At 37.4% G+C, this 71,595-nt stretch overlaps 5 protein-coding genes and 1 long non-coding RNA gene across 10 annotated transcripts in view; 2 read left to right on the forward strand and 4 right to left on the reverse strand.

Annotated features, from left to right (window-relative positions):
• Positions 1 to 9,580: 9,580 nt before the first annotated feature.
• LOC111454976 lies at positions 9,581 to 27,711 on the reverse strand. The gene is made up of 3 exons (XR_002712525.1): positions 27,701 to 27,711; positions 14,681 to 14,687; positions 9,581 to 9,660 (listed from the first exon to the last, which is right to left on the reverse strand). It is a non-coding gene; the product is annotated as an uncharacterized LOC111454976 (long non-coding RNA).
• Positions 21,450 to 23,550, reverse strand: LOC111454975. Its single transcript, XM_023096472.1, has 4 exons — positions 23,405 to 23,550; positions 23,020 to 23,095; positions 21,849 to 21,928; positions 21,450 to 21,643 (listed from the first exon to the last, which is right to left on the reverse strand). Exons 1-4 carry the CDS (start codon positions 23,497 to 23,499, stop codon positions 21,547 to 21,549), a joined length of 348 nt encoding a protein of 115 aa, XP_022952240.1. The 5' UTR covers positions 23,500 to 23,550; the 3' UTR covers positions 21,450 to 21,546.
• On the forward strand, positions 23,629 to 28,661 carry LOC111454973 (myosin-8). Of its 2 annotated transcripts, none has more exons than XM_023096470.1 (9): positions 23,629 to 24,009; positions 24,237 to 24,437; positions 24,530 to 24,652; positions 24,778 to 24,815; positions 24,923 to 25,022; positions 25,229 to 27,268; positions 27,383 to 27,421; positions 28,082 to 28,167; positions 28,288 to 28,661. In XM_023096470.1, exons 1-9 carry the CDS (start codon positions 23,941 to 23,943, stop codon positions 28,535 to 28,537), a joined length of 2,946 nt encoding a protein of 981 aa, XP_022952238.1. In that variant the 5' UTR covers positions 23,629 to 23,940; the 3' UTR covers positions 28,538 to 28,661. The 2 variants fall into 2 exon arrangements, with proteins under 2 accessions (XP_022952238.1, XP_022952239.1); XM_023096471.1 differs by having other exon boundaries at positions 23,804 to 24,009; positions 25,229 to 27,235.
• A 328-nt stretch (positions 28,662 to 28,989) lies between these two features.
• Positions 28,990 to 39,915, reverse strand: LOC111454972 (protein SHORTAGE IN CHIASMATA 1). Of its 4 annotated transcripts, XR_002712524.1 has the most exons (11): positions 39,568 to 39,915; positions 37,859 to 37,945; positions 37,687 to 37,770; positions 37,514 to 37,585; positions 34,427 to 36,402; positions 33,178 to 33,385; positions 32,527 to 33,021; positions 29,985 to 31,655; positions 29,764 to 29,902; positions 29,604 to 29,687; positions 28,990 to 29,200 (listed from the first exon to the last, which is right to left on the reverse strand). XR_002712524.1 is itself a non-coding variant. In XM_023096469.1 (10 exons), exons 1-9 carry the CDS (start codon positions 39,883 to 39,885, stop codon positions 29,798 to 29,800), a joined length of 4,998 nt encoding a protein of 1,665 aa, XP_022952237.1. In that variant the 5' UTR covers positions 39,886 to 39,915; the 3' UTR covers positions 28,990 to 29,687; positions 29,764 to 29,797. The 4 variants fall into 4 exon arrangements, 3 of the variants coding, with proteins under 3 accessions (XP_022952237.1, XP_022952236.1, XP_022952235.1); XM_023096469.1 differs by having other exon boundaries at positions 28,990 to 29,687; positions 29,985 to 31,643; positions 37,865 to 37,945; XM_023096468.1 differs by having other exon boundaries at positions 28,990 to 29,687; positions 29,985 to 31,643.
• Positions 39,916 to 42,410: 2,495 nt separating this feature from the next.
• Positions 42,411 to 44,667, forward strand: LOC111455302 (low-temperature-induced 78 kDa protein-like). The gene is made up of 4 exons (XM_023096910.1): positions 42,411 to 42,481; positions 42,551 to 42,727; positions 43,664 to 43,939; positions 44,012 to 44,667. Exons 1-4 carry the CDS (start codon positions 42,442 to 42,444, stop codon positions 44,482 to 44,484), a joined length of 966 nt encoding a protein of 321 aa, XP_022952678.1. The 5' UTR covers positions 42,411 to 42,441; the 3' UTR covers positions 44,485 to 44,667.
• A 23,117-nt stretch (positions 44,668 to 67,784) lies between these two features.
• The window catches only part of LOC111455568 (LIM domain-containing protein A-like), a 15,219-nt gene continuing 11,408 nt past the window's right edge, over positions 67,785 to 71,595 (reverse strand). Inside the window, exons 2-4 of the mRNA XM_023097280.1 lie at positions 68,730 to 68,848; positions 68,168 to 68,564; positions 67,785 to 67,897 (exon numbers count right to left, since the gene is read on the reverse strand). Of these exons, the coding sequence (XP_022953048.1) occupies positions 67,875 to 67,897; positions 68,168 to 68,564; positions 68,730 to 68,848 (539 nt within the window). The 3' untranslated portion in view covers positions 67,785 to 67,874. The remainder of the gene's footprint in view (positions 67,898 to 68,167; positions 68,565 to 68,729; positions 68,849 to 71,595) is intronic.

A 71,595-nucleotide genomic window follows, 5' to 3' on the forward strand; every position in this document is an offset into this window, starting at 1 on the left:
GACTTTGTAGCGTGATAGTGAGAGATATATTTGTAAACACTTTGGTTATGGTGATTAGCTACACCGGCGGATGTAGGAGAACTTCTCTCTCCGAACCAAGTAAATCTTTATGTCTCTTTGTTTAATTTCTGTTTGTGGGTGTGTGGGTGCGATCGATCTTTGCTTTTGCTTCCGCTACAACAATTGTGTTTCAAAGAATTTTTTGTTGTGCTATTCCGCTACAACAATTGGTATCATAGCATTTTTTATTGTGGTATTATCGCACAACAAGTGGTATTAGAGCATTTTGGTTGTGGTATTCTGGGGGTACAACAAGTGGTATCAAAGCGTCAGATTGTGGCATTTGGGGTATGGTGAAAGACTTAACCCTATCAACCACTAAATGTGCTCACACTCACCATCAATTATTAAAGATAAATTTCTCATTGCAAGCATGTTTATTTATTCTTGGAAATCATATTTTTCAAGAAATGGTAATTATCTCCATCCATTTGGATTTTGTTGCCATTGGTTGCTCAAATTAATCTTTGAGCTTGCACAACTCGATATAAAAACTATTTTTTTGCATGGAAATTTGGGAGAAGAAATATATATGACACTGCAATTTGGTTTTCGAGTAGTTTTACAACAACATTTGGCATGTATATTGAAGAAATCTTTGTATGGGCTATTGGTGATATTTGTTCTTGGAAATCATATTTTCAAGAATTGTGATTGTCTCCATCTATTCCAATTTTGTTGGCTTTGAATGCTCAATTTAATTTTGAGCTTGCACAACTTGGTATGAAAAACTGTTTTCTTGTATGGAGATTTGGTAGAAGATATATATATGATGCCGTCATTTGATTTTCGAGCAGTTGAGCTGTTAGGGTCGCACAACAATGCACACACTCGATATAGATGAACACAAAGAACAGGATAGAGAAAATTGCAAGGAGAACTCTAGCTAAAAGAATTTGTATTGATGAGTATGTATAAGAGAGAATACAGAGAATAGAAAAAGTACATTTTCAAATCTCTACCGATATATATATATAGTTCAGTTTACTATATATAGCTTTACCAGATTTAACCATCTACTATATATAGCTATTTACCATATATAGCTTTACCGGATATAGCCGTTGACCAAGCTATAAATAAGAGAGCAGACTTCATAACCTAACAATTCTCCCACTTGGAGTCTGATCCAGTCAACCAAGAATTTCATTCTCAAACGATCACTCCACCATCTCAATTAAGGCTTTGCATAACCTTAATTTTCTAACATCAACACATTTTGTCAACATGTCTGCTGGATTCTTTGCACCCTCTATCTTCTTCAAACACATATCGCCTTCTTCCACTAACCTATGAGTGAAATGGTACCGCCTTCTAATGTGTTTTGTCCTTGAATGATAGACTGAGTTTTTCACCAACTGTATGACACTCTGACTATCTGTATAAAGAATCTTCTTGCACTGCTTCCTGCCTAATTCTTCTAGATAGCCTGTCATCCATATCATCTCCTTTCCAGCTTCAGCTATTGCCACGTACTCAGCTTCAGTAGATGAAATGGCAACGCATTTCTGAAGCTTGGACATCCAACTCACTGCTGTTCCATCTATAGTATAGATATATCTAGATATGCTTTTGCTAGAGTCTACATCTCCACTCAGATCAGCATCCACAAAACCTTGCAGAACTACTTTGCCATTGCCATAACAAAGTGAAGTATTGGATGTACCTCTTAGATATCTCAGAAGTCACTTCAAAGCTTCCGAATGTTCTTTCCCTAGATTTGCCATGTACTTGCTAACAACTCCCACTACATGTGTTATGTCAAGTCTAGTGCAGGCCATAGCATACATCAAACTCCCAACTGCGGAAGCATACGGAACTGATGCCATGTGCTCACGTTCCTCAACTATCTTGGGAGATTGCCCTTTTGACAATTTAATATGATTTGCCAAGGGAGTAGTCTTGAGTTTAGCGTCATTCATCTTGAATTTGGACAACACCTTCTCAATGTACTGCTCTTGGGATAGATTTAATGTGCCAGTAGATCTATCTCGAGAAATTCTCATCCCAAGAATCTGCTTTGCTGCACCCAAATCTTTCATCTCAAATACTGAAGACAAGCTTGCCTTAAGGTGGTTTATCTCCCTCATACTTGATCCAACAATTAGTATATCATCCACATACAAGAGTAGAAACACATAAGAATCAGTGTATTTCTTGAGGTAGCAACACTGATCCTTTTCACTCCTGTGGAAACTACTCTTGCACATGAAGAAGTCAAACTTCTTGTACCATTGTCTCGATGCTTGTTTCAGTCCATATAAGTTCTTATTGAGCTTACACACCATGTGCTCCTTGCCTGGAGCTGCAAACCCTTCTAGTTGTTGCATATAGATCTCCTCATCTAGATCTCCATGTAAAAACACCATGTGCTCCTTTACATCCATTTGCTCAAGGTGCAAATTCTCTGATGCAACAATACTCAGCAGAATTTGGATAGTAGTTAATTTCAAAACTGGAGAAAAGATCTCAGCATAATCAATGCCTTTTCTTTGTGAATATCCTTTAGCTACTAACTGAGCCTTAAACCTCCTTCTGCCATCTGGTTCAACCTTGATTCTAAACACCCATTTGTTCAACAGAGCTTTCTTTCCTGTAGGCAACTCAGTCAACACCCACGTATTATTCTTTTCAAGTGAGCTCATCTCATCATCCATGGCTTGCTCCCACTTAGTTGAATCTTCCACTTGTAGGGCCTCATTAAAGGACTCTAGTTCTCCTTCGTCAGTCAGCAACAGATAATGTAAGGAGGCTGAATATCTATCTGATGCTTTGATAGTTCTGGATGATCTCCTCAACACCTACTCAGGTGTAACTTGCTCCACGTCTGGTTCTTCAGCAATAGGATCAGGAGTTTCTTAAGCTTCTATTGTAACATCACTACGTGAATTTTCCTGCCACTCAAGTTCAACTCCTTGTACATGACATTTTCATCAAAGGTCACATCGCAGTGTCTTAGGATTTTCATATTTTTCTCATCCCAAAACCTATATCCGAACATGTTAGAGTCATAGCCTATGAAGTAGCATTTCACAGCCTTAGCATCAAGTTTATCTCTCTTCTCTAGATCAACATGAACATATGCAGTACAACCAAAAGTTCTCAAGTGAGAGTACTTGAGTTCTTTTCTTGTCCATACTTCTTCGGCAATTTGAACTTCAAGGGTACTGACGGCCCTTTATTAATCAAATATGCTGCTGTGTTCACAGCATCAACCCAGAATGTCTTTGGTAGTCCAGAATGAATCCTCATGCTTCTTGCTCGCTCATTCAATGTTTTGTTCATCCTTTATGCAATACCATTTTGTCTTGCCTTACTGGGAATTGTTCTTATTAATCTAATTCTCTCAGCTGCACAAAATGTTATAAACTCTGATTTGTTGTACTCTCCTCCATCGTCAAACCTCAGGCATTTGATCTTCAAGCTGGTCTGATTTTCAACTTCAGCTTTCCACTTCTTGAAGGTGGTAAACACATCTAACTTGTGTTTCAGAAAGTAAACTCATACCTTCCTGCTGAAGTCATCGATGAAGGTGACGTAGTACCTTGATCCACCAAGTGATGAAACTGGAGATGGTCCCCAGACGTCTGTATGAACCATTTCCAACCGCATTTTCTTCGATTCTCTGGTAGCCTTTGTGAAACTAACTTGTTTCTGTTTGTCCATAACACAGCTCTTACAAAGACCCATATCAACAGATTTTAAGCCTTCTAAAGCTCCTTTCGCAGTCAACATCTTCATTTCTTTGACGCTCATATGTCCAAGTCTATTGTGCCATAGACTTGAATTGGAAGCACTCTTAGCAGCAGTAGTCATGTTTATACACTCTGCAGTAGTGTATAAGTGTAACGGTAAGGGTTTCAAACAGGCAAAAAAAAAAAAAGAAAGGGAAACGCCTCAAATCTCGCCGGAAATTGTGGAATTTCCGGTGAGGCATGCCTTGCTAGCCAGGGCATATTAATGTGCATTAAACCCTAGGTACCTTAGTAGCCGTCGTTTCCTTTTTGAGTCCCTGTCATACCTGTGAGGGAGGAGCCGAAGGGTTTAGGTGAGGGATCAAAAACGTCGCGAGACTTCAGATCGGGTTGGGAGATTAATAACGCCGCGAGCTTTAGGTAGGAGCAAGCGCCAGTGTACGTCAGGCAAGGAGGGACAAACGCGCTACCAGAGATGGACGAACGACGACACTTCCACAGGTGACAGTAGCCAAGCCTGCGATTAGGGCTATTGAGGCGTTCGGGGCGAGGAAGACGAAGCGGCGGGTGCGGGTCGACCCTTGGCATTCCACGGTTCTTCTCGGCTGGCGTGCAGCCCACACCTTGTAGGTTGCACTCGGGCACCACCATTGGGCCTCGTTCCTTTTCGGCTCAAACCAGAGGCGCGCCCAAAAACCCTGCTCGTTAGGGTTCTTCGCAGCCCGTCGATTTCGGCTCCACCGGCGGCTCGGCTAGGTCAGCTCGACAGTACGGCTTGGCGGTGCGACTCGGCGGCTCGACATCCGAATAGTATATCGATTTCTAGGTTTTTGACTCTTTTAGAGCCACTCCCACCCTTGTTTCAGCCATCTGAGGTCAGTATAACTTCATTGTGATAAAATAGCTTGTGATAGGGACGTACCTTAGTAGCTAGGCATAAGAGCTAGTTGTGAAAGGGCTCGAAGTGTATCATGTTATCTTATAGGAGGTAGTTAGGCGCCAAAGTTAGCATTGTGGGTGACTTCGGCCAAGGCCAAGGAGGTAAGTAACCTTACTGTTGGCGTTAGATATGTATGTATGTTGGTGCGTGCCTTGTGGCCCTTGCTCGCACCATGTGTGTTGTTGATGTATGCTAGGTTAGATGTTTCTTGTAGCAAAATGCTATGTATGCCATGTTTATGTATGTGATTCTTGCAGTGAAATGCTTTGTATGTCATCATGTATATGACGGTTGTGACACGGTTTGCTACCCTGTGTGTATGAGTTTGATTGACATGTCATGATTGTAATGAGAACCCTGCATGCCATGAAGGAGATGACTAATACGCTATGCTATGCATGCTCGATGTTGACCCAGTTATGCAATGTAATGCGATGAGGGGATGGAACGTTGTAGGCGTAATGCCATGGAAGTAAACCTTAAGAACCTCATACATGCTATGGTTATGTACTTGGGGCACTCCTCCGTTATGCTACTGATGGTATGGACGCGTATATTTGATATTGTGTTCGCCACGATATCATACAGGCCCTCCTTTGTCCGTGGCGTCCGGTATTGTATGTCATACATACCCGACCAAGCCAGGCCCAGGGGGTTTGCTTGCGAGCTCCCTTGGTGGGCCCACAGTCACACATGTGGGCCATTTGTGGGAAAGTACCATGCATCCACCCCCGCCCGGACAAAGCAAGGGACTAAGGCCACGGGAAGGAATGGAAGACAGACCCCTCTCTTAGTTTCTCTCTCTTAACACTTGTGCTCATGTAGGTGTATTATGTGCGACATGTATGTGTATTGTGTGCGACTACTTGTATTCAGATGTATGATTATGTGCTTAACCCCAACAGTGGGGCGACTTACTAGGTATTTTATATAATACTCAAGCCACGTGCTACCCGTATTTTCAGGTAAGGGCAAGGCTCCCATGTACGGCTGACGGTGGATGCTGCGAAGGCCATGGAAATCTTGAGGAGAGTTTGTAGTGTCGTAGGAGCCTTGTTGGATTCTTTTGGGTTCATAGTTATTGCAATTGTTTCCTCTAGTTCTCTGTTGTTTATTTCTAGGTTAGGTTGTCGTTATTGACTTCCCCAGGTATGATCTGCTTATAATAATGAACGCATTGTGGTTATTGAGACTGTCTTACATGAACTCTTGTTCTGTTGATTATGCAAGTATAAGGTAACGTCACTAATTAGGTTAGAGAAAATTAGGGGCGTTACAATAAGGTTCCGAATTTTGTGCCACATGCAACAACCATGGCGCCTTTCACAATCTTCCACGAACTCTCTCCAAACTCTGCTGCATAGTCTGTGCTATCCAACTGACCAATAGAGATCAGGTTCTTCTTGAGACCAGGAATGTATCTGACATCTTGTAATATCCACTGATTTCCTGCTGAAGTTTGTATGGAGACATCTCCCTTCCCTTCAATCTCCAAGGTTTTGTTGTCAGCAAGATATACCTTCCCCAAATTTCCTGATTTAAAATTTCGAAACAATTCCTTACTTGGAGACGAATGGAACGATGCACCTGAATCCAAAATCCAGGAATCCGTTGGGCTGTCCACACTAGGGATTAAAACGTCCTTAGTATCTTCTGTTATATATATAGAATCATCATCTTCAGATTTATGATTCTGCTTCTTCTTCAGTTTTGTACAATCTGTTCGAAAGTGTTCTTTCTCCCACCGCTCGAACACGTTACGTTGGGTTTGTTTGGAGATTTTTCCCGGTTCTTTGATTTTGATCGCCCATGTTTGTTTGAGCTCTTTGATATACTTCTTCCCCTTCGATCAACACTGAGAGCATTGCCTGATTAATCTCCAGTTTCTCGTTTGCGAATACTTTCGCTGAGAACTACATCTCGAATTTCATCAAACTTCAGTTTATCAGATCCTCGGGAACTACTGATTGCGGCAACAGTATCCCATGACTCAGTTAAAGATGACATCAAAATCAACGCTTTAATTTCATCTTTGAAATTAATTTCCACCGAACTCAGTTGACTTACAACCATATTGAATTCATTTATATGATCAGCAACAGATTCACTTTCAAACATCTGTAGATTGAACAATCTCCGCATCAAATACACCTTGTTCATAGCTAACGGTTTTTCATACATATTTGACAGCGCCTTCAATAGATCTGACGTGGTCTTCTCCTTGATAATGTTGAACGCCACGTTTCTAGATAGCGTCAATCAGATCAGCCCCAAGGCTTGTCGATCCTTGAGCTTCCACTGTTCAGTGGTCATGGTATCCGGCTTCACCCCCAATAGGGGTTGGTGAAGATCTTTCTGGTACAGATAATCTTCAATCTACATCTTCCAGAAACCGAAATCAGATCTATCAAACTTATCAATTCCAATCTTTGAACTTTCCATCTTCACAGATCGTGGTGAATTTCGCCTAGCTCTGATGCCAATTGTTAGGGTCGCACAACAACGCACACACTCGATCTAGATGAACACAAAAAAATGATAGAGAAAATTGCAAGGAGACCTCTGGCTAAAAGAATTTGTATTGATGAGTATGTATAAGAGAGAATACAGATAATAGAAAAAGTACATTTTCAAAGCTCTACCGGACGGACGGGATATATATATAGTTCAGTTTACTATATATAGCTTTACCAGATTTAACCATCTACTATATATAGCTATTTACTATATATAGTTTTACCAGATTTAACCATTTACTATATACAGCTATTTACCATATATAGCTTTACCAAATATAGCTTTACTGGATATAGCCGTTGATCAAGCTATAAATAAGAGAGCAGATTCCATAACCTAACATGAGAAACAAATTTTGGTACGTAGATTGAAGAAATCTTTGTATGATGTGAGGTATGTCCTTAACAAAGAGTTCTTAATTTGATATCTCTTGGTGTCTTGGATGCGAATGGTTATCGTATCACTTTGGAAGGAGGAAATTTGAAAGTAACTTGTGGAACTTTGGTGATAACTAGAGGGACTAGAAGAGGTTGCATATACTACCTTAATGGAACCACGATAATGGGGCATGCTACTGTGGTACATTCAAAAGAACAAAATATATCAAAACTATGACATTATGCGACTTAGGTATGCGAGTGATTTGGATAAGCGTCGGTCCACTACTGGTTATCTGCCCACAATGACTGATGGACCTATTTGTTGGCGTTTAATATTGCAGTTTACTCTTGCATTTTTTTACCACCAAAACACAGTATATGACTGTCATGGTAGCTTTTAAAGAAGCTATTTAGATGCATGGTTTGGTTAATGACTTGGGTATTTCTCAGGAACACATAGATGTATTTTATGATAGCCAAAGTGCTATTTGTTTGTCGTAGAACCAAGTCTATCATGCTCGTACCAAATATATTGATATCCGATTTCATTTTGTTCGAGAAATTATTAATGAAGGGAACATTCGTTTATTGAAAATTGGAATTGCTGATAATTCTGCAGATATGCTGATAAAGGTAGCTGCTCGTGAAAAGTTTTGACATTGTTTGAATCTGGTGAATGTTGGAAGGAAGAAGTAACATGTTGATTTGATGGCAATCAAACCAGTTATCTGCTTTGGGGTTCGGTTATCTACCTTGGGATCTTCTGAAAAGGTAAAGATGGTTGTAAATTGTCATAAGATGTACTGTCATAACCATTTTGATTAATATTCCCATTTATTTTGGTTATTAATCCTCGTTTAGTTTATAACCATTTTGATTAATATTCTCATTTATTTGATTCATGTAGGAGAATAGTATTGTTATGCAAAGGCTTGTCTATTATTGTTTCGTAAGTGTGGAGTCAAGTGTAGTCATTATCATTTTGTATTTGACTACAGACAATTGGGAGAAAATTTTGTTTAGAGATTTTGTGGTGTGAGAGTGTGTGAAATACACTTGTAAACACTTTCGTCATAGTGATTGGTTACCTCCGGTAGATGTAGGAAAATTTCTTCTCTCCGAACCATGTAAATCTTTTTGTTTACTTCCTGTTTGTGAGTTGTGCGTGCGATAGATCTTACTTTCGCTTCCACTACAACAATTGAGTATCCGCTGCAAGAAATTGTACATTTAATAGCTATAAAGGCCTTGAAAAAACAAACAGTTCCAACCAAGTTTCATTTAGTACTTTTTTTTTATTTATCGTTCCATTTTTATTTTGATGCTCCTTCCTTCCAGCTCTCTTGCCCATTTTTATTTTAATAACTTTGGTTGTGTTTCTTCTCTCTCAATACAAAATTTCAAAACCCTGAGCTTCAATTTGTTGACCATGTCACTACGAATGTAATCTCCAAACATCCATGTCTAGTATTCGTCAAATATGATTTGTCACTCCTTTTGTCGATGAACTTTTGCTATGTGTTTTCAATTCGAGGGGAATGGTGAGATGAACCAGTATTTTTTTTTTCAATTTTTTCATGCTTGACCTACTTCTTCTTTTTCTTTGATTTTTTATGGTTATCTTTATATGTCTTTTACCTTTAATAATGGTGGCCTTTGAACCCTATTTTCTTTGATTTGGCTTTATAGGTGTTGAAATCACCGTCCAAAATTTGTGTTTTGAGCTTAATTTGCGGAAGGGCTTAGATTGATAAGGCTTCTAATGGGTGGAGTCTAAGTGGGTTGCTTTGATTGTGTGCTATGACAATGATTGATGAGAGGAAATTGTAATGGAGCAGAGTGCGGTTAAAAAGAGCCAAGGAATTGGTCACATTGTGCCTGAAAATGAGACTTTTTGCCATTTGATTGAAGAACATGAACGTGAGAGTAGCTTGAGCTCTAAGTTTCTTACATCGAAGACCATAGGGCTTGAGAAGTACAGTCACAATGGCTCTGAGGACTCATCTTCCCCTTCTTCATTGAGTTAGTCCACTCAAAAGCTAACAAACCCGATTGTATTAGACTTAATCTTGCTGACAATGAAGAAAAAAAACTACATAGATAATATGAAGTTGGAGAAGAAAATATCTTCATCATGTAATTTTGACCCTCTTTCCTTTTTGGGGTTTCTTCATATAAACTGTAATAATCTTTTAATGTTGTGTGAGGCTACAGAGATTGAGATGATGAAGGAAAGATTTTCTAAACGGCAGCTTGGAGAAGATAAGCGGAAATGGGGTTTGTACAACATTGGCTATATCTAATGCCATTAAAAAATCTTTGTGGTATGCTTTCTCTCTTTTCCACTCAGTGCCTAATATTCTATCTAGGAGTGTAATGTTGATTTCCTTCCTCATTGTTTTGTTATAGGCACTTTGTTTAGGCAATTGTAGCGATTAGAACCTATTCCACAAGCGAAGAAAGTGTGGTGGCGAAGGGAGATGGATTGGCTTCTTTGTGTTAGCGATCACATTGTCGAGTTGACGCCTACTTGGCAGACGTTTCCTAATGGAAGCAAACTTGAGGTACTACATAACTTCAAACAAGCTCTTTATGGCAGTATGAGCTTTGTTTTTTAAGTATGACGTTTACGCCTGTTCTATTTATTTTACCCTCCAAATTGCCTTCATAGTTTTATTGGTATAACTAAATGTCAATATGATTGTGAATGCAATACGAATACATTCATATATAAAAACATTAAAAGTATATAATGTATGCATTTGTAATGGGTTGAATCTTGGATTTAAGATGTTATAAGTAAATTTTGCAAATACATACTAAAAGCTTCCCCATCCATTCTCAAAAGCTTCAACAATCAATTCTCTCTTGGGTTCTATGTTTGAGTTGGATTTTTTTTATGTTTGAGTTAGATTTTTTTGTTCAATACAATCAAAGAACGGAACTACATCCAGAATGTGAAAATGGGAGAGTTTATATGCTTAGGTATTTGTAAAGCATCAAATTTTTATGAGATTTTTTATGACCCTTCAGGGTTATAGCGCGCAGACCACCCTCGAATCTTTATGTTAATCTTCCTGCTCTTCGAAAACGGGACAACATGCTTCTTGTATGATCATCAATGTTCACTTGTCTCTGTGTTACAATCACTTCGGATCTATTTTGAATTCGATAAAATAAACTTTCACTACAACAAACAATGAGTATGATAGCTTACGAAAAATGCTACCGTAGACTTTTTATAGCATTTTTCGTACGTCGTGATAGCCCATATTTTTAAAAGTCCAAAACTTTTTATAGCGTTTTTTTATAACTATAATATATGTTATAATATAGTATGAATTTGTAGCTTTTATCATGAAAACATTTTATAGCCATTTTTATTAAGCTATAATATGTTTAATATAGCTAAAATAGTATGCTATCTTTATTTTTAACTTACAAAAAAATGCTATAATATATTATTTATAACTGAGTTATAATATGTTTAATATATTATTTATAACTTAGTTATAATATGTTTAATATAGCTAAATTAGTATGTTATCTAAAATGCTATAATATATTATTTATAACTTTAATTTTATGTTATATCTAGGTAATAAATCATTTATAATTATTTTAATTATAAGCATATTGATAGCATTTATTTTTCTTATATAAATTCCTTTATATCTTTGGATCATTTCTATACTAGTTTTTTTTCCTCTACTAATAAGGATATTTTACAACACATTAAATAAATAAAAAATATTCATTCTTAATTGAAGTTCTTCCCCCTTAGAAAATAAAGAAGTTTCAACTATGCAAGATAAAGTTTTTGTCCAAGTACAAAAAAGAAAAAAAATATATATATATATATAAAGTAGTTCACAAAATACAAAATTCACGTAAGTTTGACTTCAAGTTTATCGTAATCAAATCCATCCTTGGCATGAATTAGGCATGCATCATTTTATTCACCTATATAAATATACAATATATATATATATGAATATATAATTATGTGCACACTTTAATTAACTATTGAAAAAATTATTTCATTAATTTAAATAAATAAACTTTAAAAATCACATACCGATAATCACTTTGTCGCATGGCCAAGCAACTGTACTACCCACAACTTCTTCAATACATGTCATTTCCGATGTAGGCCGCCACAAATAGGCATTGCATTTCCTTGGTATATCAACTCATACTCTAATAGCATGCGGTCCAATAGGGATGTGATGAACAAGAGTAGCTGGATCATTAGAAAACCATCGTCCTTCTGCAACAATCTCTCTCGAGTCATGCCAATCTAGTAACTTGCACTTAATTTGAGTATTATGATTGATGCTCTACAAGAAGAAAAATAAAAGCATTGAAAATTTGATAGTAATAATAAAATCAATAATTTTATACGTTAAATTAGAAAATCAACTTACCGTAGGAGAAGGTATTGTCAAATTTGAATGAATATTTGTTGATTTTTGTATACTTCCAATACCATTAGAGGCTTCCTCGATTAGGTCAATTTATAAAAATTTCAATTAAAATATATATGGAATAAACTCATGAATGTGAAGTTTATATAACTTAATTTTAAAAAATGTACCGGTTTCTTTATAAAACTTGAGAACATTGATTTCATTTCCATCATTTCTTCCCTCATCTTCAAATATTCTTCCTCAAAGAGTCATGTATCTATTTTCTTGTTGAGACAAAAGAGACAATTTAGAACGAATCACTCCAAATCTAAGTCCTCTTACATGCCCACAATCCGGTCCAAGAACTTTACTCAAGGCATCATCAACAATATTATTTGATGAAGTTTTTGTCTCAACCTCGGCTTGTTCAATACGTTCCTACCAAGAAAGTATATCAAATATATAATTCAATTGTCCATAATTGCTTCACACACCTTATAAGTTAACAGACATGATCAAAAACATCTCAACAGAGTCAATTGTTTGTTCAGAATGCTCATACTAATAAAAAAACCACTTCAACCGCCCATTTCATTTACATTATAAACAAGAGATATCAACGAATACAATACTTCCAAACTTTTCACATATCCAATAAAGTATAAAAAAAAGAGTCATTTTCAAACAAGTTTAACATGTTATAAGAAAAAAAAATCAAATCAAGTACTTTTTCAAAAGTTCCCCAATAAGAAACCACTTCAACCACCACTTTCACGTACTTCATAAACAAAGGATATCAATGAACATAATACTTGTAAACTTAAAAATAAGTAATTTTCAAACAAGTTATACATACGAGTGTCTCAGCAACTTGTGAATTCACCGGTTGTCCATCCTTCTTTGTGTATCCTTGAGATCGAAGTTGGATCCGAAGAACTTTTCTTCTGCAAAATAAAATAAATATACTAAATTCACACATATAACATGAGAATAGAATAAAACTACAATATTGATATTTACCATCTCTTCAGCCAAACGGGCATATCCTTTCCTACTACATATATGTGGGAGTTGTCTCTTCTTCATGGCTTTAAACTTTTCACTTTTCTACTCAATAAAACAACATATGTTTTTGTTATATTAAAGTATATAATAATTTCAAAAATATCATATGTAAGTTTTTCGATGTACAAATATTCATTACCATGAAATTTGCACTAGTTTTTTCTTTGACAAAGTCCATCCAATCATCTACATATTGCAAATTATCTTGCATAAGTTGCATTAGTGCTTCTTTTGTTGAGCATTGTGAATTTGTTTACCATACTAGATTTTCGAGCCCTCCAAATCTACCCATTTGTTGAAAAATAAATTTTTTCTGCCAATCATTGTTCACAATGTACCTTGACGGAAGAACCAAATGGTTAGAAATAATATTATACAAATGATTAAAAGTAAATAAATGAATTAAAATAACTTCATACCTCGATAGACTTCCATAACATTAATTTTAGCCTTGTAGGTAATTTCTTCCTATTCTCTAACGTCACACACACAACCTCCCTTACAGGTGGACCAAGAAAAAAAGCCATTTTTATCAATTAACTCCTATGCAACAGAATCAACTAGATGTCGAATCTTTCCATCACCCACTTCATATATTTTAAACATTCGTTTAAGTCGCAGAATGATAGGAAAGTATCTTAATACTTTAGCAACTTTTCTTTCTCATTTCTAAATAGACAACAATCGTTGACACATGCATGATTTTGTAACGAGCCAGATCCACCGCTAGCAGATATTGTCCTCTTTGGGTTTTCCTTTCGGACTTCCCCTCAAGGCTTTAAAACGCGTAGGGGAAGGTTTCCACACCCTTATAAAGGGTGATTTGTTCTCCTCCCCAACCAATGTAGGATATCACAATCCACCCCCCTTCGGGGCCCAGCGTCCTTACTGGCACACCGCCTCGTGTCTACACCCCTTCGGGGAACAGCGAAAAGGCCGGCACACATCGTCCGGTGACTGGTTCTGATACCATTTGTAACGACCCAGATCCACTACTAGTATTGTCCTCTTTGGGCTTTCCCTTCGGGCTTCCGCTCAAGGCTTTAAAACGCGTCTACTTGGGGAAGGTTTCCACACCCTTATAAAGGGTGATTTGTTCTCCTCCCCAACCAATGTGGGACATCACAGATTTTTTGGTAGCCTAAGTCAAATTCCTTGAACAATTTTCGAACTTCATAAATAGATCTTGGAATGACATTATCTATTGGAAGCATGTCATACAAAAGTTCCAGAAGGCTTGTGAAACTAGCATCTGACCAACCATTATATGTCTTAAGTTTATACAATGCCACAACTCTACTGATATTTTTGTATATTTTGTGCATCCTGTGTACAATGGAGTGTTTGCCTCTTGGATATTGTGAGAAATATTTTTGTCTTTCCTTGATGTAAAAGAATCATTCTTGTCATCCTCTCCAATATATGTGCTCTTATATAAGATGGTTGCTTCCAACATAAAAGCATCATCGACTTCATTTTCAACATCATCCTCTTCACATACTTCTCTGTGATGATACCAAAGATTGTATGTAGGGTCCATTCCCTTAATGATTAAGTGTTCATATATGGTTTGGATATCATAATGTCTCATATTCCTACACTCTTTACATGGACATAGAAACTTTTTGGCATCCGCCTTCCTTTTCTTCATTTCTTGTAGAAATTTTCATGCTCCTTCCATGTACTCATCGGTAGTACTATTAGACAAAGTCAATTTTGGTAAGTATATGTGTCTTAAAAATAAAGTGTATTGATACTTATATTCTCATACCGATTCAAATACAACCAATATTTGTTGAACATTTTGAAAGCTCTAGTATGTTTAATAGGATGATCAATTGAACTATCGATAACTTGGTTCACAATCACAATTTAAGAAAAGAGATATCGATAACTCTGATATATTTGTGTTATCTTTAAAGTTGGAGCATAATATATATATATATAATAATAATAATAATAATAATAATAATGATAAGAATAATAATAATAATAAAAAAGAGCCACCAAAGGTAAAAACTTAGTGTAACAAGTACATTCAAATCTTTCTAAAAATAAGACAAAAATAAGGTAACTCACAATTAGTTATCTGTTCAACACCTTTAATTTTAATCCGTTAGCTAAACCTTAAACCACCATTTGTTGGCACTTTGTCTAATGCCTCAGAATGGACTAATCAAACAAATAAAAAAAATCCATAAGCAAAGCAAAATTAAAAGAACGAAAACAAATTAAGACGCTCAAATTGAATTATTTTTCTAATTTTCCATAATTATCTTGCAAGATTCAATATATTTTCATAATTATTTTATCCAAATTTTAATACAAGTTTTATAATATATAATTCTCCTAAAAAAATCACACATACTCTTAAAATGTTGCTTATTCTAGTAGAAATTTTACTCATATATCACTAGAAAGCTACAAATACTTTCCTTACAAGAGCATATATATATTTTTGTAGCAAAATAATATTTATTCAGTAGGGTCATTGAAATGTTGATCATTGATGGAGGAGTGTGTTTATCTTCAGCAAATATATATTAGTATCAATATGTATTTTTTCCCTTAAAACGTTGCTTACTCTAGCGATGTAGAGTGAAAAGTCATTGTAGTAACAAAAAATTTCAGCAGCAAAAAAATATCAATATGGAGTATGTGTAAATACATGAGTAGGGTCATTGCAGCCAAAAAACTCACTCATACACACACCTCAATCCCCAATCCAAACCTCCTAATACTAAACAAAACTAAAAAAGAAGCAAGGTAGAGAGAGGGGATGAAAACGAGATGGACATAAGATTTTAAACTAACCCATACCTAAGAACCAGTTCACAGCTTGCCGAGACAGTGGGAGAGTGATTTTTACAAGATTGCTGAGATAGTCTGCAGAAATAGGTGGGAGAGAGTTGTTTGCTGAGATAATCTGGCTGAAATAGGTGGGAGAGAGTTACAAGGAAGAGAGTTATTTGCTGAGATAGTCTGACCAAATAGGTGGGAGAGAGTTATTTTGATGAGATAGTCTTACGAAATAGGTGGGAGAGAGTTGCAAGGGAGAGAGTTTTTCTCTTATTATCATAGATTTTAGAGTTTCAATGGGAGGGACTTCTCCAATTTCTTTTCTTTCCCTCCTTTTTCTCTTTCCTACTTTATTTAATTTTGAATTAGTTTTTTGGTTGTTTTCTCAGCTTTTTGCTTTTTTTTTTCTTTGGTTCTTTATAATTGTATTAAATAGAAAATGCTATCTTTAAACGCTATCAAAAGCCTTCATTCTTGTAGTGTTTAGGCAGGAAATGTTAGATAGTTTTGAAGTTTGTGAGTTCGAGTATGTTGATCAACAAATACTGGCCCCGAGAATAATGGGTCTTCCTCTTTCCATAGAGTGCTACAGCGTTAAGAAGAAAAATGGTGGCTTCCCATATCTCGAGTTCCTCCTTATGGTCTCTAGGATGACTCAAGAAGGCAACTGCAACACAAGCGTAAGAGCACAAACCATATATTCAAAAAATTACTTATGATGTTTTTGATTATATACTCTGCTATAACAAAAACATATGTTGTCTTATTGAGTAGTTGAAAAGTGGAAAGTTTGAAGCCATGAAGAAGAGACAACTCCCTCATACGTGTAGTATGAAAGGGTATGCTCGTTTGGATTAAGAGATAGCGAGTATCAATATTACTGTAGTTTTATTCAATTCTCATATTGTATTTGTGAATTTAGTATATTTATTTCGTTTTACAGAAGAAAAGTTCTTCGGATCCAACTTCGATCTCAAGGATTATGTTATGAACAAAGGCTCACACAAGGAAGGATGGACAACAAGTGAATGCACAAGTTGTTGAGACACTCCATGTCTTTTATTTTATTACGTTCATAAAAGGTTGTGAGTTCTAGATTGTACCATTTCTTACTTAGTCTTTGTACTCATTCCTATTCTCTCATGTTTTTTAGATGACCAAATGGAGCTGGTCGAAAATGGAAACGGATCTAGAGTCATAGTCATATAGAACCACGTTGTGTTTTAATTGATTTGATATTAATTCTAAGTTGTTTTGTTTATAGAGTCCAATCTATTTAAACTTTATTATTGATTTGTAAATAAAATGTATTTATATTTTTAAACAAAAAAATTTATTGTACACATTTTACTTTGTTTTATGTTTTCAAGTATGTTTTAAATTAGTCGCGATTCGAGATTAAAATCGGGTCATGACACAAATCGAAGGCAAGCCCTCAAAGGTAGAAGTTCATAACTAAGATCGAGTTGCACGTGATCATCTTGTGAAATATTAATCCTCTCAATTAACAGATTTATAAAAATATATTATATATTTTGTGGTCTTGTTTTATACAACTCATTGTATAGGACCCTACTCACATGTCTCCACATGAACGATTTAGATCAAATCATTTGTAATAATTACAAAATGAGTCGTATCAATAAAGTTATCAAGATAAGAAACTCAATGATATCCATATACAGTAAACTCTTTAGTTTATTGCTTGAACAAGATCCTCTCGTATATCAATCACATATTGTTCAATATTACATTAATCACTTTAAATTTTTCATACTATTGATAATATTAAATTACTAATAAAATAATTAAAATTATTATTAAAAATTAGGTGGTAGGATCTAATAAACATGACACAATGTCTTAGCTCTAAGATTATAGCTAGCCAAGTGGGCTAAACTCATAATATGACACAACGGGAATCATGACCCTAACACAACGTCCTAATAGTTAAGTATCACCCCATGAGATGGATCGAGCCTAGCTTAGAGATGCCTTAAGTTACCCTAGATCTCTCTACCTCTTTAGTATGCCATGAACTCATGATTTCTCACCTCGATTGGTGGGATGCCTTGCCTCAATTGGCAGGATGTCATGTATGATTCTACTAGCCTGACGGGTAGCGTCACAATTTTGTACTGATGACCTAGATTGGTTAAGAAAATATCTCAAATTCAAGATTTATGACTATGTATTGGATGTAAAAATGGACATGACTATGTAAACTAGTCTTGAGAGGGGTGAGGAACCACGTGAGTATGTAGGACCCATATCAATTCATGAATATGTATTGGATGTGAAAATGGGCATAGGCTTATCGATTAGATTCATCCTCTATAAACTTGCCTTGAGAGAGGTGAGGGATCACATGGGTATGTAGGACTGAGAGAAATATATGACTGGATTAAGTGTGGAAATAGATGTAGACTTCTAGATATAACTCATGCTTTGTAAATTTGTCTTGAGAGAGATAAGGGACTACATGGGTATATAGGACGAGGCTTAGACATGGATTGATCAAGGACTCAAAATTCAGATTCTCAAGAAGGAACCCTTAAGAGTGTAGTTCCTTAGCTGCATCATGACCACGATCAAAATCATACAACTTATGGTGTATTTTAGACTGGCCCTAGCTCTTTATTGTTTATCAAGTATACTGTGTATATTTTATTAGGCAAAAAAATTTATGCAACCCACGTCAAAATCTTTGATTCAAACAACTTAGAACTCAAATTGTGACACTATGACTTGAACACAAGAGACGATGGTCGGTGACCAAGGATCACTCCAACGATTTATTGTTGAAGTGATCGTTGGTTTTCATCCTTAGTCCTAGTTATTGTTGTTAGTCACAAGTTGTTTTCGCTAGTCACTAGAAGTCAATGGTGGTGAGTGATGGTTGGTGGTGGTTGCTAGCTTTTGGGCATTGGCAGTCGACAATGGTGCGTGGTAGTTGTTAGTTCGGTGGATGGGCATTGATGGCTAGCAGTGGTGAGTCTTTGGCCGCTGACGAAGATCATGGTAGAAGTAAAAGATATAGAGATTTGGGTTAAGTAGTCTCAGAATATTTTAAAATTTTTTATAATCAAGGTTAAAATTTCCCGAATGATATGATATTGTCTACTTTGAGGATAGACTCTCGTGGTTTTGAGCTTCCCCACAAAACATCATACATGGAGAGAATATTTCTTAATTATAAATACATGATCATTCTCTAGACGTGGACAAAATTTCAGAGTTCACTATCATCCTCAAAAATCCTTTTTCTATATTTTCGTTTCAAAGTGTCTCCTTCAAAAATGATTTTTTTTTTCTCAAGTTCATTTTTGAAAATCCAATTTAAGTGGTGGTCAAATATTTCAAATCTGGCTCAACTGGTTTTTTTTAATTAAAAAAAAAAAATGAATCACTTATGAGGTCAATAAAATAAAAAAATAATAATAATAAAATTTAAAAAAAAAAAAAAACCTACAAACCAACAACTCATTTCAATATTTTTTTTTTAAGGAAATAATAAATAAAGATAGCTCGATGAGGCATGATGCTAATGTAGATCTATTCCTAATCATAAATGGTAGTTTTTTTTTAATAAAAAAATAATATTACGTAATCTAAAAGTATCTAAATCGTAGTTACATTAATTAATTTATGTAGGGTACATGTGCCCAAACATTTAACAAGGCAAGCAAGCATTAAAATATAGAGCGGTTAAATAAAATATGTATAGTTGGACCCGAACATTTAAGAAGGCAAGCAAGCATAATTCATACATTGTCACATTGTATGAAAGTATCAATTTTTAGCCCAATTAACATACCAACTCAATCCCTTCTTTCACCCTAAAGGGCCCGTTTTGGTTGAGGGTCTTGAGGGGACATTGTACATAGAAAAACATACATCTTGTTACCCATCAAAGCTCATGGGTTTCCTCAAACACCATCTCTTCTTCTTTTTTTTTTTTGCTACTTTTACATTTTTATTTTTATCACCTCTTCCCACCTTTCTTTTTTCTTTTGGCATGACTTTCTTTATATATATTTTAATATAATTCTCTTTTTTTGTTCTATTATTTGTGGTGCATGTTGGATTTTTTTTTTTTTTTTTTTTTTAATGTTTGCTCGTTATTTTTATTACTTATTTTTATCTTTCAATTTTGGAGCTTTGAAATAAACCATTTAGGAGAAGAGATTATAAATGATAATGAATTAAAATATTTGTGTTTTATATTGGGAGTGAGATAAATTTATTATATTTAATTTTTTTTAATATAACACGTATACTTATCTTTTCTTTAATTTTATAAATTATTTTTTGTTTAAATTTGATTATATGAGAGAGGTTAAGATTGACCGTCTTAAAATTTTAATAATAATCTGACTTAATAAAAATAAAATATATTAACTATCTAAAATTAAATAACATAACAAAATTGTTGAAAATATTTTATTTATACGAAATTCTCGTAACATTCTCTCATACAAGACTAAACACAACTCATACAAGATTAAACACACTTATTTATTCCTGAATATAAGACTAAACACAATTATTTAATTACTGGATTTCTATTTTCATATATTTTTTTTATATTCTTTTAGAGCATTATAAATAATATTTTCAACCAAAGCATTCGAGATAAATAAAGTAAAAGATCCTTATACTTTTGATAGAAACATTATCTCATCCTCGAAAGTAGAGTAAGAATGAAAGAGTCAATGAAACATTACAAATCAACATCCAACACGATCATAAAACAATATACGTGGGACAAAATGTGAAGCTGGTGAAAAGGGATAAAAGGGATAGAAAAGAAAATCTTAAACACAAACAATAATATTTAGATCCAAATAAGAAACATCCAACATGCCTGAATCATTATCTACACTAATAGTCTCCCTATAGGACTGGACTGGTCACACACAACAGAGACCAGAGAAATAAAAGAACTAAAAATTGAGAATATTAAAAATTTTAAATTATAAATTTAGTCACTAACACTTAGCAAATTTTAAATTAAAATATCATTTATTCCATCTTAATTAGTCCTCTAATTTTATCAATAAATGAAAATAATCATAATTATTTTACAACTGAGAGCATTAATAAATACTAACGATTAAAATTAAGATATGTTAAAAATATAGAAGTGATCCACATTATTAGAGAAACAATCCCGATCTACCCAAACTAATAATAATTCCTTTCGCATTTTAGAACGAAACTAATAATAATACCTAAAGAAGGGTCTAAATGAAGGCAATAAATGAAAACAAGCAATGCCCTTTCGATATCTTAGAAGTAGGCCTGTAACTAAATCTCTCACTCAGTTTCGATATCTAATCAGTATTCTTTGAAAATATTTGCTAAAACCACCGTCTTAAATGATAGTAAACAATCATTTACATAATCAAATAAATTAGAAAGAAAAATGGAAAGATCAAAATGAATATAAGATATGTCTATAATAGAAGGGAAAATATGATACCTATATAAACTACCATGAAAGCTAAATATCATATAAGATATTTATATATAATAAAAGGTCAAATATCGTACCTACGATAAATTATAATGGAAGACTAAATATCTTCAATCATACTAAATAGTTGCCTATAATAAAGGATCAAATATAATACATTTGCAAACCATAATTTAGGACTAATCTACTCTCAAATCAAAATCTAGACCCACATACAGATTCCACTCACTTTCTCATGCATATCTAGCTTTTGAGCACTCACTCTATTATCCTTCAGCAAAGGTATGATACAAGCAAAACTAAAAGAGAGGATAAAAGTAACTTTCCATTTATAATTTCACTCTAAAATTTATAATAAATCTTAAATAAGACACAGATATTGCTCAATTAATTGAATTATACTTTTAATACTTCACAAGGAATCGAGAAGACATCTAGCATCAATTGAGATTAGAAATTTAAATATAAAAAATGAAATAAAAAGCAGAAAGTTTGAGCACTTACGTCGTCCATAATTGCTTGGAGTGGGGTCTTTTCAATGGCAGAATGAAGAACGGAACCTCCACGAGCAAACCAGCTGGAATCTATATTCAATATCCAACACACCACATCGATTAATGGATATATATGTGTATATATATATAGATGTAGTGGAAATGGCACATGACCCCACGTGTTTCGTCTCATTTACACACACACATTTTCCTTAACAAACCAATAATGCGACCTACCAATTCATGAGGTTCTTTCTTTTCTTATACAGCTTATGTGGCTTTGGCAAACTAACTATGCACAACGTTATCCTACAAACACTCTCAATACCACAAAATTTGGTCATTTTATAGATTCAAATGGCTCTATTTTTTCTGACCATTTTATTTACCCTATCAAAACTAGCCTTTTCTAGAATGATATTGATTATTAACACATGATGGGTTTTCTTCATTAATTACACATAATGGTAATCTACAGTATGTCATGTGTTATTAATTGCACATGATAATTTTCCAAAAATTCAAACAAAAAGTGAAGTAAGGTGCCCACCAATTTAGCTGGATTCGTCTATCACATATACCAGTGCTCAACATTTAGTTAATTTCTAACTCAAAATTAAGCTTCACTTATAAAATACTAACCTTGAGGAATTAAAACTTTTATAACTTTAATATCAATCTACCACAAAAAATCAAAGAAATTAATAAAATAAAATATGACTAGTCTGAAGGAAGTGATGGAACGTAAGCATAGCATCAATAACACAAAATAATTTTAAAACATGATAATGTACTAATGTTAATAATAGTGGGGAATCACATCAAAATCACCTAAAACAAATAAATAAACAAAGAAGTAGAATAAAAGGCAACTAAATTGTAGACTCAAGATACAAAAGGGGAAAAAGTGAATGTTAACCTAAAAGAATAAAAAACAGAAAAAAAGAAGGAAAAGAAAAAACTTGTAGGTCACTCTGAATCCAGCTAATTAGAGAGAAAAGGACAGAAAGGCTATTAATTAGTAGGGCAAATAAAATTTCGAAATAGGCTGAACGAACCAGGTTCCAAATGAGATGAAATTAAATTTAAATAGAACTTAATTTAATTAGTCAAAACATTGATACTATAGATCTAAACCAGTAATCAATATGTTGAATAGTATGCCATCTGAGTCGCCGTACCTTGGAGATATAAATATGGTTGTTACAACACTTCAACAGTGCAGGACCACTGTGCTCTGGAAAAGAGAACTCTAAACTGCCATTGAAATTATTATATAAAATTGATATGAAACAATCTGAAATCAACAAGGCACCAAACTGCAACTTAATGAAGAAAATTGTTGAAGAAATGAGTGAACCAGAATATAAATAAGGGCAAATTACAAAAATACCCTCCCAAATAGAACTGGAATTCAAACACCTTGTTCTAAGTCTCAAGAAAATTCTTTTAAAAAGTTTTGAAATATTTATAAAATATCGAAGATAATATTACCAACTTTAGACCAATGATAAAGTTTAAGAGTACACAATAAATAAATAAACAGTTGAATGTGAGAAATTTTACCAAGCTTGGAATAACGTGGAAGGCCAAAAGCTCGTGACCCGCATTGTTCCCAACGTTGAAATAAAGTTTTCATTTAGTTGATGGAGAGGTATCATTAAAGTAGAGGGTCACATTTGTCATTTAGAAAATAGCGGCAGCATTGCACCGCTGCCTTTTGCAGCCAAAAGTAAATCATAATGCATTTCTGCGTTGTTCCTCTTCCAATACTGCACAGCTGCTTGTCTGATTGCCATGGGAGAGAAACTTCTCAGTTGTTCTTCCCACGTAACTAGTTCTTTACTTGTTTCGCCTCATCTTTTCCATCTCCATCTCCACAAAACTTAATTTTTATAGGCCCCCATCTTTTATTGCTGCTTTCAGGATTTTCCAATATTGCAGCGACCAGGGAGGAGAGAATTTATTCCGGTTCAAACCAGAACAATTCATCAGACCGACTTCAAGTTCTAAACAACATTTTATATTCGATAAGAGCCTGGTGGGTTTTCTGGTCAGGAACTAGAGGTTCATTCTTGGAGATCTGAAACAGAATTTGAAAAATGTTCAAATCATGGAGCAAGAAGCAGAAGATCAAAGCTGTATTCAAACTGCAATTCCAGGCAACAGAGGTAATGATTTTGAAAGCCGGAGTAGTTAACTACATTTTTCTCTGATCAACATGAAATGTCGGTAATTTTTACTGGTTTTCTAAAAATATTAGTGTTAATTAGTAATAAATTTTCAGTAATTTTAACGAGATAATACGCTGATGGCTACAGAATATTTGAAGTTTGAACTTTTCAACTCAATTTTGTATGGGACAGGATCTTACCCAGTACTATTGGCTTTCTTTCAGGTGCCGAAGTTGAAGAAACCGGCTTTGATGATATCTTTGGTGCCAGATGATGTGGGAAAGGCAACAGTGAAGCTTGAGAAAGCTGCTATTCAAGATGGAACTTGTGTGTGGGAGAATCCTGTTTATGAAACAGTCAAGCTTGTTAGGGAGATAAAAACAGGAAAAATCAATGAGAAAATTTACCATTTTGTGGTTTCAACGGTAAGTTATAGCAACACAGACTTCCAAATACTCTCCAGTTCGTAATTAGCCATCTGGTGGAGCAAGTTGTAAACTTTTGTGTGTATGTGCAGGGATCATCAAAATCTGGCTTTGTGGGCGAAGCTTCAATTGATTTTGCAGACTTTGAAGCAGAAACTGAACCCATGACAGTTTCCCTTCCTCTCAAGTTCGCAAACTCTGGCGCCATACTACACGTTGGTTCTCTATATTTCTCATCCACTTGAGCTGTACCTAGAAATTTGAAGTCTAGTAAAACTGCCATGACATTATTTCTTATATATGTGGATGTTCCTGATATTCATGGAAATTGACTAAACAGGTGACTATTCATAAAATGGAGGGAGATAATGATAGAAGGTAATAACAAGAACCTGAGATTTATTTTAATTTACAGTGTGACCCTTTCTTTTTTTGCTTGTTTTCCATCTGCCTCACCTTATGAAGTTTTAGTTTCCAATTAACAGAGATTATGAAGAGAACGGAGCTGCGACATGTCAACATGAGAACCTCTTTAATAGCCAGCTTAGCTTTTCAAGTACAGAAGGAAGCCATTATCCCACAGAAGTAAGGTCTCATTCCAATTTTCCAATTCATTTCGAATTTAGGAACAGCACCTGCGAAACATATTTTAATGAAGAATAGTTTCCTTGAAGTTAGAACCAATTTGATTGAAGAAAGATTTCCCTTTCATTTTCAATAAAAAAACTTCGTAATCACTAAGGATAGGTTGACCCATTCGCTTGATCCAAATTATATTGGTGGAATTGCAGAATGGCGACTTAAGTACATTACGTGAGGATGCAGAACAAAATGGCAACTCTAAAATATCCCCTGGCTGTAATTCTGCTAAATTTGCATCATACTGGGATGGTAGTAACGATGAAAGAAATACTCAACAGGATTCCAGATCAAAGAAGAATGCTATCCAAAGTCCTACCCGTTTGTCATCCCTTAGACAGAACTCCATGACTAAGGCAACGGTCGACACCACTAGGGTGAAAAACCAAGCGCATAAGCGATCAAATACGGAATGGTCACTGGGTTCAGTTTCAGATGGAAGTTTTGGTGACTCAGGAAATAGTATTGAAGAACACACTTCAAGAGAAAAGATGCACCAGCTTCCAAATAGTTCGATTGAAAGGGTAAGAAATGAGAATGTTATGCTCATGAGAAAGCTAGAAGTAACAGAAATGGAGTTGCAGTCTCTTCGTAAACAGGTCACGAAGGAGACCATACAAGGGCAGAATCTATCACGACAAATCATTTGCCTTACTGAGGAAAGGGATGCACTCAAGACAGAGTGCAAACAACTCAAGTTCTTGAAGAAATGTAATGACGAGGCAGGGGACTCCAAAACTTTGAAGTCTGAGATAAAGGAAGCAGGGATTCAGTTGGCTGCAATACGGGAAGAGCTTAAGCAGGAAAAGGAATTACGAATTGATCAACAGCTTCAACTGCAGAAAACACAAGACTCCAACTCTGATTTAGTTCTTGCAGTGAGAGATCTCGAAGAAATGATTGAGCTAAAGAATCGGGTAATCGCTGATCTTTCAAGAACTTTAGAATCCTCGGAGAGTGATGGAAAAGTTGCTTATGATTGTAAAAGGAATAATGATGAGAACCCAAAAGTGCCAAAAGAGTTGATTCAAGGGTATGACAATGTCAAGGAAGTGGACATGTTGAAACAGGAGATCAAAGATTTGAATGGAGAAATAGAAATGCACTTGAAGAACATAGAAGAGCTAGAGATGCATTTAGAACAACTCATGTCAGACAATGAAATCCTCAAGCAAGAAAACGAAGACATCACTGCAAAGTTCGAGAGAAACAAGGCAGAATATCTCAGAAAACAGAATGAATACTCGGGTTCTTTGGCTGTTATAAAAGAACTGGAATCTGAAATAGAAAGGCTAGAAGAAAAACTCCGAATACAGACTGAGGAGTTTTCAGAATCTTTGATCTCAATCAATGAGCTTGAAGGTCAGATCAAGCGCATGGAGAGAGAATTGGAAAAGCAGACTCGTGAGTATCATGACGAATTCAATGCCATCAAACATGCTAATGTAAAGTTGGAAAAAATGGCTATAGAAGCAAAAGAAGCATTGAGTAAGACAAGATGGAAAAATGCCATAAAAGCCGTCATTCTTCAGGAGAGAAATAAAAAGTTCTCAATGGAAATGGCTTCCAAGTTAAATGATAATGAAAAGAGAATCATTAAATCTGTCAAAGAAATAAATGAATTGCGACTGCAGAAAGTAGTATTGAAAGAAATGCTTCAGAAATCTAATGAAGATTCAGAAAAGAGCGAAGAAAAACTGCATGACCTTTCCTTCCAGCTAGAGTTAAAAACAAATGAAATGCATCACATGTCAATGGAGCTAGATAATAAGTCCAGACAACTTGAAGATGCGAAAGAGCATGAAGTCTATCAGAAGGAGGAAATCCAAATGCTGAAATCAAATATAGAAACGCTAAATGCAGAAAAGCACATTGCAAAGCAGGCAGAGAGCGAACAACCTGAATGTTCAATTTCTGAAATGGAAGCGTCGGAAGAAAGAAGGAAAGAAAGGGAAATTTTAGAAAAAGAGATCGCTTTTTCGAAGAGAGAAGCAGAAAAGGTACAGGAAGAGCTGATTAGAATGAAAGCTTCCAAACACGAGCAAGATAGATTAATTGACAATCTACTAGCTGAAATGGAAAGCCTTAGAGCACAAATTAATGAGCTAAGGAAGGAATCACGGACAGAAAATTCTGAGAAAGAAAACCTAAGAAAACAAGTACTCGAACTAAAGAGTGAACTACAAAATAAGGTGAGAACTTCTTGCATGTCAAACATCAATTTGGAAGTTCAAGAAATTTCAGCTTTGAATCTAACCTCAGCATCAATTCATAATGTATCTCAAACGCTTCCTCATACCATGCAGGAGCTTTCAGCTTCAGAAGAGGTGATGCAATCGCTTCAGGTAGTTCTCCAGCCCTTTAACTAAATATCTAGATACAAAATATTACACAAAATTCCGAAAAATTGATGTTTTCCAAGTCCTCCCCACCATTTATATAGTTAGAAAGTACTAAATTTTTATGATTAAACATATATTCAAAAATGAAATAGAAGAAAGAAAGATAATATCTACTGTCAATGTATGACAGCAAGCAATGCAGCTGCAAGGAACTAGTATTGTAGTAAATACAAAGTTATCTTTGTTCTAGAGAAGAATCATCTCGACAGTCACTTAGAGAACAAGATTATGTTCAGAATTAATCTAAATGGTCAAAGCTCTGCTGCAAGTACAAAACTACATTAACTTAGCTACCTAACGTATTTTTTTCTACTGAGAAGCATTATAAGTAATCATACACATTCAGATTACCTCATCAGGGTGACTCCTGTCTCCATCTACATAAATTCCAGATCATCATGAATGGAGCATGTGAAAAGACTGTCAAGCAGTTAGTGTTTATCATAGTTCTCTGTGAAAAATAAGATATCAAGAATAAAAAATGAAATGAATTTTCCTCATACTAGGCTAATGTTGTCCTTATTAGACCTTGTTTTTTGTTTCACTTATATAACTTCATCCATGTTCTAGACTGCTAACACATCAGATGTCTTTGAAATGTAGGACATCAACCGTTCTGGTATCACCAAAACAAGTAATAAAGAAGAGAGAGCGAACCAGAACAGTGTTCATGGAGAACTTTGTGGAAGGTATAAGCAGTCAATCAGTTCAACATTCAGAAGCATGTTCATTTCCATAATTTACTTGTATTTTATGGGTCTTATAATGGCTCTTTACTTAAATATACAAATGTTAATTCTGATTTGCAGGAAAGTGGACTCAAACTCATCAAATAAGGAACTGAAATTGTCAACTTCTGGTAAAAGTAACGATGACTGTTGTATTGACCTCCTTACTGAAATGTCCTCTCTTAAGGAAAAGAACCAAACTATGGAAAGAGAGCTGAAAGAAATGGAAGAGAGATACTCAGAAATAAGTCTCAAATTTGCAGAAGTAGAAGGCGAAAGACAACAACTTGTAATGACTGTGCGAAACCTTAAAAATAGTAAAAGAAATTAGTATTTTTACCTGGTTCTTCACCAAGTCATTGAGAATATTCAGCAGGAAAATATCGAGTGCTTAAACAGAAAACTTGGTATAACCAATTTATTGAAAATTAGAAAATTATAGATATTTGCTGTCAGAAGATTATTCCCTCATTTTTTTTTGTTTCTTTCTATTGGGAGACGAGCCCATTTTTCTTACCCTCAAGCTTCAGCACCAAACTACAAATCGGGGGCCTTATATTCCAGATATTTTTTCCTATAGAGTTAGCTTCCAATAAGGTCGCAATGTGCTGGGTTCAGAAAGTTAATGGTAACAATTAGGTAAAAAGGGTATAATCATAGTCAACACTTTTATGTTCTTGAGCCTCCATTCTAGATAAGGGTTTTATTAAGATGATCAAAATCATGATTCCATCTATGAAGAGAAAAACTGTCAGTTTTAAGTTATCCACTCATCTTGACACGGTAACAAATTCAATGCAGTGCATTTTGCTAGAATCATGAATAAGGAGCTCCCAAACATGGACAGAAATCTTCCTTTCATGATTAAATTAGGTAAAGTGGTATTTGAGTATGAACATAATAAAATTCTAAGCTTGTCAAGATACAGGATGTTTGAACACATCTGAGGATGATCCCAGTGCTTTGGTTCTCTGTCAAGGTCACGACAGCGCAGCTGCAGTGTGGCACCTCGCAAGTTACAGATTTTGAAATAACAGAACATAAATTACCAAAACATCACTCTCAAAATTGTTATATTAACACTTCCTACAAATTAACAGTGTTCTAGTCACAAATGTATAGGTGAAATTAGATCCAATCGAGACGACTCCAAATTTATATGTTTGGAAACTAAAACTATTGGCATTACTTGAAGAAATGGTTTTATTTAATTTTTCTGGAGTAAGGCTTCTAAAGTAAAAGTGCATATTCTTTACGCAAAAGAGAAATAACAGTTTCATCTACAGGCTAAAATCAGTTTGCCACTAATCATGAGTTGATGGGACAATGTCGATATGAGAATTCTATGCTTCTAATTTACTATTAAAAGATATGGTTGTGGATCCAATAAAGCTTACCAGTGAAATATCAAGGATATATCTTTGCGATTAAGCTGCAGTATCACCATTTCAGTTGTATTAGAATAGTTCGCTGATGAAAATCTGCACATTAAGCATAATTACTGTATTTTATAACTTCAAAGATACAAAATTAAAGAAGAAAGAGAGAAATAATGACCTGTTAGTTTGCCAGCATATGCAGTTCCATTGGATCATTTATTACCAAGTTTCTGTGAGTTTTTTCCTAAACCATAATTGTCATTGCTCCAGACCAGCTTAGTTTGGCTCCCATTGCCATCAGTTGCATAAGATAAAGTCTGAAAGTGATTTCAGAGAAATTGTTTTAAAGAATGTAGAAAACTGTCTAACATGTGGTATCAGAAATAAGCACATATAAACCTGTCTTGATCTTTTATCAATAGGCGTCCCTGAAGAAAGTTCACGAGTTGCAACTAAGACATTCTTGGATGAGTTTGATGATTGTGTTGATGGTTTGTGTCTCTTTTGTTCCGGTTTCTTCCGCAGAGTGCTTCCCCCTTGGTACTTGAAAAATTCAAGAATGGAGGGACTTCTTCTTTTAACAGTTTTTTTTACATTACCCAAATTCTCAGGAAAAGGTGAAGATGAGCCACGTGGAACCGAATGCTGACGATTTCTGCTCTTTTCCCTAATTCGGTTAAGAAATTCCATAGTCCAAGGTGAACTTTCTTGAAGATGTTTTGAACGGAGAGCAACGGACAATGGGGTTACATCAGAATGTGATGTGTCCTTCTCTGAAAGTGAAAACGATACTTTTGAATCTCTTAAATGATTTTGTGTTAAACCCTCATCTAAATGATCATCCTTGTACCTAAGAGGCATAATACTGGGTTCGAAACTAGGATCTGGAAACTGATTGTCCAATCCTCGTGAACTCTGTCCATGCAAATTGATAGAACTCCAAAAATCTGAACTCGAGTTGTTCCCAACATCAACTGCACAGAAAGGGTGATCGCTTTGTCCATAAGACAATCTTCTTTGAATTTTAGACTTTCTTGATGAATCTGTTTCATTCTCAAGCATCGAAGGCAAGAAATTCATAGGAGCCATAGTTGCAAAGTGATCTTTTAATACAGGGTTATCAATCAAGTTGTCTACTTCAGCTATAAGCTCCTCATGGTGATTCTCAGACTTATTCATATTATGAAAGCTGTGTATTTTCTTTTTACTTCGGTCTAAACCCTGATTTTGGACAAATGGTGAACAATGTCTTCTAATCTCATCGGATATTTCAGGAGCTGTGGAGATCCAACAATCACGTGGCTTGCAGACCCTGGTAGGATCCATCGATACAGTTGCATCAAAAGACGCTAGATTATGGTTTTGATCAAAGAAATTATTTACAGATGAAGATAAACCTTTGAGATCACAAAATATTTCGGGATCTTCAAACAGTTGAGAACCAAATGACTTGGATGCTACTAAAGTTTCTGCAGTGCCAGCAGTAAACGGATTCAGCGTATTGGAATACAAGCAATCCGTATTTTTCTCAATGCATTGGGTACCACCAGTGAAGTTTCTTCTCTTCCTTTCAGAATTACCATTAAAGTGACACTTTTCTGAATCAGCACCAGAAGATAGCGAAGAGGAGCAGTCTGTCATCACAGATTTTGAATCCTCCCGCTCACCATATTTGCACAGAGCACTAAATAGAGAGATACAGTCATCGGGAATACTATATTTTCTAATTGCATGGAGCCTGCGCTCATGTGGCCACTCTAGAAAGTCAGCAAGAAGGCTTTCTGAAGAAAGTATCCCGTGAGCTATCAAAGGATTAATTGAAGGGAAACTCGTAAGAAATGATTCAGCAAGAGTTTCTGATTCAGACATCTTGGGGTATATGCGCCTGGTCATCAACTTAGAAACATTTTCAATGCAGCCTAGGATAATTTCATCCGTCAACTCAGATGAATAGGAACAGAAGAGCTGAAAATCAATTTCTAAACTTGCTGCTGCAGCATAAAGTCCATCTGATGATTCCATTACGATGGAAAGGGAACTGATTTCTCCTTCGAAGACCTGAAAAGAAATCTACTATTTGTATCAAAAGAGAGAATAACCAATATCAGGGATTATGCACCTGATTATAATATACCAATAACAAGCAACAATCAGTCTACTGAGCTCTTTTAACCAACTAATTCCTGCACTATGATGAAAAAAATTCCATGTCCATGAAAGCAAATGCAGGAATTGAAGTATAGCTAATAATGAAAAAGATTTTAGAGACAATGACAGATCCTGCATACACTGTAATCACTTGACTAAAGTTTCTTTTTCATTTGTGCACAAATTTGGTCATCACTTTTCAAAACTGAAATATAAAAAATGAGTGAATACGAACCAAGTCTTGAATCATTAAAGAAAATGAAAAACATTATACATGCCTGTTTGCAAACTCCAGGAAATTAAGGACTCTTATTTTCCACGAACAAACCAAGTGCCAGTGTTTATAGAGAAGGGACAAGTTCACAGAATCAGACTTTTATATCTAAAATATTGCTTCAATCAACTTCCCTGGATTCTAATAAACCTCTACCCAAGACATGAAAACAAGCTGTTAAATTCCTCGTTTGGTTCGACCTCCTGTGCAATTTACAAATTTTTCATTTTTTGGCACCTTCCTAACTCATAACTAAAACAATGATTTTTCATGTTCAGCATCAGAGCTATAGCATGTAGCTGGCAGGTAGATCCTGTCTCTAACTTTCAACAAAAATTAAAGATAACTCTGGCATCTTCAAGAAGAATAAAAGACTATGCTAAAGTAGTTCAGTTATAAAACTATGACAATAATGTCAATTGCATAGGAAGGGAGTCAAAAAGAGAAGAAATGAAGGTAATGGGAAAAAGTCTATTCAAATAATAAGAATAAACAGTCTTCATAAAGTAGAAAAATTACCAGGACGCAACCACGAAAAGCGAAACTTAGAGAGGTCAAAACATCTGTTGCAATATTCTCTATGCATAAATTCAAGCACAAAGAAGCTTCATTTGAAGTACTGCCTTTCCTGTCAATATTTGTGCAGTCATACCAAAATAAGCAAATTCCAGGAGCAATTATTAGATCCACAGGCAAACACAGATCTCGTTCCACAACCTGCACTCCTTCTTTCTCCAATGCAAGAATTCTTCGATAGGAACTTCTTCTACATACAATCATTTCCTTTTCAAATTTCTGAGTGTTCACAATAATAATTGCCTCAGGAAAGGACACAAGGTCAGTATATTGAGATTTATCTGAGACTGGTTCTACTGGTGCTCGCAGAGGCACTCTGCGATTTTCTGCTTCTATTGTTTTCTTTGGAGAGGCCAATATATACTTTTCCTCAACAGGTAAAAAGTTCAACAATTTCTCCAACATCATGGTCTGATTCTCCACCAAAGACTTCTCTTCCTAAGAACAGATGCAGAAAGAATTAATCAATTGTAAATTTAAGGATAGGTATGGTAACATATTTTTACAACTCAATAAAAGCATGTAATCCCATAATAATCATTGGCATTACTTAATAGCAATATAGCAGCAAACTTGTATGAGGAACAAACTTACGATTGTCAGTTCATTATGTTGAGGAAAATCAACACCTTCACAAAATGCTTTGCAATTGCCACACTTATCCAGTTCCAACATTATGAAGTGTAGATGAGGCATGTCGATTAAATTTGAAAAGTAAGCGGAGATCTGAGAAGAACCATTCAGACCTCCATATTCCAAGACAATGCTAAATTTATTGAATGGAAAACTCCCAGATATGTACCTTGAAATTGGGGAAGAACCAACATTTTTAGTTCTTCCAAACACATCATTGAATTTAGAATGTGCCATAATAATAATTGAGAACTCGACCCGAAGTCAAAAGGCAAAAATTGGATGAAAAAATATTCTGAAAGTTGCAATACCAGGATTATCGCATTTGGATTCCATACGTTCTTATTTCGATTTAATTTTTACTCATACAAGAAGCATGGAACACCATGTCACAATTCACAATTGTTAAAAAATGAAAATTTACCTCAACACTTGAATTTGAATCTCTGCTTGAGCATCAGCTAGTTTCTTTCTTTTTTTTTTTTTAATACCAAAAGGAAAAAAACAACAATTTACAAACATATTTTTGAAAAAGAACAAGTTCTCTATGACACTAAGCTCAAGGGGAAAATATAAAAAATAAAAAGCACTCCAATGGACATGTACAAGTCAAATCCATTATATCAATGGAGAAGGTATTCTTCTCATCAATTAAAACCTAAGGAATAAAATTCGTTTTAAATTAAACTATACAACACTATATCTAGCCCTGGATGCAAAATATTCCATAAAGGAAAAATATTTTGATGAAAATAGGTTTTCTTTCCCTTTGGTGTCATTGCGTAGGGTATTCTCCCTAGTCCTTTTTTCATTTAAACGTTGCCTGTGATGGATTATCTACATGCAAATGCATGATATTTCACATTGAATATTCCCAATTTATGGCTATAATTCGTTTGAGTGATGAACATTGAAAAACAAATTAAATACTAGCATGAGAAAAAAATATATCTATAATGCACTAGGGAAAAAAAAAACCTAATTGCAGAAAATAAAGTTATCTCATAAAACTCATAACATGCGTTCATCTGTTGCTGCATAACCTACGCTTAAAGTCAACAACTGATAATTAATGAGTGAATGTTTAATTATCCATGAAACCTCCCTCATCGTTCATTACATGTTAAGTTTCTAGTTTCATTTAGCATTTAAAACATGTACCTACAACAAGTAGCTTGTGAAGTGTTTACTTACTAAATCTGGAACTTACTCTTGGGATACCAATAAACAATTGGAAGCAAGGTCATCAACCATAGCGTTTGCGTTAGATACTTGCTCAACTGTAAGACTCCCATAATTTATCTCTGCAAAGGATATCCCCAAGGACCCGAGCAATTTTTCCAATGACCACCAGAAAATTTGGTTGGCTACAACCAGAACTTTGAGACTACTGGTAGAAGTCCTTGAGCATAAGATTTCCTGGATAGTAGTAAGTGCCGGATGCGATATGGTAATTTCTCTGCCAACCATTTTTCCTGCTTCCTCAATCGATGACACCAAGAAACCCAACCTCGATTTTAAGCACTCCGAGCTCTGACATAACTTCTTTAGATATAGATGAGCTGGGTGGATACCATAGAAACACAAATACCAAACTATCTGTTTAGTGGCATATAACGTGGCTAATGTCATTATCTTTTCTTCCCAGTAAGTATTGGTCCCTTGCAGATATATTTTCTTAATACAGTCTATCAACTTCTGTTTCGGAAGGCTGAGCATTAATAAATAATCTTCAGCTACATAAGGAAGATATTTCTTCCTCAGCTCTGTCTCATTCTGCAAGATAGCGAGATAAGTTTTCTCAGAGTTATTAATGAGATGTAGAATGTTATCAGACAGACAAACTTGATGTACTGCAACATTCAATTGCTTCAGACTATCATCAGCACTGGACATAGAAGGTTTGTTAGTCAATATTCCATCACGTGGAACCTTGGGGAGAGTAGTATTGGTGTCAATTTCACTAAATACAGATTCACTCTTTCTCACGCCAACAGGTTTTTGAGAATTCAAGAAAAACTTGAGATCGTTGGACTCTGATTTTGATTTCCATGACGATAAAGCCTTCTCGGAATTTCCAACAGCTGCAAGACCTTGCCTTTCTTTTTGTTGACATCTTTCATTCAATAATATGCTTGAAGCAACGTCAATAGTTTGACCAGAAAGCATTGGAATACCCTCAGGAAAAGACTCCTTTAGTTCACCCTTGTCTTCTGTTCTTTCCCTTACTAAAGCATCATCTGAGAAAACGTATCTATAAAATATACCATCATTTTCACAAGGTTCCCGGTCAAATTCTACGGGTTTCAAATTAATTTCTTCCAACATATTCTGATACGAAGAATAAAGTCCAGAGCTGTAGCTACTTTCATCCAATAGATGCCAATCCAAATATATGCCATCGGAAGCTGATAATGATTGTTTATTTAGGTTGGCTAGAACATCCTCTATGAAGGCATTCAGGAGTTTTTCAGATCCCTGACTAGATAGTATAGGCACAGGTAATGATTTGAACGTGTCATCTACGAGGACAAGTTCATGACAAACAATCAATTCATTGAAACTCTTGAAATTCGTGTTTTCAATGGATGTACAGTCAGTAATTTCTGACATGGCCGATACTTCCAAATCAAAGATGGCTCCAAAATGTTGATTTGAGTATGTGTCCAGCAGCTGGAATTCTTCAAAAATAGCTGGTTCTACAGACAAATCACAACTTGATTTTGTTTGAACTTCAGAGCTCACTGCAATCTCCAAAGTTTCCATCATGCTCATTAAGTCAGACGATCCTCCAGATATGTCAGGGGATGCCAACTCAGAAACACCACATGGCCTCAAAAAATGATCTGAAAGAAACTCTTCAGCATCACACCTCATGGAGGACAAGTATTCTTCATTATTGACAAGTAAATTATCATCATGTATCATGTGAGCTGATTCAGTACTCTCAAGAATAAAGAAAAGTTCATCCTGCAACGACAAGAATGCCAAAGTTTCAAGAACCATCTCGTCTACTTCTAAAAAGGGAAAGGTGAATTGATGCGATAGCTTCTGGTCCTGAGCAAAATCATCTTCAAACAAGCAAGATTCTTGGTCCAAGAGATATTCTGAGGGAATGATTTCAACATCATAAATTGATTCTTTGACCTCGGAAGGGTATTTAAGAAGCCCTTGATTAAGGGTCTCCTGCAATAAATATCCAAATTATCGTCATTTTACCTATAACGAGAAACCATTAAAAATTGTGAAGAAAAAAAAAAAACATGAGGAAGATACATGTGACTTTTTTAGATTTGCAGACTTCACACAAAAACTAAAGTTCTATAAGAAGAGAGGATACCCGGAAAATAAGAAAGTTCATCTATGTGAAAGAAATAGTAGAGAAAACCTTGAATAGAAGAGTTAGTTAGTTATAACTATGAGAGACCTGCCGACAGTTAGGTTTACACTGGCATCACCAGCATTATAGCAATATATGTAAACTTTTGAAAGCCATTGTTGCAAGTATAAATTGACTCTTTTCTTATTAATTTTCGAAATTACATGTCCCTTTTTATAAGGGAGAAATGCTATTTCTAAATCACTAGATAATCTATATTATTGAAATCTCTATATACCAGTTAACTAAATATAAATAAATCCAAAAAGATAAATTAGGAAGTCAACTAGTTCCATTAAATTATTTAATTATCCTTCAACAGCCACTGACGAGATAATTCTTCATAAATATGGCTTAAATAAAAAGTTGAGTAATGCACATAATACTGTGCATTATGAAAAAGCTAAGCGAATTAATCATTATTTCTCAGTCAATACATCTTAAGTTGTCAATCCTCTAATCTCACAATAAGAATGAGAGAAAACTCGTTATCTTCTTCCAAGCAAAATCTTCACTTCAGAGTTCAGATAGGTGCAAAGACATGCAGAACGTTTTGCACCTGTCTGTCTAATTATAATAACTTTACAATTTTCTTTATCCTAAAATAATGTCATTCGTAACGTCCTAATCCATTGTCTACCAATTATAATAACGTTATCATCTTCCTTGTTCTAAACTAAGGCAACTGCTTATACCATTATCAATCAATTATAATAACTTAATTATTTTTCTTGTACCCAAATACTATCTTCTAAACAAGATGTCATAACTTCTTGTTCCATTGTCCATCAGAATCCTAAGAATGAAAAAATGTTGAAAGTCTTAATATTCCTGTTCTCTTTAGCAACACTATGGACGACATGAAATCTAGCTTATCACATCAATTACGGGAATTATTTACAAGGATATTCCACTTACAAGATCAAATTCAACCTCTGGCATTGCCGTCAGAATTTGTACCTCCTCCTTCTCAAACAAGAAGGCATTTTCCTACAGATATGAGCAAAAAAATTAACACAACGTAACCAAAGATCAGTTAAGTAGAATAAACCACAAATGTATTCTTCACTTTAAATAGTCATACACCATACCAAGAACGTATCAAGCTGAGGTGTTTCAAATTGGATCATATCATTTGAAAAGTTTCTATTCCGTATTTCAGTCCCAATATCCTTCTGCCACAACATATATTATATATTCAAATCCTCATTATACCATAACAATGCAACAAAATAATTTATCTCAAGAAAGCTAGAAGGGCACTTTTACGAATTCCATCTCTGAAGTTTCAGATCCAAAATTCTTCCAACTCCCCTCCATATTATCTTCATAAGTACCCTTAGCTTCTTCCTGCAATCCACAAAAATGAACAAGAAAAGGAAAGAGGAAATGCTGACTAAGTGATGGAGGTACATACCACTACCAGAATCCTTTAAAGAAAAATATCTAGAGTTTAAGATGAAGAGTTAAAAAAAACATAATCATGATTATTTTATTTGAGGAAACACATGAAAACTTGCCCAAAAAAGGTGAAAGAAGAAATGGTATGTCAAGATTGGTTCTAACTAGTTCTCCTAGTGCAGGTTGCAAAATAAATCATGGAGGTTTCTTTTTAGTTAGAATGATAGGCGTTCTGTGACATTACTCAATCTAATACTAATCTAATTTATACCTAACTATTGAATCATTAACTACATTTTCCTTCAATGGAGAAACGTTTATTTAACGAATAAAATTAGAAATTACGAGAACCTCCAAGATATTACCTTGAGAATCACAAAACTACACTGAAGAATGCCCATAATCTGGGTAGCCAGTATTGATACATCAATATGAGAACCTCAAGAGTTGCTACTTCGTAACCATAATGTAGTAATTTTAAACATTGTCTCAAGGACTCGATGGTTACTCTCCAATTCAATCTTAATTTTATCTTTTTAAATAAATATATCAGGATAGAAGCGGTGTTTCAGGTCTAAGATGACAATTTTAAAGGTTGTCCAAAGGTGATGTACATAAAAAAAAAATAAAAAATAATAATAATAATAAAAACATTACTGAGAATCTATATACTATTAATAATAATTGTTATTATTGTCGAAGAAGAAAAGAAATGTTATGAAGTATGATAAAAATTAACTCATTTTGACGTTGTATATTAGTATTTTTCACATTTGTTAAACAAAAAATAGAATCAAAATGTACTTTAAAGTGCTAGAGTATTGTTATTTCGTCCCAGCTCATCTAGTTGATAAGTTACATTTGTTGGGTTCGACAATATAGAGGCGATCCAGTCAACAGCAATTTTAATCATTGTCAGCAAACGTGCTATTTTGCAATCAAATCAAGTACTGATAACTACAGGTGAAGGAAGAAGTCATTCTCCTAGACACCAAGTTTTCTCTTCGCTCTCCCCATCTTAAGAAACAACATTGCCCTACGTGGTTGTGGTTCCCTAGCGTGAGAAATCTTGTATGGCAGGCTTTTTGTATTATATAGATTATATTTCACTTTGAAGATGCATTTCTGTGAAAAAGTTAGATTAGAAGACAGAAACATAAAACCACAAAAGTTCATCCGAAACATCTCAAATCGGCTTTACATGAAAATCATGCATAAAAGTATATCCATTGGAAATCATTTCATGTTTTAACAATCCTTTCAGTTGACAATTTGTTGCCTCACAATGACGTGACTCTTGAGTTCGGTCACCGCTTCGGATTCACATAAAAATAATCACGTAATTAAAGCAGAAATGAGGATATCTTCTGAAGAATATTAGAAAGCCTTGAGAATCGTAAAAATTGAGCTAAAGACCGTTCCTAGACTTAATCAAGCTTATTATGCTATTAAACATAAACTTCGTAGAATCTCTCACGAACAGATTTTTTTTCACAGCCACAAGAAGTACAGAACATTCACTCGAGATCTGTAATGAAATTGAATAGCATTGATTGAGCAAAAAGTTTTACCTCCCGAAGTCGAGTTCCAACACTTTCCGAAGAGAAAATCCTCTCCGCGGAACCATGAAATCCAGAAGACTGACAACCAGCATCGCGATAAACATCATCATCCACGATTCTACGCGGAAGAACGTCGTCAAAGAACCTGGAGATAGCAGAATCGATTGATAAGCTATCGATTCCAAGAGAGATTTCAGGGAGAAAATCGAAGTGGAGAAGGTCGCCGACAGTGGAAAGTGGATTAGAAACGAGGTGAGGGACAGGAAGGCGGTGAAAGGATTCGTTTCCTGGAGCGAAAAAATCAATGTTGAGGAACCGAGTTCGCATTTCGAAAGACAGAGCGAGACAGTGAAAAGAGCGACAACGGTCACGGTGAAGCTAAACTGAATTTGGCGCTGCAAATGGGGGCATTATATGTCCCCCAATTTTAAATTTTATATTAGTTAAATAGCTTTACTTTTTACAAAAATACCCCTATTGCGATGTAATTCATTTCATTCCTCTTCCCTTTTCCTTTCCTTTTTAGAGATCTTTTTAATGATATTTCTATCAAATTTAGAGATTAGAGAAAAGAAGATACCCTTTTTGGAATTGCTCTTTCTATTTTTAAAATATCTTATTTACAAAATTCATATACTTTTAAAAATATTAAAAATAAACTATTGTAATTAGTTCAGCTCTAGCAAGATACGACAAAGACGACTCAAATGGGAGAGACATCTTCGTCCATTTTTCAAACCTCCATAGCTAGTGTGAACAATGGTGTGTCTCTTCTGTTGAGGATTGTTAGGAGTGAGTCCACGTTGGCTAATTTAGGGAATGATCATGGGTCTATAAGTAAAGGAATACATCTCCATTGGTTTGAGGCCTTTTGGAGAAGCCAAAAGCAAAACAATGAGAGCTTATGCTCAAAATGGACAATATCATACTATTGTGAAGAGTTGTGATTCCTGACACGATATCAGAGTCATACCCTAAACTTAGCCATGATAATAGAATTCTCAAATATCGAACAAAGATTGTGAGCCTCGAAGGTGTAGTAAAAAAGTGACTAAATTGTCAAATAAAGGGTGTACTTTGTACGAGGGCTTCAGAGAAAGAAGTCGAGCCTCGATCAAGGGGAGGCTTATAGTGTACTTTGTTCGAGGGGAGAATTGTTGAGGATTGTTGGGAGTGAGAGTCTCACGTTGACTAATTTAGGGAATGATCATGGGTTTATTAGTAATCAAATACATCTTCATTGGACTGAGGCCTTTTAGGGAAGCTCAAAACAAAGCAATGAGAACTTATGCTCAAAGTGGACAATATCATACCATTGTGGAGAGAGTCGTGATTCCTAGAGTCGTGATTCCTAACATCTTCCATAATCTTTTGATAACTTAGTTATCGATCTTTGTTATTGGAATTCTTTTCAAATTGATTGTCGCCTCCATATATGTTGTATGAATAACGTACACATACTATGTGGCTTATCTATATTTTATTACTTGTATCATGTGATGTTTATGATCTTTCTATGATGCATGTCCTTCCTGTTGTGATATCATGTTCAAGTTATACCTACGAGAGACAGTTGATGAGTCATGTATGATAAGCATGAATGATATGTCATGTATACGTATGTGTGTCTCATAGGAAGGTTATATCATGAAAAGTATGGAAGTATGATGTGCATCATAACCATATGTCGTGATTTGAAAATGTGAGACCTTATGCATGATTGCGTCACAAGCACAGGATACTTTCTCAATATGTCTTGTACGGACACATACACAATGATATGATACACGCTTCTTTCTTTCTGTTGGTTTCCTACAACGTTAGCATGCGCTAGTCTGTAGTCAGATCTAGAGAACGTATACGATCCCACCTAGTGGGTTCGTGTGTGAGAAGTAGAGCCAAAGAAATAGTCACGAGAAGTAGACTCCACCATGAACCATATTTGCACGTGATTGTATTTATCGATCTCGTCAGTAAGGTCACTTTTTGAGTATTTTTAAACACTCACATCACATTTAACTTTTTTTTCTTTCTTTTTTTTTTTTGGTAAAGGCAAGGGCCCTAAGTAGGATGACAGCCTCAACAGTACAGGCCATGGAATCAAATCATGACAACTCGGTTTCTACATTTAAGTTGTAGTCTTAATGTTGGGATAAGTCAATATCATTTTATTTCTAAACTTTGAAAAAGAATGTTAACGTTCGTATTTCCACCTATTATCATGTTTTATAAACATTTAAATCCATAACAATGTTTACCGTAATTTGTTTAAATGATGGTTCTACACATAGTAGTCATAATATACATATAGTACCCGCCTTATTTAAGTTATAGTCTTAAGGTTAAAAGATAACTCAATAACATTTTATTTCTAAATTTTGAAAAGCGAACGTCCTCCTTCATATATTTTACAATCTTATTTTAAAAGAAAACGTGGAGTCATTATAAAAGAAATGGTCATACAAAGAATACACGGGCCGGTAGTTGTTTCTCAAAGTTAGGGACGACTAGTCCAAGTTGACTGGCCCAACTCCATTCAATCCAATCAAATCTATTTCCTTAATTTGGATTCTGATTTTCGATCCATCAATATCATAATTTATTAGACGCAAAATTAAACAGGATTAAAATATAAACACCGATTACCTTCTGTGGTGGTGAGGCATTCAGTCTCTAATTATCCATTACGTAAAAAAAAAGATGATTCCCACAAGAGTGACATGCCACGTTGTATTCTACGTGTGCATTACCCTTAACTAGTTACTTCGTGTCTTCTTCTTAAACGGCCACACATCCATGCAAAAACTCCCACTAAGACATACCCTCTTCCCTTCCTTACTATAATTACTATCTCTCATACTTATCTTGTCACGTTCTTTCATTATGGACTCCCAAATCGCCCCTCAGCAACAGCATCACCAAGGTATCATTCTGTACTTTTGTAGTTGATTGTTTTTGGCGTAGAAAAACAGGGAAAATGACATTTTGGTAGGTGTGGAAGGGGAAGAAGATGGGCAGCATCATGAGAAGCAGTCAGTGTTGAAGAAAGTGAAGGCTAAGGCTAAGAAGATTAAGGACAATATTACAAAGCATGGCGCCCATGACCATCCTCATGACTACGATGATGATGATGAAGAAGAAGATGATGAGGAGGTTCTTGAAGATTCTGGTATCTCTTTTCCCTTTTGGATGCTTAAAAAATAACTCAAATGGTTAGGAATCACGACCCTTCACAATGATATGGTATGATATTGTGTACGTTCAGCATGATCTCTCATGACTTTTCTGTGAGTCTCCGATCTTCCACTAAATTAGCCGACTCTCCCTAACCATTCTCCCCTCGAACAAAGTTTACCATAGAGCTTCTCCTAAGGTCTATGTAGCCCTCGAACAGCCTCCTTCCAATTGAGGCTCGACTCCTTTTTTTGGAGTCTTCGAACAAAGTACACCCTTTGTTCGACATATGAATCACTTTTGACTACATCTTTGAGGCTAGCAATTTCTTTCTTTGTTCGACGTTTGAGAATTCTATTGACATGACTAAATTAAGGATATGGTTCTGATACGTACCATGTTAGAAATCACAATCCTCCACAATAGTACGATATTGGTCTCGTACTAATGGAGAGAGTATTCCTATAAATCCATTATCTTCCACTAAATTCTTCACAATGGTACGATATTGGTCTCGTACTAATGGGGAGAATATTCCTATAAATCTAACAATGGTATGATAATGGTTCATACCCATGGAGAGAATATTCCTATAAACCCATCATCTTCCCCTAAATTAGCGAACGTGAGACTTTACCATGGTACGGTATTGGTCTCGTACTAATAAATCTAACAATGGTACGATATTGGTTCATATCCATGGAGAGAATATTCTTATAAACCCATATCTTCCCCTAAATTAGAGAACGTGAGACTGTATTGGTCTCGTACTCATGGAGAGAATATTCCTAGAAATCCAACAATGGTACGATATTGGTCGGAGGGAATATTTCTATAAACCCATCATCTTTCGCTAAAAAGATTAGCTAACTTAGGACTCCTCTCAACCATCCTCGACCCAAATTACATAGATCTTTCATACGATGGGCAGTGTATGAAGGTGCCGCAATGAGGGGCGGTGTGGGTGGAGAAAGGCAGCATGAAGGCGTCGGAATTGGAATGCCTCCTCCAGGTCCAAGAGAAACGACAAGTCGTCCTGCTGCAGTTACCACACTCTTTACTTCCGTCGATAACTCTGCTGATACCTCAAACACGACCATGTCTCTGTCTCCAAGTAAGTTGGAGGAGGATCCTCACGCGCCTAAGGACAAAACCCACCTTCACCCTCGTAATTCCGAGGTCAAAGTTCACGATCCCGCAAGCACAGGTAACTAATTTTACATCAAAAAAAAAATAAAAAAACCCTTTTTTTAGTCTGTCCGTTTTCATTTTGAACTAGGGAGCGAAGAAGCAGGGGAATCGCAGATTTTGGATTCATTTGCAAAAATGAAAGTAAACGACGAACAGAATCAAAGCAGAGATCAGGTCAGTTACGCTCAGAAGATCTCAGCTGTGGGTTCAGCCGTGAGTGGAAAAGCAGTGGCAGCGAAGGATTTTGTGGCATCGAAGATAGCTTTAACAGTGACAGAGAAGCTGAAGCCAGGGGAGGAGGACAGAGCCCTGTCGGAAGTGATTTCGGAAGCTTTGAATAGAAGGAAGCAGGAGGTGGTGAAAGTTGGAGAAAGTGCATTTAGGGAGCCGCCGAAAGGGAGTGCAACGGAGTCGGGGAGGAGTGTGGTGGGTATGGTGAAAGACACGGTGGGGTCGTGGCTGGGGAAAGCGGGTGACCAATCGGCGGGGCAAGGGAGGCCGGGGAAGGACCACGGTGGGACGGAGGCGGAGGTGCGGATACTGCAGGAATCGGCGAATTGAAGTGGTTGCAGACACATTTCTGGTGTCGGTTTTGTTTTTGGTAATTCAGTTGCTTTTGTGACTACTAAGAAGTTGTAGTTTGCTGTTGTTTGTTTGTTTTGTGTACAGAACTTTTTCAGACATGGTGGATAATGAGTTTAAGTTACTAATTCATACAATGAAGGATACAATCTTATATTATAATGAGTTGTAGTTGTAGTTAAGCTGTCTTATTGCTGAATTCATGTCATGGAAGAGCTTATGGAAGAGCTTATTTTTGGCTTAATAGCCCGGGGAAGTGTAGCCGACTTTTTCTATTTTTGTAATTAGGTTTCTTATTTAAAGAATTCAACTATTTTTGTAATTAGGTTTCTTATTTAAAGAATTCAACCGAATCAGAAATAGAACATCGAGTCTTCAGCAAATCTCTCCCAACATCGAGTCTTCAAATCTCTCCCTCTCCTTTTTCTTTTCGCTATTTTTTCCTTCCGCCAGTTTTTTCGTTAACGTTTTCTTCCGAATTGCCAGAGTCAACAAGGGGTATTAGAGCCCGGTTGAAGTCATCGGTGGTATATCATTGCGGAGGAGCCAATCTTATCAACAGTCAAGTTGAATAGCTCAAGTGATTAGAGCGTCAACCCAACAACACACCGGTCTCAGGTTTGAGTAGAAGAAAATGCGAAGCGCAAAAATACACACATAGCATGAGGTTCATTTCGGGCAGGCTCACTCACTCCTCCATGCCGCTGGCGTCTCTCTCCACCAAGCGCACCGCGCAATCGACCTGGGAGGGAATCAAATTCCGTCGGGTTGGTGTGCAGCGAGTGCGGGAATCCAACATCGAGCAGCTGCAGGTCGTCCCTGATTACCTTGAGCAAGACACGATTTCAATCGAGACATTGCTTGACGTGAACGACCTAATGGTGGAAGAGGTGACTAGAAGACTATTGAGGAGGAATGGCTTGCACGCCTAAAGCTAAAGCTCCACGAGAACACCGGGGAGAGCAACGGGCCCTCCAGCCGCAAGGGCAGCAAGAAACCATGGAAATCTCGCGGGCGCACATGCAGGAAAGATGGGGGATCAAAAGAAGGAGTCGACCGATGGCAGGTCGATTCAGTGCTCGAACTGCGGGAAGAGAGGTCACCTGAGCAAGAATTGATGGAGCAAAGCTCAGGGAACAAGGAGAAGGCCGAGAAGGCTCAATCCGAGGAGGACGTGGGAGAGAGGTCACCTGAGCAAGAATTGATGGAGCAAAGCTCAGGGAACAAGGAGAAGGCCGAGAAGGCTCAATCCGAAGAGGACGAGCCAGCTCTCTTCATGGTAAGTGCATACATCCCCAATTTCGATTCCAAATCCACGGAGGTGGAGGTAATCGACGACGACGTCGAACCCGAGGAAGAGCTCCAACTGGGCGTAGGAAAGGCGGCACCAGCTGGGGAGCCAATTCAATTGAAGGAGGGAAGAGTGTTCGCTAAGATTGGCGAGAGGGACGAGCAGCACGAGCACCGGCGATGGATCCTCGACACAAGGGCAACAAACCATATGACCAGGGCTAGATCTGCGTTCTCCGAGCTCGACTCGGAGATTCGCAGGACGGTGAAATTCGGCGATGGCTCCATCATCGAGATCGAAGGGCGTGGTGTCACAATCGCACTTTTAATGGCAGCAGCGGACTTGCGATTGTACGACATTCACTTTCCAACAACAAGTGAGCTAAGCCAATTCGTTCTTGTGTCGCCTACGGCCAAGCGACGTATGCTCGAGCCTCTGGCCTCGGTTTTAAGAGAAAGTTTTAGAAAGCGAGGGCAGAGAGAGATTTTCGAAAGAGAGATTTTTGAAAGAGACGTTATATAAGCAAGCAAGAGAGAAATAACAACGGCTTACAGTATATAACCTTGGGTAGGGAGAAGTTGACAACTAGTCGTATCCCCCTATAGTACATTCTGAGGCATCTCATGTCTGACAGGCCTAGACATGATATTTCTGAAACGTAATACTTCCTAGAAATATAAAAGTAAAACACTAGAATATGAAAAGACAAAAAGGGTTGGGCTTGTCATGGGCATGCGGCCATGGGCAACACGCCTTGGACGAGCATGACCGTGACACGCGGCACCATCCTGTTCGTCCGCAAGGGAGGCGAGCACCGCAAGCTGACCGACGTCTACTTCATCCCGAGGTTCAAGGATAACCTTGTGAGCCTGGGTCAACTCGATGAGGTAGGCTGCTTCATTTCCATCGAGCGCGGGCTACTCAAAATCTGCGATGATCGACGACGGCTACTCATGTAGGTCTGGTGTACGACAAACTGTCTTTAATCCTGGAGTTAGAGATAGAGCAACCTGTCAGCCTCTCGGCCAAGACCGAAGAGGAGATACGGGCACTTAAACTTTCTTGCTCTAGAAAAGCTACAGAAGGAGAAGATGGTGCACGGTTTGCCGGCAATCAAAAACGTGAACAAGCTGTGCGACGGGTGCCTCATCGGCAAACAGAGGCGCACACCCTTTCCGTCTCAGACATCCTACCGCGCCGACGAGCCGTTGGAGCTTGTACACGGCGATATCTGTGGGCCCATCAAGTCGGCGACCCCAGGCTGTAAGAGTCTCTTCCTCCTATTAGTCGATGACAAAAGCCGCTTCATGTGGCTGACCTTGCTGCAAGCGAAAAGTGAGGCGGCAGAGGCGGTTAAGCGCATTAAAGTACGAGCGGAGGCCGAATGTGAGAAGAAGATGCGAGTGCTACGCACAGAACAAGGCAGAGAATTCACCTCGACAAGTTTCCGTAAGTACTGCGACGAGTTCGGCACCTAACGGCACTCTACTCCCCCCAACAGAACGGAGTGGTGGAGTGCCGAAATCAGGTCATCGTCGGAACAGCGAGGTCATTGCTGGTGACGGCCGGGATGCCTGGGAGATTCTAGGGAGAGGCGGTAATGACGGCCGTCTATCTCCTCAATCGGTCACCAACGAAGCCTCGACGGGAAGACGCCATATGAGGCCTGGTACAACAAAAAGCCAACAGTACATCATTTCCGCGTGTTCGGCTGTGTCGCATACATGAAGGTAACAAGTCCCCACCTCGCCAAGCTCGATCTCAGGGGGCTGAAGGTCGTCTTCATCGGCTATGAACCCGGGAGCAAGGCGTACAAACTCTATGATCCTGTAGGGGGGCGAGCTCACGTGTCTCGCGACGTCATCTTTGACGAAAGCACCTTCTGGCAGTGGAACAACGTGATCGAGGTAGACCACAACCCAAATCAATTCACGGTGGAGTACCTCGTCACCAAGCTAGAAGAAGGAGGAGTCCAGCATCAGGAACCGTCACCGCCGCTAGCAGGTGCACCCATTGAACCAGTGGAGTTCGCAACACTACGGATTGCGGATTCGACGCTGGATGCCGATCACGATGATGATCTGGTGGCCAAGTACCGGAGGATGGACAACATAGTGGGAGAAGGTGAACCACCTGGATTGGTAGCGCGCAAGCTCGAAGAAGTGGCCGAACTGCATGCCATGAGTGTAGATGAACCGAACACCTTCGTCGAAGCAGAAAAGAACCCGTGCTGGCTGAAGGCAATGTAGGAGAAGATGACATACATCACCGAGAACCAGACGTGGAGTCTAGAGGATATGCCGCCTGGACACCGAGCCATAGGGCTCAAATGGGTCTTCAAATTGAAGCGCAACGAAAAGGGAGACATTGTGAAGTACAAGGCCCGCCTGGTGGCGATGGGCTACATCCAGAAGCAAGGAGTGGACTTCGAAGAGGTATTTGCGCCGGTGGAAAGCTTAGAATATGTCCGCCTTTTACTGGGAATTGCGGCACATTACTCTTGGGAGGTCCACCATATGGACGTGAAGTTCGCTTTCCTCAACGGAGAGCTGAAGGAGACCGTCTACGTCCGACAACCACCTGGCTTCCTGGACAACGACAACCCCGGTAAGGTACTGCGCCTGCACAAGGCACTCTACGGGCTTCGACAAGCACCATGAGCTGAGAATGTGAAGCTCAATAGTACCCTACTCTCACTGAAGTTCAAGCGCTGTGCCTCTGAGCATGGCATATACACGTATGGCCAGGCGAGCAGCGACTGATCGTGGGAGTGTACGTCGACGACCTCATAATCCCTGGAGGCGACATGGAAGTCCTCGGAAGATTCAAGAGGGAGATGTCAAAGAACTTCAAGATGAGCGATCTCGGCATACTCAACTACTAACTCGGCATCAAAGTGCAACAAAGTACTACCGACATCACCATCTGTCAAGGTGCGTACGCAAATAAGCTGTTGGATACTACTGGGCTAGCAGACAGTAACCCTACAAGGACGCCAATGGAGGCCCAGCTCCAACTAAGGAAGACCGGCACTATGACGACCGTCGACTCCACCAATTATCGCAGCATTGTCGGGAGTCTGCGCTATTTGGTAAACACTCGTCCTGATCTTGCTTATTCTGTTGGATATGTGAGCAGGTTTATGGAAGCACCTAGGGAGGAGCATCTAGTGGCTATCAAGCGCATTCTGCGCTATGTAGCCGGAACCAAAGGCTGGGGTGTAAGATACTGCACAGGGAGAGGAAAGGAGAAACTCAAGCTGGTCAGCTACAGTGATAGTGACATGGCCGGTGACGTTGATGATCGTAAGAGCACCAGCGGAATGATCTACTTCCTCTTAGGTGGGGTGATCTGCTAGTAATAAAAAAAACAGAAGGTAGTTGCTTTGTCTTCCTGCGAAGCAGAATACATCGCCGCTTCGATGGCAGCAACACAGGGGGTCTGGCTTGTGCGACTAATGGAAGAACTCATCGGGAGAGAAAGCGATCCACCAATGCTATACGTGGACAACAAAGCAACGATCTCTCTGATCAAAAATCCAGTTTTGCACGACCAGAGCAAGCACATAGAAATCAGATTCCACTACATTCGAGAATGTGCAGATCGAGGGCTCATCAAGATTGATTTCATCCGAACAGAGGAACAACTTGGAGACATTTTCACCAAGTCCCTGGCCGGGTAAAATTTGAAGAACTACGCTCAAAGATAGGAGTTCAAATAATAAGGTAGATATAGCACAGCTTTTAGGAGGAGATTATTAAATAAAAGCTATGGTCCTTCAATGTAGTTAAGCTGTTTTTACTTTGTAAATTTTTGAATTCAGTCTCATGTAAGAGTGTAAATTTGGCCGGCCATTTTTGGCTAACTTTGGGCGAAGTTTTCGCCTACTTTTTCTATTTTTGTAATTAGGTTTGTTATTTAAAGAATTCAACCGAATCAGAAATAAAACATCGAGTTTTCAACAAATCTCTCCCTCTCTCGTTTTACTTTCCGCTATTTTTTCCTTCGAAGAAATTTTTCTTCGGCCAGTTTTTTCGTCGACGTTTTTCTCTGAATTGCTAGAGCCAACACCGTCCATGCTTCTCAAAGGCTTGGCTTAAAAATTTTCATAGAGCTACAATGGATGTACCAAGTTATAGTGTTTATAAATGTCACAGCCGAGGACTAACGGACAAGAAGAAATTACAAATGAAAAAAAAATAAAAAAGTATTGTGTATGAGTTACAAAAATGTATGCACATATTTATATCTTAGTAGGTATTCACAGCCATGTCTTAAAGCTCTAAAGCCGGGAAAAGGTCTAAAGCCAGATTTTAGGGAGGGTGAACTAAACTTTAACTCTCTTTTCTACCATTAAAAGTGGACATGCCTCTCCCAAGTAAAACTAAGGGGATAGTATGGTTGGTTTTGAATAAGTATTTCTCCTTAAACATCATGTGTGGAGGTTAACCGACAAAATCAGGGGTTTGAACCCTCTGTGTATCGGTCAGCTACTAAGTCACCCTACGTGGTTTCATGCTCCCTCCCTCAAGGACGGGTTCCTACGGCCTAGGGGTCTTGTTCAGAATACCCCTTAGCTATCACTGCTAGGTCGAGGCACAGGTCATACTTCTTTGTTCGGCTTTGCCTAGCTCAACGATCTTAGTATCGGAGTTTTGTCTTGACGATACGGTATTAGAGCAGAGAGGGAAGTGGAGGTTCTGGTGACACTATCCACACTACTCAAGTCTGGCGGTTACCTCGGTTGTCTACAAACACTGTGGTGTACTACTAGTTCTTTTTAGGGCAAATCTTGGTACTTGGATTCATTCATCTCTAGAATTCTCACGCAAGGTGTCACAAACTTTTCGTGGTCTAGAATACTAGGATTTGGGTCCACTGGTAATTGTTTCACGAGCCCAAGTGCACGGTATTCTAGAGGTATCCCATTCTAGGGTTTTGTTTAACTTACTTAGTCTAAGCTCATACTTTCTTACTTCATCAAAAAAAAAAAAAAAAAAAAAAACCTAAAAAATCATGCACTAGAGTTAACATAAAGTCGTTCATGCAATATTAACAAACATACTCAATGGGGAGATGATGTCCATCTTCATTTGGAGCGTAGATTTCACAAGTTTCCCTTCCTCCTCATGCATACATATAGTATCACAATCTCAATCTAAATAGATTTCATAGCCGTTTATATCTAGATTCCATCGATTTCCTTAATTAATTCATTTCCATGGCTCTCATACTAATATACTAGGGTTGGATGACTAAGTTTATCAGTTTGACAGCATGCATGCTTATTCCAAGCGGTTCCTACAAGTACTACTCGTGAGAATCTAAATAGCTACTTACATGGTTGATGCGTGCCTTCCAGAGCTTGAATTTCTTAATGAGGAGGGTTCTAAAAATTCTGGAATTTTCTTGATGGGTCCTAATTCACAAAACAATAGAATTAATACTGAAATTGGGGAGAAAACAAGTCAACAAAGGTCGAATGGGTGAGAAGGCTCCTCGTAAAAGGCACACATGCGAGCAGTGATGCGCTTTGAACCCCAGCGGACGTAGAATTACCCTTCAAATTTTGTGGGCATGACACGTGGTGCATAGCAAGTGGCAAGATCATCGGGTCGATTTGGTGGCGGGTGTTTAGGTTGACCTGAATCTGCGCGCGCTCGAACACGTGTTGATAGGTTGGCCGAGCACGTTACTCCTAACTTCTTCTCCCTTTTCTTTCTCCTCTCTTATTTCTTTCTCTTTATTGTTATTATTCAACTAACCAGACCCCTCAAGTAAGAGTAGGTGCAAAATGACATGTTGACCTTGCCCGTTTTTTTTTTATCTCATAACTATCCCGAGCATAGTTTCTTTCTTCATTGACTTGAGCCCCGGTCTACAATAAAATCTTACGACATAATTATCATGCATATATTTAGATCTTAAGTAGGAAGGCATGGGTCATTTATATCTCCTAAGCTTAGGTGTTACAATAGATCGTGATGAATTTGGTTAAGATTTAGTAGAGAGGTTGAATGGTAAAATATGATGACTCTCTATAAAGAAACTGATTTAGTATTTTATAGAGTGCCTATCAATTTTTCTACCATAGAAATTCTTAGTATGTTTTCTGATTGCGATTCTATCTTATCTTCTATATTAGAAATGATTTCATTACTTAGCATGTTTTGTGATTGTAGTTTTGTCTTATCTTCTACATTAAAAATGATTTGGTTACTTAGTATGTTTTGGGATTGCAGTTCTGTTTTATCTTCTATATTTGAAATGATTTCGTCTTAACAAAGGGTATGGCTCTTTTCTACAATTGTCGGGTCTCTGGGATGAGAATTCTAAGTATGTATTGAGATGACAGCTTTATCTAATCTTCTACATTAGAAATGATTTTTTTTTTAGATTATTAAAGTTGATCTTCTACCTAAGATACGATTTCTTGAGATTGTTAGCAAGTGAGTTTCATTATGTCTGTGACTCTAAAAATTTTGTGTTTAAAAGACCCGTTTGGTATTACTGAGGTATTACCAACACGATGGGCGATTTCCAAATTGTTGGAGGAATTAAGAAACTCAACAACAACTACAATATGTGGGCAACATGCATGATGTCCAATTTACAAGGACATGACCTGTGAGAGGTTGTTAGTGGGAGTGAAACTACACCACTAGAGGAGGATCTTAATGGTATCTTGCACAAATGGAGAATCAAAGCATGTAAAGCATTGTTTGCGTTGAAGACCACAATCGGAGAAGAAATGTTAGAGTATTTGGGATGACAGGACACCGAAAGAAACATGGGACACGTTCGTGATGCTGTTCTCAAAGAAGAACGATATGAGACTACAATTTCTGGAGAATGAGCTCTTATCAACCTCATAACGTGACATGACGATTGCTCAGTACTTCCATAGGGTAAAAGTCAATTTTTTGGGAGATTACTAAACTAGATCCAAAGTCTGTCTTAGAGAAGCTTGAATGAAAAAGGATCATTATTCACGGATTGCGACGAGAATATAGAAACTTTGTTATTGAAGTACAAGATGGACGACCTGCTCAATCATCACTTGTAGAGGTTGAAAATTTGTGAGCCAGCTAAGAAGTTATGGCTAAGCAAGTGAGAGACATCATATCGGGTGAAGGAGAAGCACTCAACATTGGAGCAACAATAAGTCGTCTACCAAATGTGGATACAAAAATGGTGACAAAGAAAAAATTCACCAAGGAACTACACAACCTTGGAGATCTCAGAAGAATGACAACAAGAGTCCTCAAGGGACGAGATTTATTTGCTACAATGGTGAAAAGAAGGGTTACATGTCCAGGGTTTTTGATCCAAGGAAACGTCTGTGGAAAGCAATGTGGCAACATTTAAAAAGGAGATGGAGGATGAATGGGATGCAGAGGTACTATATGTCATAGGAAAAGTCGAGCTAGTGCTAATGACGATGATGATAGAGCATATTGATTATGAGGATGACTGAATCATTAATTCAAGATGCTAAAACTACATGCTGACGATTAGAGTGTCGCAATAGAAGTACGATGACCCTTGAAGAATGAAGTATTACCATACTTGGACAACATTGAAGAAATTCTTCCACAGAAGATGGAGGAGCAAACTATACACATTTCCTTAAATTATTATTAAAAATTAAATAATTATTTTAAGGCATTAGGGCAAAAATTCCAACAAAAGGTACAATCGACTATGGTCTTTTGTATAAAAGAAAGACTATAAGCTAGCTAGATACTATGATCCTGACTATGCAGAATATCACGACTCTCGAAGATCAAGCACCGAATACATGTTCAAGCTCGGTTCGTGAACAATTTCTTGGTGTAGCCAAAGACAACCAACAATATCATTTTCAACTATAGAATCAGAGTACAGAGCAGCAGCTGGAGCAACTCAAGAAAGTACATGGCTAAAACTCTTAATGGAGGATTTGTAACAAAAAATTTACTATCGGGTACCACTTCATTGTGATGACCAATTTGCAATGCGTCTTGTAGAAAATCTATTATTTTTCATCAAGGTTTTTTATATATGGTTTTGCAATCTTAACATGTGCTATATAACCAAAGACTCTTAGACGCTTTAAGTGAGGTGTCTAACCGAACCATGCTTCATAAAGGGTGCAAGTGTCCAACGCCTTTGTTGTTAAAGAGTGTAAAAGATAGACCTCATATTGTATTTTCTTGCTCCAGAAAATCGTAGGGACTTGCATGCTCTTGAGTAAACTTCTTGCAGTGTTTATTATGGTTCGGCCTCTTCACTCGACCACACCATTTTGTTGTTGAGTTTACGGTGCGGTGAGTTGACGCTTGATATCTTCCTCTTCGCAAAACTTTAAGAAGTTCAGGGATAAGAACTTGTCACCTCAGTCAATGTGCAAGCGTTTTAGCGTGTTGTCGGACCCATTTTCAATGAGTATTTTGAACTTCTTGAACACACATAATGCCTCTTCTTTTTCTCTGAGCATGTAATTGTGCCGACCTTCCTTAGCTAGAGCCGGACCTCCATTGGCATCCTTGTAGGGTTACTGTCCATCAACCCAGCTGTGTCCAACAGCTTCTTCGCGTACGCACCTTGACAAATGGTGATGTCAGTAGTACTCTGCTGCACTTCGATGCCGAGGTAGTAGCTGAGCACATCGAGATCGCTTATCTTGAAGGTCTTTGACATCTCCCTCTTGAATCTTCCAAGAACTTCCATGTCGCCTCCAGTGATTATGAGGTCATCGACATACACTACCATGATCAGTTGCTGCTATCCGTGGTTGCGTGTGTACATGTCATGCTCTAAGGCACAGCGCTTGAACTTGAACGACAACAAGGTACTATCGAGCTTCGTGTTCCAGACTCATGGTGCTTGTTGAAGCCTGTAGAGAGCCTTGTGTAGATGCAATATCTTGATGGGTTGTCATTGTCGATGAAGCCAGGTGGTTGTCGGACGTAGACAGTCTCCCTCAGCTCTCCGTTGAGGAAAGCAGACTTCATGTCCATGTGGTGGACCTCCCAGGAGTGATGTCCTGCGATCACCAGCAACAGGTAGATGGATTCCAACCTTGCCACTGGCGCGAACATCTCTTTGAAGTTCACACCTTGCTTCTGGACATAGCCCTTCTCCACTAGATGGGCCTTGTGCTTCACAATTTCTTCCTCTTCGTTACGCTTCAGCTTGAACACCTATTTGAGCCCTATGGCTCGGTGTCTTAGTGGCATATCCTCTAGACTCCACGTCTTGTTGTTAGTCATGAATGTCATCTCTTCCTGCATTGCCTTCAGCCAGCATGGGTTCTTCTATACTTCGGCGAAAGAATTTGGTTCATCTGCGCTGATGGCATGCAATTTGCCACGACGGGAGAAAGAGCAGCGAGGGAGACATAGGCTTAAGTTAGACCTTGAGGCTCAACATTCTTCCATTTTCAGTCTTTCAACTCAATGGTTGAAGTTGTGGATTTTATCAACAATTTGAATAACAAAGACAATAAAATTTTATCTCAAAATATAACGTTGGCTAAACGACCTTTTCAGTTTGCAGCCAATATTTATGCAATGCAAAATCACAAATTTCAGTTTTTAAAAGACTTTGTCCCTATTACCCAGGACGCAGCATCAAGTGCATATTAGATTATGAGTTACTTTTTATTGGATGAGAGCCTGGCTGAGAGAACAAATCTCTTCTTCGAGCTTGTGTGCCACCAGTCCCGGTGATTCACTTTTTCCTAGTAGGTCTTCAATCTTCGTGATCAGCATTAAGAGTCGAATCCGCATTATGTGGTGTTATGAATTCCACTGGTTTAGGGGGTGTAGTAGGAGTTGCAGCCAGTGTTGGTGTAGGCAGACCCAATGCAGCTGCTGGCGGCGGTGATAGTGCCCTGTGCTGCGATGCGCCTTCTCCCGGCTCGGTGACGAGATACTCCACCATGAATTATTTTGAGTTTTGGTCTGGCACGACCACTCATTCCACTGCCAAAAGGTGTTCTCGTCGAATACAATGTCGCGCAACACGTGAGCTTATCCCTAGCAGGATCATAGAGATTGTACACCTTACTCCCGGGTTCGTAGCCGATTAAGACAACCTTCAGTCCCCTGGGATCGAGCTTGATGAGGTTGGGACGTGTGATCTTCATGTATGCAACGTAGTTGAACACTCAGAGATGATGCACCATAGGCTTCCCGTCGAGGCTTCAGGTTGGCGATCGGTTGAGGAGGTAGATGACCGTCATGACCACCTCTTTCTAGAACCTCCCAGGCATCTCGACCGTCATCAACAGTGATCTGGCCATCCCGATGATGGTCTGGTTCTGGTGCCCTACCACCCCATTCTGCTAGAGGGAGTAGGGCACCATTAGGTGTCGCTGCACACCGAGCTCGTCATAGTACTTGCTGAAGCTTGTTGAGATGAATTCCTACCTAGGTCTGTGCGCAACACTCATATCTTCTTCCCGCATTCGGCTTCCGCGCGCGCTTAATCACCTTTGCAGCCTCATTCTTCGCATCAGCACATGAAGTGGCTCTTGTTATCGACCAGCAAGAGGAAGAGAGTCTTGCTGTCTACGGTCGCTGGCTTAATGGGCCCACAGAGATCACAGTGTACATGCTCTAATAACTCACCGGTGCGGTAAGATGCCTAGGACGAAAAAGGGGTGCATTTCTGCTTGCCGATGAGACACCTGTCGCATAGACTATTCACGCCTTCGATTTCTGGCAAATCATACACCATTTGCTCCTTGTGTAGTTTCTATAGAGCAGGAAAGTATGTGCTTGTACCATGCATGCCACCTCCAAGCTGCTTCTTCAGTCCTGACCATGAGGCTAACCAGCTGTTCTATCTTTAACTCCAAGATGTAGAGGCGGTTCGCCGTGCGCCAAACTTGCATGAGGAGACGTCGTCGATCGTCATAGATCTTGAGCAGCACACGCTCGATGAAAATGTAGCAGCCGACCTCATCGAGTTGACCCAGGCTCACAAGGTTAGCCTTGAGCCTCGAGATGAAGTAGATGTCGGTCAACTTGCGATGCTCGCCTCCCTTGCTGACGAGCAGGATGGTGTCGCGCTTTTCGATCTCGATAATGCAGCCATCGTCAAACTTCACTGTCTCACAAATCCTCGAGCGAGCTCGGAGAATGCAGATCTAGCCCTGATCATATGGTTTGTTGCCCCCTGTCGAGGACCCATCACCGGTGCTCTCGCTGCTCACCCTTTTCGTCGATCTGAGCGAACACTTGCTCCTCTATTAGCTAAATTAGCTCTCCAGCCGATGCCTTTGTCACGTCTAGTTGGAGCTCTTCCTTGGGATCTATCGACCCCTCACCACCGTCGAATACTTCTGTGGATTTGGAATTGAAATTGGGGATGTCAAATAACACCGATGAGCTCATCATGAAAAGGGCCGTCTCTTACTCCTCGAATTGGGCCACATGGGCCTTCTCTTTGTTCCTGGGCTTGCTCTAACAATCCTTGCTCATGTTGTCTTTCTTCCCGCAATTCAAGCATCGGATTGGCTTGCCATAAGCTGACTCCTTCTTCTGCTCCCCTTCTTTCTCGTGTGCCCACCTGTGAGGTTTCCACTTCTTCTTATCGTCTTTGCCGCCGGAGGACCCACCACTCTTGCCGAAGTTGTCGCAGAGCTTCAGGCGTGAAGGCCATTCCTTCACAGTGAGGAGAAGACGACCCTGCTTGTCGACAACTGAAGCGACATTCTTCTTCCTCTACTCAATATTGTGCAATCTTCCAGTCACCTCTTCCACTGTTAGGTCGTTCAGGTCAAGCAATATCTTGATAAAAAACGTGACTTGTTCGAGGTGATCTGGGGTGACTTGCAGCATCTTGTTCACGATCTCCGTCTCACTGATGCTTCCACCGAGAGTGGTGATGCTGTTGGTGAGCCCCGTGATTCACTTGGAAAAATCATCGACGAATTTTCCATTCTTAAAGTGGATCTCCAAGAACTCCTTCCACAGCTGCTCGACGTTGGACTCTCGCAGTCGCTGCACACCAACCCAACGGGATTTAATCTCCTCCCAGGCTGATTGCGCGGTGCACTTGGTGGAGAGAGACGACTAGTATCTCTAGAGGCACAACCCGCAATATGTCGACAAATGCTAGTCGATCCTCCCAATACTCGATCACTTCTCCTTCCTCCAGCTCGACGGCGTGCCACAACCCTTACACCTGCAGGTTGACGCGCATCAACAAAGCCCACTCATTGTAGTTGGACCTTGTTAGCATCAGGTACTTCATAGAGACAGTTGTCTCCTTGATCACGCGCTCGACGACGATTCGGCGTCTGTCTTTGTGATGTCGGCTTCTTGGTGGCAGTGATGGAGATGCCAGCACTCGGCCACGGCATGGAGGAGTGCATGAGGTTGTCTGGTATGGACCCCACGACGTATGCATCTTCGTTTCTTCTTGCATCTTCTTCTACCTTGAACCGAGCTTTGATACCACTTGAAGTCTTTCGGGGATGGTGAGCACTTGAAGTCTTTTTGGTGATGGCCGGTTGCAGCGATGACAATGAAAGAAGCGTAAGACAATGAAATCTATGATTTTGTTTATGCTAAAAACCAATGCTGTGTTTGTTTTTCATTTACATTGCAGTATTAAATACACAAGCTACATCCTAAAAATAGAAGTGGACAACTCAATTCCGATAGTTCCACTGGACGGGCCCTCAACTCAATTTTGTGGCCTATCTCCACTTATCGGACTTTGTCTAACAATGACCAGAGGTTGAGCAAAGTTTAAGGAGCTTGAGATGAGAAATTCATTGAAAACATGAAGTTCTGAGATAGATCTATTGTACTGATCCATCTTTTTCCTGTGTAATAATGACAATCAACTTTTATTGACCAAGGTATATTACATTTCTGAGTGTGAAGAGTAATATTATTAGTCTTGGTTAAATGAAAGAAGAAGATAGTAGAATGGAGTTAGTCAGCTCATTTCTCAAGTTATTTGACGAAAACAGAGCCTTGTTGATTAAAATAAAATGTCACGAAACCACCTGTGTGAGATACTAGTGAAAGACCATTAAAATTTTTCAAAAATCTCCATTGGCATTGACATTCGCAGCAAGAAAGGAAAGAAAAAACCAATGAGTTGGGAGAAGAAAAAACTAAAGACTAGAGGCTACTTTAGTCGGAAAAGAGCAACTTACAAGTCAATGTGCTTCATCAAACTTATTATTTCAACCAAGGAGGCTTAGAAGAAAGGCTACTAGCGTAAAAAAAAAAAAAATGGGACATCGAACTTGTCGTCTCATTCAAAGAAGCCTAGAGGCAGCCCAAAAACGAAACAAGAGTCCAATAATAAAATGGGTGACAATTACCGATTTATTTACGCTCTTTCTATTGAATATCTAGTTTGTTCATCCAACTTTCTTCATATCGATGGTATCCCAAAAATTCTAAAAAATTTATTCTATTGGAATGCAGAGTTGAAAGACAGAGGAATATAAGACAAGATGATGAAGTTCCTATGCATAACAGAGAAGAAAAAGAAATTGTATCTTACCCAATTAAAATTTCTTAGAAAGAAACAAAGTTGATTAGGGATGAAGCAAGGTTGACACTATAGAGCAACATGAAAATATTTTCACCAAAGCTCTAACAAATGTTAAGCTTTACAAACATGCAAGAGTTACTCAGAATGAAGAATGAAGAATCAAATCAAGCTTACAATAGAAAATGTGAATTAATAAATTTAATTTAATAATAATAGTTATTAACTTACACAAGTTTAATGTCGATTGGTCATATCATGGTTGGAGAAAGGAGGTCAAAATTTAATGTCTAAGGGAATAAGAGTTTTGGGAGAGGACTCATTGCTATTTTTTACTCGGTTAGCCATTTTTGGACGTTTTAGGATTTTTTTTTTTACATAATTACAACAAGAAATTTGTATAGCCCGTGATTTGGAGAATTAAATATGTTTAGCATGATTTAGGATTGATTTTAAGTTAGTTATGCCACATTTGCTCTCCGAATAGGCTTTACCTCAATATAAGAACGTATAGAATAACATATAAAATTACGTAGATGAAAATGAAGCACTATAAGCATGAGCTTAAGGTAAAAATAGCTAAGGAAAGTTTAGAGACGTTCAATTAGGTCAAAAATAATAAGTTAACATACGGTTGGAACATTTACGAATTAGGTTGGATGAATTCATTGTTGCTTATATCTCACGTATCCTGTAGCCTTTCTACATGATATTATATTATTTTATGATATCTTAATGAATTTCATGACTATTAGTTGATCATGCTTACTATATTGATATGATTATGTTTATGCCCGGGAATTAAATATCGTTAATATGTATTTACGTCTCATAGGGAATATATGTCTTGATAAGTATGAAAGTATTATGTGCATCATTTTAAATACAATGATTTTTAATGCAGACTCCAAGCATGTTGTATGACACACAAGTATGAATTACTTCTCCAATATGTCATGTACAGACATGTACACCATAATATTATGCACACTCCTTACTTTTTTTGTTAGTTTTTGACAATATAAGCGTCCACTAGCTCATGATTAAGTCAGGCGGTACTATACGAGCTTGCCTAGTGGATTCATATAAGTTGTGTGTAAAGAAGTACTATGCATGCATCCCCACCCGAAAATAAAAATAGATCCCAAGGAACAATCACGAAAGGTGTGAACAAATAAAAATATATGAGTGCAATGATAGGAACATCAATTCTCTATATCGATATGATACCATCCACTTTGAACATAAGTTTTTATGATTTCCTTTTAGTTTCCTCAAAAGATCTCATACCAATGGAGATAGTGTCCATCGCTTTTATGTTGGATCCGCACAACAACACATACTCGATGTAGATGAACACAAAGAACATGAGAGAGAAAATGTAAGGAGAAATATTGGTGAGAGGTTTATATTAATGACTTCCGTTAACAAGGACATTTTCAAAACAGTCTAATGAAAACGATTCAGTTTAATATATATAACTTTACCACATATAATCATCTACTATATATATATATATAGCTATCTACCATATATAGTTTTTACTGTATATAATTCTTGACGATGTCTAATATGAATTATAACATTAATATATATTATCATTCATTATGCTATAAATAAGCTGCAAATTATATAACCTAACATTATATACCTATGATCTTCTCCCTTATTCGCTAATGTGGAATCCAACGTGCAATGTAAATCATGTAATGGCACATAAAACGACCGCTAAACACATAAGTAGGTTTACGATAAATCTAACATTTTTAAGTAAACATACAATCTTGTGAACAATAGAAAAGAGGTTTAGTACTCTGAAGGGTCTCAACGTCACAGTATTTATAAGGCTTAAAGTAAACAACTTCTTGGACTTCGATTCTGCTTATTCGAATATAGGTGTTGCCTGTACCTTAGTAATAGCAAACAAGTTTTTTCGACATAAAACTTGTAGAGTCACGAACGTCTCACGACACAAAGAATCTCACTAACTAATATTCTCAAGAAATTATTTTTGATCTGCAAAATCAGAGAGAGATCACCACCGTACACCCATCTTGCTTGATCGCTTGTGGATGTATGTAATAAAATGGTGTAAAATTCACAAGAATAAGTGCACGTATATACTATCACAAGTAGCAAGTAATAAGTAAATTATCGATTATACAGGGAACCTATCTTTTTGGTTAATTTTATCGCTGGAATTTAAGTGAGTTTTTTTAGTAATATTCAAATGGGTGTTGGTGATTTTAACTACTTAAACAAAACTAAAACAGAGTGCCACTGCTGTAAAAAAAATAGAAAATGATGAAAAAATCAATCATAAAGAGGAAGGTTAAGTTAAGAGAGATTAAATAGATAAGTTGTTGAGTTTTGTGTAGATTTTAGTTCCTTTTAATAGATTCCCAAGCCCACATCCGAGGGTCAATGGTGATTATTTCCATAATCGTTGTAATTTCCCAAACCTTATCACCCTTCTCAAGGGCTTTACCTTCAGAAGAACATGTTCGCCCACCGCAAACTCGAGATCCTTTCTTTGAGTGTCAGCGTAACTCTTTTGCCGGCTCTTCCCATACAGGGCCTCAACGGAGCCATATATATCTTTTCTTGATAACTATTTTTATAAGCAACTTCCATGAGGGGTAGGTGTTCATCCGAACAACCAACGAAATCCATCACACACGCCTTGAAAATGTCCTCAAATACTTGATTCAACCTTTCTGTCTATTCATCTGTCTGAGAATGGAAGGCCGTACTGAAACAAAGTTGGGTATCCTAAGCTTTTTGCAATCCTTTCAAAATAAAAAATAAAAAAATGAGGGGTAAACCTAGCATCGTGATCAGACACAATAGAAGTAGGCACCCCATGCAACCAAACTATTTCTCGGACATACAACTGAGCCCATCAATCCACTCGAAATGTGCTCTAAATCGGGATGAGTGAGCTGTTTTTGCAGGTCTATCCGCAGTGACACTGTTTTAGTTTTGTTTCAGTAGTTAAAATCACCAACACCCATTTGAATGTTACCCAAAAACTCACTTAATTTCCAGCGATAAAATTAACCAAAAAGATAGGTTCCCTGTAGAATCGATAATTTACGTATTACTTGCTACTTTTGATAGTGTATACTTGCACTTATTTTTGTGAATTTTACATCAATTTATTATATACATCCACAAGCGATCAGTTGTCAGACGTAGACGGTCTCCTTCACCTCTCCGTTGAGGAAAGTGGACTTCACGTCCATGTAGTGGACCTCACAGGAATGATGTGTTGCGATCGCCAGCAACAGCGGACAGATTCCAACCTTGCCACCGGCGCAAACACCTCTTCGGAGTTCACCCCTCGATAGTCCAACGTCGAATCCACAGTACGCGGTGTTGCAAACTCCACGGGTTTAAGGCCAGCAACAGGAGTTGCGGTTGGTGTTGGTGTAGGCGTGCCCAGTGCAGCTGCTGGTGGCGGTGACAATGCCCGGTGTGGCGCTGCTCCTTCTCCTAGCTCGGTGATGAGATACTCCACCGTGAATTATTCTGGGTTCTGGTCCACTTTGGCCACGTCGTTCCACTACCAGAAGGTGTTTTGGTTGAAGACAACGTCGCGCAACACGTGAGCTCGTCCCTCCGTAGGATCATAGAGCTTGTACACCTTGCTCCCGGGTTCATAGCCGATGAAGACGACCTTCAGTCTCTTGAGATCGAGCTCGACGAGGTGGGGATGAGTGATCTTCATGTACGTGACGTAGTCGAACACTCGGAAATGATGTACTGTAGGCTTCTCGAACACTCGAATATGATGTACCGTAGGCTTCGGGGATGGTTTGTACTTAAAGTCTTTTGGGGATGGCAGTTTTCCGCCAGTAAGAATAGGAACAAATGACATAAGCGTGAGACAATGAAATCTATGATTTTGTTGCTGCTCAAAACCAATGTTGTGATTCTTTTTTTTAATTTAGATTGCAGTATTAAATACACAATCTACATCCTAAAAATAGTATAAGTGGGCAACTCAATTCACGCCATTCCACTGGACGTGTCCTCAACTCAATTTTGTGGCCTATCTCCACTCACCCGACTTTGTCTAACAATAATTAAAGGTCGAAAAAAATTTAAGGAGTTTGATGAGAAATTCATTGGAAATATGAAGTTCTGAGACAGATCTATTGTACCGGTCAATCTTTTTCCTGTGTAATAATGACAACCAACTTTTGGTGACCTGTATATTACATTCCGAGTGTGAAGAGCAATATTATTGGTCTTGGTCAAATGACAGAGGAAGGTAGTATAATGGAGTTAGTCGGCTCATTTCTCAATTTCTTTGATGAAAATGGAGCCCGGTTGATTAAGATAAAATTGTCACGAAACCACCTGTCTAAGATACTAATGAAACACCATTAAAATTTTTCAAAAACCTCCATTGGCACTACCATTGGCATCAAGAAAGGGAAGAAGAAAACCATTGAAGAAACTAAAGACTAGAGGCTACTTTGGTAAATGAAGAGCAACTTATAAGTCAATGTGCTCCATCAAACTTATTATGTCAACGAAGGAGGCTTAGAAGAAAGGCTACTAGCATTAAAAGAAAAAAAAAAAAAAACATCGAACTTGTCATCTCAACCAAAGAAGCCCAGGAGAAGACCAAAAACAAAACAAGAGTTCAGTAATAAAAGGGGTGACAATTACCAATTTCTTTGCGCCATTTCTATTGAATATCTAGTTTGTTCATCCAACTTTCGTGAGATGGATGGTTTCCACAAAAATTCTAACGAACTTATACTATGGGAATGCAAAGTTGAAAGACAAGCAATATCTTACAACAGGATAAAATTCCTATGCATAATAGAGAAGCAAAAGAAATTTCATGATGCACAATTAAATTTCTTATAAAGAAGACAAAGTTGATTAGGGATGAAGCAACATTGACACGGTAAAGCAACATGCAGATATACTCAACAAGGCTTTAGCCAAGATTAAACTTTACAGGCATGCGATTGTTATTTAGAATGAAAATCTCGAGCCAAGTCAAGCTTAGGAGAGAAAATGTGAATCAATAAATTTGATTTAATAAAAATAGTTATTCACTCAAGTAAGTTTAAAAAAAATGGTTAGTGATTTATTTAAGAGAATTGTTAAGGTTCATAAATTGCAGAGAAAGTTTAAGAAAATAGATAATTGTTTACATGGGAGAAATGTATGTAGTTTTTAACTTGAGAAAGTTTACAAAATTTGTTAGTATTTTTCTCCCTCTAGATACTAATTAGATATTAATAACAATAAGAATTGAAAACTATAGTGGTTAAGATTTTGGGTAAAAAAAACTCTTCTCTCAAAATGTTCTTTCTCCTTCAATTATTTGTTTTGGTGTACTTTAATGTTGATTGCCATATCATCGTTGGAGAAAGGAGTAAAGAATTTAAGATGTCTTAAAGCGAATAAGAGTTTTGCAAGTCGGCTCAACTGCTCTAATTCAACTCAAATTGCAAGTTTTTTTAATAGGATTTACCTCAATTTCAGAACATATAGAATAGCGTATAGAATGCCGTAGATGAAATTAAAGCACAATAAGCATGAGCATGAGGTAAAAATAGCTAAGGAAAGTTTAGAGATGTTCAATTCGGTCAAAAATAATAAATGAACGTACCGTTGAAACATTTACGAATTAGGTGGGATGAATTCATTGTTGCTTAAGTCTCACGTATCCTGTAGCATTTCTACGTGATATTATTTTATTTTATGTAGAGACGTGTACACCACAATATTATGCACATTCGTTTCTTTTTTGTTAGTTTTTGGCAATATGAGTGTGCACTAGCTCATAACTAAGTCAGGTAGTACTATACGAGCTTGCCTAGTGGACTCATATAAGGTGTGTGTAAAGAAGTACTATGCATGCATCCCCACCCGAAAATAAAAATAGATCCGAAGGAACAACCATGAAAGGTGTGAACAAATAAAAATATGAGTGCAAATGATAGGAACATCAATTCTCTACATCGATATGATACCATCCACTTTGAACATAAGTTTTTATGATTTCCTTTTAGTTTCCTCAAAAGATCTCATACCAATGTAGATAGTGTCCATCGCTTTTATGTTAGGATCCGCACAACAACACATACTCGATGTAGATGAACACAAAGAACATGAGAGAGAAAATGTAAGGAGAAATATTGGTGAGAGGTTTATATTAATGACTTCCGGTAACAAGGACATTTTCAAAACAGTCTAATGAGAACGATTCAGTTTAATATATATAACTTTACCACATATAATCATCTACTATATATTTATATATATATATATATATATATATATATATATATATAGCTATCTACCGTATATAGTTTTTACTGTATATAATTCTTGACGATGTCTAATATGAAATATAACATTAATATATATTATCATTCATTATGCTATAAATAAGCTGCAAATTATATAACCTAACATTACATACCTATAATCTTCCCCCTCATCCGCTAATGTGGAATCCAACGTGCAATGTAAATCATGTAATGGCACATAAACTGACCGCTAAACACATAAGTAGGTTTACGATAAATTTAACATTTTTAAGTAAACATACAATCTTGTGAACTAATGGAAAAGAGGTTTAGTACTGTGAAGGGACTCAACGTCACAGTACTTGTAAGGCTTACCGTAAACAACTTCTTGGACTTCGATTCTGCTTATTCGAATATAGGTGTTACCTGTACCTTAGTAATACCAAACAAGTTTTTTCGACATAAACCTTGTAGAGTCACGAACGTCTCACGACACAAAGAATCTCACTAACTAATATTCTCAAGAAATTATTTTTGATCTGCAAAATCAGAGAGAGATCACCATCGTACACCCATCTTGCTCTGATACGAGATTGTTGAACAGACCTCTTTGTGGAAAACACTAGCACTCTTTGTAAAGATAAACAAAAAATATATTACAAATAAAACACTCTCTGGAAAACACTAGCACTCTTTGTAAAGATAAACCAAGAATATATTACAAATATTTTGTTTTACTTTGATTACTTGGGACTTCTTGAGGTGAAAACCTCACCGATGTGACGAGGCATTTATAGTAGAAACTAGACAATTTATTCCTAAAATATTTAACTATTTAATACTAAATTACCTAAATCCTTTACCTATAATACCTAAATAATTTTCCCAAAATATGTAAGTATCTTTATTCCTAAAGTACCTAAATAATTTTCGTAATTTATATAGACAATAGACTAGTACAATTATTAGGCTTGATCCTATTGGACTAGTGATGATCTTTTAACACATTACACTATAAACCCGCCTTGAGAGGGGACAAAGGACTACATGGGTAAACTAAGAACTTTACACAAATGTGTTCAAATAAAGCTATCAAACTGTCCTATAAGAAATGATGCCGAGGATTTTGTTCGTTGACTGCAATGCAAACTTACAAAGTATGAAAACAAAAAAGTTAGTTCAACCCTAAATAAGATAACTACGCAAAATTTTAAGGTATTTTATTTTAAATTAGTTTTATTTTCTTTTCTTTTCTTTTTGTCTTTATGGTCATGGTAGATGTTTTGACTCTTGAAAATTGGATGGTGATATTTTATCTAATTTATGGTTGTCACATAACAGAATATTTAATTTTAAAAACAAAAACATCTACTATTTTTTCATAACCAACTCAGTCGAGTCTAAATTCCCTACATTTATTCTAAGGTACTCAGGAGTGGTTAGACATTTGAATTTCTAACCTTTTTGCATGTAATTTGTTTTCATTGATTATGATTGATGTATTCATATGATCATATTTATGTCTTGGGAGACACCATGATGTACCCATGTATAAAAAGAATCAATGAAATACCATGAATATGTACGTTGTATAAGAAATTTAGGTCATGGTAAGTATGAAAGTATTATGTGCATAATGTCAATGAAACTTTTTTTTTTTTTTTATGCGGGAGATCGTGCATATTGTAAGTCATATAACCATAGAATACAAACTACGATATTATTTGTGTTCCTTTCATTCTTTTGGTTTTCGGCATTTGAGCATTCGCTAGCTCATAGTCAGACTTGAGAGGTATGCTAAAAGTTTTACGTGAATCGTGTATAAATAAATACTATGCATCCAACTCTACCCGAAAAAAGTAGTGCACAAGGAACAACCACAAACATTAAGTCTTACCGGTTATGGTACATGTTGTATGTGAATGAATTTTTCCCACTCCCTTGGTAAAGTCGCTTGAGGAGGCCACAAAAATGAAGTTGTTCACATATGTTTTCCACACTTTTTGTTATATTTTAAATATCATGATCCTTGATTTTTCTATTAGAACATGTTTAAAACTTATTTTTAACTATGCTTTCACGGTGTTTGCATTATTTGGAAGATTGGAGTCCACGAAAGTTTTAAAGTTGAAAAGAAAATTATTTCTTAAACATGTCATGACATACATGTACTAACAATTTTATTTTAAAATAAAAACTGAGGTCATCGCAATTGATAGTGATGGTAGGTACTTGGTGATGGCAGTTGTGGTGAGTTGGTACATGAGCAGGACTATGACTATGTTCGATGACTATGACATTGAAGTTGGACTGTCTTGAATTTTGGAAGCTTCGATGTCATTTAAGCTAGACTGACTTTGTGGGATGTGACCATGGCGGTGGTGGTGATGGCGATGGTGGTGATGGAAATGGATGTCTGGCGAACCTCCTTGGGAGGGACTCTCTTGGCCACTTGGTGTAGGAGCAGGGCTATCTTGAATTTTGGAAGCTTTAATGTCATTTAAGCTGGACTGGCTTTGTGGGATGTGACCATGGCGGCGGTGGTGGTGGCGGTGGTGGTGATGGAAATGGATGTCTGGCGAACCTCCTTGGGAGGGACTCTCTTGGCCACTTGGTGTAGGAGCAGGGCTATCTTGAATTTTGGAAGCTTCAATGTCATTTAAGCTGGACTGGCTTGGTGGGCTCTTACCATGGCGGCCATGTTCGTGGTGGTGGTGGTGATGGAAATGGATATGGATGTCTCGCGAATCTCCTTGGGAGGGACTCTCTTGACCACTTGGTATAGGAGCAGGGCTATCTTGAATTTTGGAAGCTTCAATGTCATTTAAGCTGGACTGGCTTGGTGGGCTCTTACCATGGCGGCCGTGTTGGTGGTGGTGATGATGGAAATGGATATGGATGTCGCGCGAATCTCCTTGGGAGGGACTCTCTTGACCACTTGGTGTAGGAGCAGGGCTATCTTGAATTTTGGAAGCTTCAATGTCATTTAAGCTTGACTGGCTTGGTGGGCTCTTACCATGGCGGCCGTGTTCGTGGTGGTGGTGGTGATGGAAATGGATATGGATGTCTCGCGAATCTCCTTGGGAGGGACTCTCTTGACCACTTGGTGTAGGAGCAGGGCTATCTTGAATTTTGGAAGCTTCAATGTCATTTAAGCTGGACTGGCTTTGTGGGATGTGACCATGGCGGTGGTGGTGGCGGTGGCGGTGGTGGTGATGGAAATGGATGTCTGGCGAACCTCCTTGGGAGGGACTCTCTTGACCACTTGGTGTAGGAGCAAGGCTATCTTGATATTCAGCGGCTTCGAAAACATTAATGCTGCAATAGAAGAGGAGTGCAATCACAAAAACACTTGTGGTAAGAGAACCCATTTTAATATGTTATGTAGTTCTAACGTTGAAGTGTAATATATATATAGACTCAAATATAATAATATGATTAAAAAATTCTAAGTTTAAAGTATATTATATGAGTAAAAGTTGAATAGTCTTGTCTCGAGGAATGCAAGTCAATATTGGTTAGATTTTTAACTTAGTTTGGATTTTGAAATAATGCACCAAACTCACATACCATATATACCATATATGACTTTCATTCTATACAAGAATTCTATATTTATTTTAAAAGGTCAATTGTTTGAATTTAATTTGGTAAAAAAATAGGAATGGTAAGTATAAAAAGTTGGGGTAACATGCATACGTAGAAAGGGCGAGCTGTGTCATGTTGGCGAGTTGTTTTATGGAGGAGTGAATTGTCTACGTTCAATTCGATGGGTTTAGAAGATATTCATGTGTTGAGTTTGATCGAGTAAAGAGGATTTTGAAATTCGACCAACTATTTGGATTGCAAGTTTTTTCAATTAAAACATCTATTCTTAAACCACGAACTCTATGTAACTATAAAGCATTGGGGTGGATTATTCGAATCATTTATTCCATTTTTCATTGGAGTAAAAGTGAAATGTGATGGGAAATGTAACGACTCGAAATTTTCTACTTAATTTAAGGTCGCTACTGTATACGTATCATAAACATTGAATGCGGAACACTTCATTTAAATTCCATAAAACATAACCTTTATCTTAAAACACAGCCATAGACTTACGTGTTTCGAAAACATCTTTAAACCGACACAACAAAAGACTAAATAAAATGAATAAGAATTTGAGTTAAAAACATCCTATACTTGCCTAAGTCTAAGAAAATAAATACCATTGTCCTATGCATGTGCCATGGTCTCGAGTTGCGATTTCGTCGTCAGCCGTACCGGAATGCCTTACCTTTACGTGAAAAATGTAGTAGCACATGACTTGAGTATTTAAAGAAATACTCAGTAAGTGACTCCACTATTGGGGTTAAATGCAACAATCACATGCAATGAGATGACGGGACCTATCTTTCATTCCGTTTTCCCTACGGTGCTGTCCTAACAGGTAATTTTGGACGCATACCATATACTCTACACATAGCCCATACGTGCGAGTATGGGCTCACCAGCTTGTTCGCACACCGCTGGGCCACTTTTCTTATCCGGTGGGCATACTTTGGGAGCCCCTTAGGCCGGACACCCGCTAGAACAAGTAACCGTCACGGCAGCGCTATGCAAAGCATAACGATCGTTGTCCTGCCATTGGATATACGCATCCGTACCCTCGTGATGGGACAGGGGTATCCCCCAAGTGCATGAGGTCCCAAAACTTTTCCATTTTCATTATCCTTTAATGCATCCCCTCTAGCATTATGTACACATCATATCATTTTTCATATCGTTCATCATTCATATCATATCGTTTCTCATTTTTCAGTTCTCAAATCATACATAATTCTAACGAGGTTATATTTCATGTCATTCATATCATGCTGTATACACACAATTTAACAGACCTAACATAACATTATATGCTTTTAACATAACATTTCATCATATACACAACATACCATGACATATTGCATCACAATGTATCATATCATAAACAAGTCATAACGTAAACACTTTGTAGTCATATCGTTCTCTAACTTATCACAGCCTTAACGTTCTTATACCTATCACAGACATATCATTACGTGAACGTGCCTTAGTCATATCATCACAAGAACGTATCCTAACGCTATCGTTCTATCAATCCTAACGCTATCGTTCTATCAATCTATCACAAACCTATCCCTTTCTACCCGTAACGTAACCGTATTCTTCCATCAATCTCTCTTATCCAAATCACTCCGGTATGTAACCTAACCTTAATGTTTCATGAACGTATTTCACTCCTATCGCTACATTTCGTTTTGAGCATCCTTCTCGTATCCTATCTCAAACATATCCTTGAACACATCGTACCGTAATTTTATCATACAATTCACCTATTGTAATGTATACATAACATACAAGAAGCATATCGATCCACAGACAATTCACACATATCAATATATATGACACGTGCAGAACCACGGGGAACGTATCAACATCGAATATAACCATGACGATTGTTGAAGGTGTTAATATAACACATGCGGAAGTAATTTGGATCTTAGGCACTCTAAGTACTTCAATTATAGTAAATTAGCTAACATGTTTAAAAGCATTAAAACTCAATGAGTTTGAATACTAACCTTTTGTCGCTCAAGTTTCTTTTTCCTCATAAACCAGTTTCGAACCACCACTAGTGTCTTCTCCACTATTCTCCGGCCTTAGAACGGGATTGTGGAATCCGGTGAGTGACTAAACTTGGGAGGGATTTTGTATATGAAGAGAGTGTTTGTCTCAAGGTTTTCCACCAGAAAGACCTTTCATGCACCATGATCACTCTATTTATAGAGTCATGTTTGCATGTTCATGCAAATTTGAGATCACCAAATTTTGACACTCGAAATTCCACTCAAATGTTTGGGATTATGGGACAAGCATGCATGTTTGAGTTAACCAAATTTTGACACTCAAAATTCCACTCAGACTTTTGGGGTTTATTTGGCAAGCATGCAAGTTTGGTTAAACCAAAATTTTGACACTTAAAAATTC

Source organism: Cucurbita moschata, unplaced genomic scaffold (genome assembly GCF_002738365.1).
Source record: "Cucurbita moschata cultivar Rifu unplaced genomic scaffold, Cmos_1.0 Cmo_Scf00017, whole genome shotgun sequence".
Classification (NCBI taxonomy): Eukaryota; Viridiplantae; Streptophyta; class Magnoliopsida; order Cucurbitales; family Cucurbitaceae; genus Cucurbita; species Cucurbita moschata.

What these genes read in the sequence shown, in the direction of transcription:
- LOC111454975 (XM_023096472.1), bottom strand. Translation starts at nt 23,499, where the DNA reads ATGATACCTCTCCATCAACTAAATGAAAACTTTATTTCAACGTTGGGA. An exon ending in TCCACGTTATTCCAAGCTTG is followed by an intron (nt 23,096 to 23,404) that starts GTAAAATTTCTC and finishes TTTCAATGGCAG; the next exon opens with TTTAGAGTTCTCTTTTCCAG. An exon ending in TCCAAGCAATTATGGACGAC is followed by an intron (nt 21,644 to 21,848) that starts GTAAGTGCTCAA and finishes CCTCTCTTTTAG; the next exon opens with TTTTGCTTGTATCATACCTT.
- LOC111454973 (XM_023096470.1), top strand. Translation starts at nt 23,941, where the DNA reads ATGTTCAAATCATGGAGCAAGAAGCAGAAGATCAAAGCTGTATTCAAA. An exon ending in ACTCTGGCGCCATACTACAC is followed by an intron (nt 24,653 to 24,777) that starts GTTGGTTCTCTA and finishes TTGACTAAACAG; the next exon opens with GTGACTATTCATAAAATGGA. An exon ending in GAAGCCATTATCCCACAGAA is followed by an intron (nt 25,023 to 25,228) that starts GTAAGGTCTCAT and finishes GTGGAATTGCAG; the next exon opens with AATGGCGACTTAAGTACATT.
- LOC111454972 (XM_023096467.1), bottom strand. Translation starts at nt 39,885, where the DNA reads ATGCGAACTCGGTTCCTCAACATTGATTTTTTCGCTCCAGGAAACGAA. An exon ending in CAGAGGTTGAATTTGATCTT is followed by an intron (nt 36,403 to 37,513) that starts GTAAGTGGAATA and finishes TATTTATTGCAG; the next exon opens with GAGACCCTTAATCAAGGGCT. An exon ending in TTGATAAAAGATCAAGACAG is followed by an intron (nt 29,903 to 29,984) that starts GTTTATATGTGC and finishes AATCACTTTCAG; the next exon opens with ACTTTATCTTATGCAACTGA.
- LOC111455302 (XM_023096910.1), top strand. Translation starts at nt 42,442, where the DNA reads ATGGACTCCCAAATCGCCCCTCAGCAACAGCATCACCAAG. An exon ending in TCAGCAACAGCATCACCAAG is followed by an intron (nt 42,482 to 42,550) that starts GTATCATTCTGT and finishes ACATTTTGGTAG; the next exon opens with GTGTGGAAGGGGAAGAAGAT. An exon ending in TCACGATCCCGCAAGCACAG is followed by an intron (nt 43,940 to 44,011) that starts GTAACTAATTTT and finishes ATTTTGAACTAG; the next exon opens with GGAGCGAAGAAGCAGGGGAA.